The sequence below is a fragment of the Pleurodeles waltl genome, chromosome 9, assembly GCF_031143425.1.
Source record: "Pleurodeles waltl isolate 20211129_DDA chromosome 9, aPleWal1.hap1.20221129, whole genome shotgun sequence".
Lineage (NCBI taxonomy): Eukaryota > Metazoa > Chordata > Amphibia > Caudata > Salamandridae > Pleurodeles > Pleurodeles waltl.
The window spans coordinates 676094628-676166716 of record NC_090448.1 but is presented as its reverse complement, the minus strand read 5'-3'; the positions used below and the strand labels follow the sequence as shown (position 1 = coordinate 676166716).

The 72089-nt window shown below is 43.3% G+C and overlaps 1 protein-coding gene across 1 annotated transcript; it reads left to right on the top strand.

The window, feature by feature from the left end:
• The first annotated feature begins 25602 nt into the window (after positions 1-25602).
• On the top strand, positions 25603-67168 carry LOC138259730 (insulin-like growth factor-binding protein complex acid labile subunit). The gene is made up of 2 exons (XM_069207623.1): positions 25603-25850; positions 65071-67168. The coding sequence occupies exons 1-2, from the start codon at positions 25603-25605 to the stop codon at positions 67166-67168; spliced, it is 2346 nt and encodes a 781-aa protein (XP_069063724.1).
• The last annotated feature ends 4921 nt before the right edge of the window (positions 67169-72089 follow it).

The following is a 72089-nucleotide window of genomic DNA, read 5'->3' as shown; positions in this document are numbered from 1 at the left end:
ATGCACAACGCCCTACTTCTTTAAAAACACATGACCTCATCATAAACATAGTGAAAAGACAAAACTTTCAGCTTTCATCCATGTTGCATTATCAAAATACAAGCAAATGAAAAACTTATGAAAATGACATAAATGCCAACACCTAAATTATTCAAAAGGCAAGCATCTCTTCACACAAAAATAAATCTATATATACCTTTGAGTCAAGAAAAACATATTTTAAATCTTTACAATCATCATTTCTCAACCGGTTACTATATTACTCAGATCAAAAAGTCCCCGCATGTTACGTAATTGGTGGAAACACTGGATCAACAAATGGACCCACCCTCACATTAGTCCACATTCCAGTTGCCAAGTACCCAAACCTCTTACTGACCAGTAAGATTACACTGCACATGTTATTCCAAGTAGATTTATAAATGCCATAATTGCTTTTAAAAATCACTTTTCTAAAGACAAAATTATCTAATGCTCCATAGACCAATCTATTGAAAACATATTAGTACAAAAAAATGTAAAAAGACAGAAAAAAAGGGGGGAACAGTGCTAGTACAGGATCATCGTAATGAGCATTAATCAATTAAGGACTCATATGAAAGTTAGATGTCGTACATACAATTATTAATTACTCACTACAATCCTTAATAGGCTGGTTTAAGCCATTTTAATTGACCCAACAATCAATGAAAAGTGTATTTAAAACACAGGAAAAGCATAATACATTCCCCCGCCTCAGATGGAAAACCCCTATGATCACTATCTCCTGGTGATCTAGACCACAAAAACTGCACCATCCAGATATTTAGCCAATGTGCACATGCAGCTCCTCATCCTGGTTCAGTTTCCCTGGATAATTACTGTTGAGCATGATAATATATTCACATTCCATTCTCCTTAGACTATTTTCCCTGTCACCTCCTCTTGTACTGGTAACGACCCAGTCAATTCCAAAAAAAGAAACATGGTCAGTTGTCTGATTATGTACCTGGTGCCAATGTTGTGCAAAGGGGTAACTCGAATCATTTTTACGTATAGCCCCTAAATGTTCTAAGACTTGATATGAGTCCTTAATTGAAAAATGCTAATTTCAATGAAGATGTAGCAGGACTGTTTTCCTGCACTTTTCTTTTACGTTTTCTGTATTTTATATTTGTGTGCTACTATTTCCTTCAATAGGTTGGTCCATTGGGTATTAGGTAATATTGTCTCTAGAAATGCAATTTTTAGAAGCGATTATGGCATTTATAAATACACTTGGATAACATATGCTGTGTAATTGTACTGGTCAGTAAGAAGTTTGGCCACTTGGCAGCTGGAATGTGGACTAATATGAGGGTGCGTCTGTTTGTTGAGCCACTGTTTCCACCAACTATGTAACATGCGGGATTTTTCGATCTGAGAAATATTAACCGGTTAACAAATGATGATTATAAAGCTTTGAAATATGTTTTCCTGGGCCTGAATGTACACATAGATTTATTTTTGTACGAAGAGATGCTTGCCTTTTGATTAATTTACGTGATAGCATTCATGTTATTTTCTTAAGATTTTTGTTTGCTTCTATTTTGATAATGTAACATGGATGATAGTTGAAAGTTTAGTGCTTTCACTGTGTTTATGATGAGGTCATGTGCTTTTAAGGAAACATAGTATTGTGCACTGTATTGGCTTTGACAAAGATCTTTGCAGTCAAAACGCGTCAGCTTTCACAATAAAATTTAACTGCAAACTGATATCCCGAGGGTGAGCATTTTGCTGTGTGAGGATTGAAAACTCAGCGTTCCACACACACACACATATATATATATATATATATATATATATATATATATATATATATATGGAAAAATTCACTTGAAAAAACAAAGGTTTGTTATAGCTGGGTCCTGAATTCACTCACATAAAACCATAGAAATTAGAGTTGTTTCAAGTAACTATAACTCGCATCCTAAGGTAACTATAACTCAACCCCATTCCATGCATGGCCTTTGGCAGTGCATGGTGGTGTTTGGCCGCAGGTCCTGCCTTGCAACCAAGTCTTGTGGCCAACTCCCTATGACCAACCAACCGTGTACCATGCACAGCCTTCAGCTGTGCACAGCGACGGTTGGCCTCAGAGCCTGGCCTGCAGCCAGATCCTGTACCCAACCTCCTACAACCACCCAACCCCACACCACTTGCAATGAGAAATGTTCTGACAAATAGAAAACATGTATTTGGCAAGTAAAAAGAGTGAGGTCACCGTCCTGAATGTACCCTACATTTTTGAAGTTGAAAATAATTTAAAGCTGAGAAAAGAAAAGTGACACACCTAGAGTGCAACCCTCAACATTTTGTATGAAGGTCTAAGACATTAACCAGTAGGCCACAGATGATTCCATGGGGGAGAGTGTCCTGACATCTCTATGACATTCAATGCAAATATGGTGATGGGGAAAATTATGTAAATGTTCCATCACTAGGAATGTTTAACATTTCCAAAGACGAGTAAATAAACAGACACACTGCCATGAAATACAGGGATTTGAACCTTCAACCTACTGAGTGACAGGGCAAGAGCTTCACTGGTAAGGCAGACGTCACTCTGTTCAGCTGTGCATCAAAATATAACTACAACATTTGTACCAAACATCTTGCTTGTGTGCCACTTTGAAGTCATTCAATGGAGAAACCATTGCTATTGTTATTGCAATGGTCTCTCCATAGAATGACTTCAAAGCGGCACACAAGCAAGATGCTTGTTGACCGCACAGGACTGCAGGGGGAGCCAGGAGGTCCCCGCCGTTCTAGCCAGCTCCCTGCATCCTGCGGCACCCGGTTTTGCTCCTGCAAGCAAGGAGCTGCTTTAAATAGTAATGTTTTCATCTCTTTCCCTGCACGCGTATTTGCATGTAGGGAAAAAGATAAAAAGTCTGCTTTCAGCAAGCGGGAGCTGTTTGATAGATCCCGCTTGCTAAAAGCGGAGCTATGTTTGCTTTTGTTTGGTGGAAGCTGCCAGCTATCACCAAGCAAATTATCCCACTGAACTAGTGACTTCACAAATTACAGCACTCATGACATCTTTGATAACATCATAGATAATATCAATGTAATATTTGCATGATTTATAGGTACCTTAGGGAATGAGATATAGTATTAATAATAATAATAATAATAATAAGAAGAAGAATATAATGCACAGTTTTTTCATCAAACCTTTTACAGCAAATATTACATTGTCATTATCAATGATGTTACCAAATATGTCATGAGTGCCATAATTTGTGTGGTAATTAGCAGTGCTTGGCGAGGGCATGAGTTATAGTTACCTTATGGCACAAGTTATAGTTCCTTGACATAACTCTAACAAGAGAATTTCTTAGGCTATCTGTATTCATTTATAAAACAACGTTTTTTCTTCATTAATTTGGCTGCTAATGCTTCATTGATATTTTTAAAGAAGTTATAAAAGTTGTCGTGATTGGTGTAATATCAGGGGTAATTAGCAGTGCATGGTGAGGGCACAATTTATAGTTGCCTTAGTGTGAGGGGAGGGGGGACCTGAGGTTGCAGGGGGGGCCACAAGCCCCCTGCAGTATTCTTTCTGATCTCCCTGGGGATTGTCCGGTCCTCAGGGCTAGTAGAAGCCCTATGAGGGGGCCTGTGCGCCCCTCTCCTTTTTCAATGCCCCCAGGACCTGGCCCACATGGGGCCTTCATGAAAACAAGCACGGGAAGCTACACCTGTTTTTTTTTTTTTTACTTTTTCCGGATCCCTGGCTCCTTTTCTTTTTTGTTATTTTTATTGCTGGTATTCCACTGAAGCCAAGTCCCAGGATGGCTGCCAACACTTTCTAGTTGAAGTTTTGGCAGCCAATCAGAGCTCCACATTTCCCTGCATGAGTTCATTATTATTCACGAATCCTCCCCACCTCTAGATATCAATATTTATTTTTCTTTTAATATCTCAAAAACTACTGAATAGATTTCCACCAAATAGCAAAATGCACTCTTTCTGGACCAAGAGCAACCTTTCTGCCAAGTGTGGTGACATTCTGTCCAGCGGTTTGGACTGTAGTCATGTCTAAAATCCTTAGGGGAATTATATTGGGAAACACACTTTTTTATACCCCCCCCTTTTTTTCTTCCCATGTATAACAAGATTCTCTGGAACACTTTTTGGGAAAATTTTGTGAAGACTCGTGCCCTAAGGTAACTAACTTGCGCCCCTGCCATGCACAATTATCTGATCAATAATTTTACTGCAGATGTTACAGTGACATTATCAATGTTGTTATCAAAGATGTCATGAGTGTTATGATTTGTGTGGTGATTAGTAGTGCATGGCAAGGGCGCAGGTTACAGTTTCTTTAAGGCACGAGTTATAGTAACTTGAGATAACTATAACTAGTGAATTTCTATGGTTTGGTACGTTTAAAATGTGAAACTTTACTATACGTTAATCCAACCACTGCCACGCATGGCCTATGGCCGTGCACGGTGGCAGTGGCCTACAGGACCTGGCCTGCGGCCAGACCCTGAGGTCAACCCCCCTAACCACCTAACTCTATGCTGCACATGGCCCTTTGGCTATGTGCGGCTGGAGTTGGCTGCAGCCAGTCTCCCTAGGTGTGAGAATAGGTGTCAGAGGGTGTCTCTGGGGGTGAGTGGATATGAGAGTGTCTGTTGGGTGTAGGGGTGGGTGCATTAGAGTCTTGGTGGGTGCATCTGTTTCTGTATGGGTCTGTGAGTGGCTACATGAGGGTATAGTGGGCCTGTAGTGAGTGTGTGAGTGTCTGAGTGAGTCTGTGAGGGGGTGCGTGAGGGTTTAAGTCGGGCTGCGAGTTGGTGCACAAGGGTCTGAGTGGGTCTGTGAGTGTGTGTGAGAGTTTTTGAGTCGGTCTGTGAGTGGGTTCCTAAGGTTGTGAGTAGGTGTGTGAGTGGGTGAAAGAGATTGAAAAACAGACATAGAGAGAGAGAAAAGGAGAGTGAGAGAGAGAGATAGACAATTTGTTAGGCTTTGGTGAAAAATGATATACGTTGATATATTTCTTGGAAAATTGAAAACGAAAATGTATTTGCCAGTTAAAAAGAGTAAGATCCCCTTTCATTATGAACCTTAAACTTTTCAAGATTGAAAACAAATTAAAGTAGGAAAATGACCATAAACACATCTAGACTAGATTTCTCAATTTTCAGTGCAAGGGTCTGTGACCTAAATCATTAAGGGCCATATGTATGAAAACTGGGGTCTGCAAATCGCAAAATGCGATTATTAAGAAATCGCTATTTCCGAGTCGCAATTGGCCATGTAACAAAATTGCGAATCGGAATTAGCGATTTCTTAAAAATCGCACAGGAGAAGCAGGAGAGGAAGCGCAAACTCAAGTTCAGTGAACAGGAGCTGGAGGTCCTGACAGAAGAGGTTGTGAGGAGCCATGACCGCCTGTTTGGTAAATCATCACTCCAGGTTCCTGAGAGCGAGAAAAGAAGGCTATGGCTTGACATCCAGGGTAAAATCTGTGCCATTGGAGTGGCACAGTGCTCCATTGAGGAGATTAAGAAACGGTGGTTCGACCTGCGGTCCCGGGCAAAGGAGAGGGTGGCAAGGAGACTTGCAGAGGCCAGGGGCACAGGTGGCGGACCACCAACCAAACCACCTGCCACACCACTGGAGGACCTGGTGGAATCCACACTCCTCCGGAAGCAGTGACAGGGGTCACAGATATCGACACCTCCACTCAACCGAGTACCAGCCAAGGTAAGTGCAATGTTGTTGTGTGAACCCAATATGTGCATGCATAAAAGCCCCTTAGGAATTAGCATGTAATGTGAAGTAGTGTGTGAAGTAGTCCAGTCCACATCTTAGAAGCAGCACAACAATGCATTATGGGAGTTGAGGTCCACAAACTAGTACAGACAATAGCATGACAATGTAAGCAAGCATAGTGACACCCAAGGTAACACAACACACACTACACCATGTAGAGCAGTACCTGTACCTTTATTGCCATTTTTGGACAGAGAATGTAACATACAGAACTGACATGCTGCATATTGTTGTTGCAGGTGGGCGTGGCCCAGCAGCCAGACACATTCCTTGTGTAGGGGAGACGGACACCCAGCAGCCCTCTGACACCAACACCAGTGGGTCCCTCAACATCTCCACTGTGCGCCGCAGGCCCAGGCCACTGCCACTGCCAGACCTCAGTGGCGACTCGGATGTGCAGCAGGAGGGGCCAAGCACACCATCTGCACCAGAAAGGCGCAGCCAGATACCAGAGGACAGGGGTCATGCAGCACAATGTAGAAGTGCCACAGTGTCCCAGCAGCAACTGCATAAGGCAGGTGAGGGTCCATCCTTGTTCGGGGGACTTGAGGCTGCTATGTTGCAGCAACAGCACCTGCAAAACAGGAGAATATTGAGTTTGGGCCCGAACCAGAGAGTCCACAATAGACATATGATGGGCCTGCATCGGCGACTTGACACCCTGAACAGCAACATCACCCAGCTGCGTGAGGGACAGGTGCAGGCCTCTGAGGACACTAGGGAGCTTACTTGTGCGTGACCTGTGTGAGGAGCATCACCACGAAAGGGTGAGCCGACGCAGACATGAACACCGCTTCAGGACAATGTTTGCAAACTACTGCAGGTCCTCAAACAGGATGGCAAACTCCACAGCACTCATCGCCCGTTGCGCTGTGGCGGCCCAAGTGGAGGCTGCACACACCAGCAGGGATGTGGTCCAGGGCCTTGTAGAAATCACTAATGTGATTGAACTAGTCATGGGACAGAGATCTGCCACTGCAAGTGAGGTAGCCTTGGGGGACACTGAGGACAGTTCGAGCCTTAGTAGTGTGGCAGTACCTGCATCAGACACCAGACGACGCAGTGCCAGGCGCAGCACTGCCACTGAGGGTGACATTCAGGGTGCCAGTGAGTCAACTGGGCACCCCAGTGGTGTGCGTGGGAGGAGGAAGTGACTCTTGCCGCAGTGACACTGGTGTTCCCACTATGATGTAATAGTGTGGGACTCAGTTCTTTTGTTAATTTTTGTTTTTGAATTCACCTGTTTACTTCATTTATCACCATTAATTACCTGATGTAAGGTAATACATTTCTATCACTACAGGTACAGTTGTCAGTGGAGTTTTGTCATTCATACTCATGTCTGAAATGGTTGTGTCTGATGTCAGCACGCCTTTGCCTTCCTTCTGCTGCACTGGTCCTGTCAGCTGGCTGTAGAGGTGGTATGGGATCGTCATCCTCATCTGATTCAGTGTCACTGATTTCTATAGGTATGCTCCTGGTTGTAGCTACATTGTGCAAGATTGCACAAGTAGCCACTATTCTACATGTGGTTTCTGGACTGTACTGTAGTGCTTCCACTCTTGTGGAGGCAACGGAAGCGACTCTTCAGGAGGCCAAATGTGTGCTCCACCACGTTGTGGGTTGCCCTGTGTGCTGCATTGTATCTCCGTTCTGCTGGTGTTGTGGGATTGAGGTAGGGCGTCATCATGTAGGTGCGCACTGCGTAGGCACTGTCTCCTGGAAGGGACAGAAGGTGTGATGAGTACCTCAGCCATCTGAAATGGGTTTGTTGGAGTTTGCTTAGCATGGCGTTGATAAATGCCTTGAAAAATCTGGAGAGGGTGCTCTGTGACACCCCCCCCAGCCGCTGCAATGACCCCTTGATAGCTCCCTGAGGTGAGTAGGTGTAAGGAGCATAATACTTGCACATGGGTGGGTATGCTGTGGGTCCTTAGTGTCCTGCGCTGCAGTATGGGTTGTAGCTCAGCTATCAGATCAAGAATCATGACTGAGTTCAACCTATACCTCTCATATATTTCCTCCTCTGTCAGGTCAAAAAGTGTAATGCGCACTCTGAAAATGCGCTCCTGTCTCCTCCTCCCTCTTCTCAAACCTGCCAGGATCCTCATCCTCCTCGCCATGACGTAGAGTGCAGCCATTGTGGAACAGAGTTTGAGGCATTCTGGGCCTCTTTATATAGGTTGCCCCTGGTTACCACCTGCTTTCACTTAGTGGTATTATGCATGTGCAAAATGCCATTCTGCGAATAATCGCTATTTGCGAATTTTTGATGCATCTATTTGTGATTGGTATTTTGCGATTCGCATTTTGCACCTCGCAATTTCCTACTGGAAATACCGAATCGCAAAATGCAACTCGCAAAACAAGGTTGCAACGCAAAAATCTGCAAATTTTGTGATTTCTTATTTTTGGTCTGCGATTGCCTTTCATGTATCGCAGACCACGTTTTTGCACTCGCAAATGGCCGAATTTACCGATTCGCACCGTTTGCGAGTGCAAACATATTTCATACATCTGGCGCTAAGTCACAGGTAAGTCATTATTCTTTTAAATCATTGCATGGAGAAAACATTGCAATAACTATCTCTCTCTCTTTCTCTTCCATCCCAATATGGGTTGGAAGAGAGAGAGAGAGAGACAAAAAAGTAACTCATTCATAATCATAATCATAATCATTAATATTTATAAAGCGCGCTACTCACCCGTGCGGGTCTCATTGAAAGACAGCGAGACAAATAAGAGGACAAGATTGACAGAGAGAACTTGAGAGAGAGAGAGAGAGAGAGAGGAGGGAGAGTGTTTTTTAGGCTTTGATGACTGATATAAGTAGAATGAGATTTAGTAGGACAAATTGAAAAGAAAAGTGAATTTATCAATAAAAAGGAGCAAGATCACCTTTCTGTATGAACCTTAAAAACTGGAAGTTGAAAAAAAATCAAAGCAGGGAAGTGACCTCAGTCATAACTGGACTAGAACCCTCAACTGTTAATGTGAGGTTTGAGACCTTAATCATTAGGCCATAGGTGACTGCTGGTTGTGCATTGTCCAGATATAACCATGACATTCAGTCCACCTACTTCGAGAGAAAAGAGACATGAATGTTCAATTACTAGGAAGGTTTAACAGTCTAAACACTAGTGATTAAACTGGCCCACTGCATTGAGATACTAGGCTGTGAATCATCAACCTACTGAGTGACGGTCCAAGAGCTTTACTAGTAGGTCAGAAGAAACTTTGTTCTGCTTTGTATCAAAACATAACTATAACACTCAAACCACACATCTTGCTAGTCTTACAAGTCATTGAATTGAGAAACCTTTGCAATAACATTCTCTCTCTCTCTTTCTCTTTCATTCCACTATGGAATGGAAGAGAGACAGAGAGAGTGACAAGACCGTGGGGGAGCCTCAAGGCCCCTGATGTCCTGGCTGGCTCCCCACGTCTTGCAGGAGCCAGCACTGCTCCCCCAATTAGAGAGCTGCTTTTAATAGCAGCTCCCTGCGTCTAAGAACAATGTTTTCATCTGTCTTTCCTGCATGCATATTTGTGTGCAAAGAAGACATGAAAAGTCTGCTTTCTGCAAGGGAGAGCTCTTTGATGGTGCTCTCTTGCATAAAGCAGCCTTTGTTTGCTTTTGCTTGGTGGGAGCTTTCAGTTCCCACTAAGCAAAATCAAATAGTTATGTCCCGGAGGTGGGCACCCCAGGACATAGCAGGAGATGGCCCTGTGGGTTGGAGACCTCCAGGGCCTCAGTGGCTCCACGAGGGGGGCCCCCTACAATACGTATAGCCCTGGGGAGGTGGTGGTCCCCAGGGCTGTGGAGGTCCAAAACAGACACCCTTCATTTTGGTTTTCTAGCCCCAGAGAGGTGGTGGTCCGCAGGGCTGTGGGGGGCCATGCAGCCCCCCACAGTGAATTACATTTGAGCCCCGGGGAGATGGTGGTCCCCGGAGCTGCAGGGGCAGCATGCTCCCCTCAGTGAATCACATTTAAGCCCAGATGAGGTAGTGGTCCCTGGGGTGTGGGGGGGCCATGCAGCCCCTTGCATTGAATTTAATAATAGCCCCTGGGAGGTGGTGGTCCCTGGGGCTTTGTGGGGCTGGGTGGCCCCCTACACACATAGGCCCTCATTATAACATTGGCGGTATATAGCGCCTACCGCCACGGCGACGGCCACCAAAAGACCGTTGCCACGGCTACCAGACGTCAGTCGTATTATGACCACAGCCGGAGTTTCCCCGTGAGGATGGTGGAATTCTGGCTGTGGCAATGCCGGCTTGTGGCGGTAAGGTGGCGCTGCTGCCAGCAGCAGAGCCATGCCAGTAGACCACAGCAGACTGTTTCATGACCCATGATACCGCCTGGTGGTGTTCTGCTGGTGGACGCTGCTGCTGGCAGCAGCATCATGTCCCGTCTCCTGCTAGAGGACCCCCTCACAAAAGGTAAGTGGAGATCCTCTGACAGGGGAGGGGGTGGGAGGTGTTTTGTGTATGTGTGTGTTTGTGTGGGTGTGGGTGTGTGTGTGCATGTCTGTGCATGCGTGAATGCGGGTGTGTGTTGCGTGTTGTATGTGTGTGCATGTTTGGATGTTTGGTTGCATGGATGTTATGTTGTGTGAATACGTGTGTGCTTGTATGTATGTAAGTGTGTGTGGATCTGTGTGTGAATGGATGTCTGCATGCGTGGTTTAATGTGGGAATGAGTGTGTGAATGCTTGTGTGAATTAATGTATTTGAGTGAAGGGGGTTCTGGAGATGGAGGGGGGAAACCAGGGGAGGGGGCGGGGAAGACCCTAACAGTGACAGGGAAGGGATTCCCTGTCACTGATAGTGCCTACTGCCGTGGTTTTCGTGGTGGTAAGAAAGCCACTCAAACCATGGTGTTAGGTGGGGTCATAATCACGCAGGCAGTCGTTACCGCTGTGGCAGATGGTGTGGTACACTGGCAGTTTGGCTTGAGCCAAACCACCAATGTCTTAATATGGGGAAAAGTACCGCCAGCCTGTGGCAGTACTTTTCTCCATTTTAACGCCGTCTGCCAGGGTCATAATGACCCTCATAATGTTTTTAGCCTGGGGAGGTGGCGGTCCCTGGGGCTGTGGGGGCAAGCAGCCCCCATGATAATGTAAACTACGCCCTGGGACTTAGCCCACTCGGGGGGTTGAGAATGACGAAGCGTGGGAGCCCATGCTTCATGTTTTTTCAATTTTTGCTGGATCCGCAGCGAATGATAATGAAAATTTTAAAAAAGTGCTTTTTTGCCCTCGGGGGGTTCTTCTGGGACCCCAGCATTAGAGCTAAGGGGTCAGAGTGACTCTACCCTGGCCCCTTTTGTTTTGTTTTTTACACTTTTTTCTGGAACTTGGCTGAAGCTGAGAGCCAACATGGTTGACAACAATTTTGTCCAGTGGTTTTGGTGCAATCGCTGTTCAAAATCCTTATGGAAAAAATGAATGGGGAAAACATGTTTTGCCCCCCCCCCTTTTTCTCTGCCCCCGCTTGAAGAATCACCCTGAAACTTTCCAGACAGCAGCTGAACTGACCACTGGTGTTTTTTGGAAAACTTTGTTAAGATTCATCAAACGGTGCTAAAGTTACTAGCAAAACAAAAAAGCTTTTTTTTTAATAGAAACTAGGTCCTAACTATAACTACCTAGTGATCACCGCCACTAGGTAATATATATACCCACTCACTATGAAACCCTATAAACACACTTACCACCCATTGCCCTTATCCATCCATAAACCTTAAAAACATTGTTACCACCCAATACTTTTACCCATCCCTACACCCTAAAATCACCTGTACCACCTTATACCCTTGCCCACTACTAAACACTAAAATCACTAAAACCACTCTTTCCATCCAGTATCCTTACCCGCTCGTAAACCATTAAATGCACCCTTACCATCCCCCTTACCCGCCCCAAACCCTAAAAACGCAGTTAACATCCTATACACTTACCCATCCTTAAACCCTAAAATCACCCTGACAACCCTATACCTCTACTCACCCCTAGACCGTAAAAACGACTTTACCTTAATCCCTAACATATATATACTTACATACTTACCTGATTTATACTTACCATTTCGTGTTTAACACATGCGTGGTCAAGGCATATGCATGGTAAAGACTTGTGTGGTAATGGCAATGCACGGTAAAGGCATTGCGTCTTAAATGACATGTGGAAAATACATTTGCTGGTAAATGCCATGTTGTAAAGTGTTTATCCCCACTAGAACACCTCTTTCTCAAGCATACCGACGAGTGTGATCATTTGTCTCTATGTCCTCTCATCAGGTGTAGTGCAACAAACACTGGTGCTGTCATTGTGAAAAACTTTGAATACATGGCTAACTTACTTAATGTTCTGATAAGTGTGGTTGGTCACTATGTGAAGTGTGGCACAACTATTCTCAAAGAGCTCTCCTTGTTTGATCGTGCCGTATGTACTTTTGTGTATAATTGATGTGTTTTTAGGAAATTACCTCTGTATTTTAAATCGGAATTAAGCCGTATGAGTGGAGAAGACACATGTTTTACTTTTTATCGTATCTATCTGTTTTTGCTGCAATTATAATGCACCTTTTTTTTTTGTCGAACATTTTATTTCACTTTAAAAATGTTAATTCACAGGTACTTTAGTGGTATGTTCAGCTTTTAGGTTCCGTGGTGGGTGTTTTGTTGCTGGTGTGGCACTGTCTCAGTAGCAATCGTGGTCAGTGTTCCTTTTGTTTCCTTAATGCATTTCCTTTCTTTGTACTGATACCGTGATTCACTGTATCTATTATTTTTGTATCAGCCCAATGAAGTTTCTATGAGTGGCCTATCTGTGTTGTGTGACTTTTATCGATGCTGTTTGGGTGTACTTTTGACCCTCTATGTCTTGTATTACTACTTAAGCAGTTTTGTGTGTTTAATTTTGTGAAATTTCTTTTCTACAGCCTGATGTTTTAGGTGTACTCCATGTGCCACTTATTTAATGTTCCTTTTGCCGAACCCAGTTTGGAGGAGAAATTCCCCATTACACTTTGTCAGCAATAGCCTTTTAGCCAATATCTTTGAAAACATTGTATAATGAAACGCAGTTTGCCTTATTACTTGTGACTGGGACGGTCAATGACGGTAAAGACATGAAATTATTTTTGCAGCCCTGCTTTCGAACTGACAGTAGTAAAAATAGTGAGTAATCGATAGAAAGTGTGAGGCATCAGGCGTGGATGGCCATGTGGCATTTGCACTGAATAGCAGAGAAAAAAAATTAAACACTTAACACATTTAAAACAAGAAAGTCAATGCATTCAGAAATCTCTTTAGCCACATCCTGAGCTTCCAGGAATTAGTCTCGACTTCAAGCAAAGCAAGAAAAGAAACTGAACTACCTCAAAACTTTCAAACGGATTCCCCTCGAGTTCAAAGTGCTACTGAGGAAATCGAAGAGAAGGAGTCTATTCTGGGAGGCCTGAGTTGTCTTGTGGAGGACTGACTGCCCTGTCCGATGTGAGTACAAATTAATAATCAAAATGTACTTGATTACACGAAGAACATTTTTGGATCAGTACCAATTAGTGATGTTTTTGTTAACTGAATTAGTTATAATGCTCAATATGCCCAGGATCGAAAGTTGGACCTGAAGTACTCCATATTTTGAAGAAGGAGCTTACTGTAGAGAACCCGATAACCTTCGTCCATTACGGATGTTTTTATTGGATTTAGTTGTGGTATATGCTTTTTGGACTCTGAATGTCTAGCAGGAAAAAACAACATCACTAGTTCTAGTTAAATTTAAAATAACAACATAAACCAGTACAGCCGGTTAGAAACCATTAACTAGTTCAATGATGCATTTGGAATTATCTGGAAGTTTCTTCATAGCGGTTCAGCCCAGAAATCCGAATGTAAGCATGTGGATCCAGCATAACTCAGTAACTAATCAGCTGGAGCTGCCACCATGATATCTATTCGTAGCTCTGTATTATAGCAGACCCATCTCAACCTTTCATCTTCTAGAAAGTCCATAAGGTGGATAGTGCTGGAAAATTACTCACATCAATACCGTCATTAGTCAGAATAACAGCAGTTGTAATAGTAGTTTTAGCAGTTGCAGTGAGTGTATTACTACTACGATGATAATAGTAATAATAATAATAATAATTTAAGACGAGTCCAGGCTTCCACTAAACTGAACACCACATCACTAGTCCTTCTTGGGAAGCTTTCCTATCACCTGGAATTCTTCGCAGCCTAACCACTCCCTTTCTAAGAACACTACTTCGTAAAACTAAATCACCACCTCGCTTTACCTGCATTGTTCTTCACCAAAAGTTGTCCGAGGTACTAAAACCTACCCTCCTTCAAGTCAGCCACATATTCTTTTAAACCGAGGATTACAATAATAAAACCTACCGGTTCTCGAATGGAAGCCCTCTTATAACCTGTCTTTTATTATATTTTGTTTGTGGCCCAGGTGAAGTGCACAGTAACGTGTAACCAAGCCATATTCCAATGTAAGAAATCATGAAAACAATGTTGTCAATTGTAATGCAAAAATAAATATATATATTCTTGTGAAACGTTCCAATCAGAGCTAAATTTTAGCTGGTGGTTGCCGGTGGAGGCCACCGTTACTTGTTATTCTGCAGCAGATATTTCCCTACAGCATCGGGAGAGACAAAACAACCACAACACTTACACCATGTAAGGCGTAAAAGGCAGCTTAAATAGAACAGCTTGGCAAAAATACAAAACGCAACCTTGGCAAAAACCGTCCAAAACTACCTACCCTCACTAATACATCACATCCCCCTAAAACCCAAACCCTTCCTTCTAATGAAGCTAACCCCCAGAAATGCCCTTTCCCATCTAAAACCTTATAAACTAAAATCCAGCATCCCTCAGCCCTGATCTCCATCTGGATTTGTTACCTTGTCCCTTCATGCCTTATATCCTTCCTCAAAATATCTGAGTTCATATCGGTCTGATTTGGACTACCCTCCCACTCAAGAATTGCCTTTTTCCCCACCAAACAGGAACATTTATAGGGGTTTTCCTGCCACACCCAATAGTTGTCAACGTTAACTAATCCCAGAATCCTTCATCTAACAAATCAGCTGTTTTTAGCCTCAGCTTCATCAGATAGAAATCCTTATCAAGCAGAGACAAATGCAGGCCGTCCTGTCTAAATAAAGACCCAACTTTCGGAACAATTTCAACATCATGTGAGATGGAAATACCCACATTGCTACAAAAACATCTCATTTCCTAATTCACTTTCTTCATCTGCTTTTCTCCAGCCCCCGGATTCCTAGCCCCTTTCCAATAACGTTTAGGGACCAATTCTGTCCACAAAGCATGAGTTCCAGCCCACTTCTCTCCAATCTGTGACAAATTTACTTTCATGGCTTTTAACAATCATATACCTGGTAAGGATACCAGATTGTATTCCCCAATGTATTCCGCTTTTACCCCACCACTTAACCAAAACTCGGGATTCATCTAGCCCCAGGTGCCTGCCAAAATGTCTGGATTCTGCATGCTTCACTTCCCAACGGATGAACAAGTGCCCAATAATCCATACTGAAATCATGCCACTAACGAGACCCACCACACAACCTGAAAAGAAATAACAATTATCCACAGGAAGGGCAACAAACATTCAATGAAAACAATTCTTAATCCAGCATAATTTCACAAATATAACATTGATAACACTGTGACCTCCAAAGATCCACATTCAAAATTCCATCCTCATTAGCACCCCTTCTACTCGCATCTGTTGCTGCACCTATGACAAAAGAATGAGTATCATACGCTTTGGGAGATAGCCCCAACTTACTCAACACCATTCTTAAAACTGTTAGGACTTGAAAATATGTTAGGGGAGACCTGTCTTCATGAATAAACACAAATCATGAACCAGCAGGCAAATGGCTCACAAGAGAACATGAACAAATCACAGGGCAGGCTGGAGGGACTGTCGGTGCCAGCAAGACTTCTTGGCCCCTACCCAATGGAACAGGTTTAGAGCCAGCCAACCAAATCCAAACCCCTTCCTCCACAGTGACATATTTGAATGCAATAAACTGTATTTTCCATTTGTCCCCAACAATTCTGAAACATGAAATGCACCATAGTACATCCATACAATACACAATGAAAACATCACAGTATCTCAAGAAGATAAACATTTGCCATTTAACTCCCAGACACTTGCAGTCAGCAACTTACCTGTAATGGTCTGCCTCCTATCCCACCATGCCCCACCCTCTTATCCCCCAAAATATTTACCACAAAAAGAAATACCTGACATCTTGCCTGATATAGTAACTGCAGAAAACCCAGAGTCAATCTGGCACAAAATAAAACAGACCGCATCCTCTATTCTGTGAAAAAATACCGATGGACCATCTACCCTCCAAGCACCACCTTATAGAACAAATTCAGACCAGGCCTTCTTATAGGACCTTCTAGTTGTAGACACATTGGACTGCTGACTGAAGCTCAAAATCCTCAATCTTCCAGCGACCGCAGATCCCTCAGCATTTCTGTCTTCTGTGTATCTGCTCCCGGTGCTACCCCATGGAATCTCTGCCACTGTGAACCAGATAGTGAAGCAGCAGTATCATTATTCACACCTGCAACATGTCTGGCCTTGACCATAGTGTTACATTTCAAACAACCCAAGATGAAAATTCTCAGCAGACTCAAAACTTTCTTATCTCGTGGCTTTTTGAAAATTGACCAAATTCAAAACAGTTTGACTGTCAACATTGAAAACAACCTGCCTGTTAGCCATTCGGCCTACCCACCAAACGATGGGGCATATTTAAGAAACGTGGTGCTGCACACAGCCCATCGCCACTTTTCTTGAGCCTTTTAGCGCCCCCCCTAATGCCCCCATGTGTGTGCCATATTTAAAATACGGTGCACCATGGCAGTAGTTAGAGAATTAGTGTCAGAATGTTTTACGCTAGTCTGGAGCTTTGCCGGATTAGGATCGAAAATGTTGAAGCTAATCCTGCAAAGCTCATTGAGGCCCATTGTAGCCAATGGTGTGCCTCCTTTCAGCACCTGCTCTAAGCAGGCGTTAAAAGTGCAGAAAGAAATGACGCAAATAAATCTTTTAGATTTCTTTGCGCCATTATTTCAGCCCCCTAATGGGGGAACACCCCTTTTGCATACATTATGCCTGGCACAGGCATAATGTAGCGAAAAGGGTTACAAAGTGGCGCAATGCATGCATTGCACCACTTTGCAAATATGGTGCAGCGATTTTGGCCTCGTTGGGCCACATTAGTGTAAAACGATATGATGCTAATGTGTTGGAAGGAGGTGCTAGGGGCTCTTAAATATGCCCCCATATGTCTGGCTGCCTTCCAGTTGTCCAGCCAAGCTTCTGCAACTGAGTGACCATACTTAAAGACTCCAAGGCCATGAGCACCAGATGCGTCAGAAAAAATCGGCATCTGCCTCAACCAATCTTTGTCCTCTGCCCACATGGTCACCCCATTGAACTCCTTCAGAAAAGTAATCCAAATCCTCAAATCAGCTCATATGCTGGCATGCAAGCATATCCTATAGTGAGGCAAGACTGCACCCTTCGCTGCAAAACCAACATACCTACAGAAAGCGCGGCCAACCTCCCGACACAGCAAGAAAATTCAAGCGACCCAAAAGAGATTGCACCTGTCTCAACTCCATCTTGGGCCTAACAACTGCTTCTTCCAACAAGGAAATCAATTTGCAGACTTTTTCTTGAAGTAAACAAATCTCCATCCGCAGTGTATCCAATTCAATACCCAAAATTACCTGATTCCAAGTGTGCTGCAGCAGTCTTATACGGGGCAGGAGTTTGGGGCTACAATAAAATACACTCTCTCCAAAGGGTCGAAAATAAATTCCTGCATAGACTACTGACAGTTCCAAAATGTATAGCAAACATCATCAGCCATGAGGAAACTGGTCAACGCTTTTTGGAGCATAGGGTTTCTATCGCTCCTCTACTGCTCTGGATTAGATGCTGGCTGAATCCTGCAGCAAAACTTGTTCAAGATTGTATCTCTGATTGCTTACAATTGAACAATTCAAATAGGATTCCCTGGCTTGTGTTTCTGCGAAACTCCTTTGAGAAGCTAGGGCTTAGGTATATGTTCGAAGAACCCCATCTGTTAACCATAAACTCTAGGTCTGTCCTGAAGTCAATTTATTGTGAGCACATATCAGAGTTGAGATTTTATAGCTCCCTGAATTTGAAATCTTTTGATCCATATACCCGGATTATAACTGTCCCAAGTCTTGAATCTTATTTGATCTGGTTTTCAAGTTCTAAAAAATCCTCTCTATTAACTTTTTTTTAGATTTAATCTTTTCATTTTAAGGTAGCCTTTCCGGAACCTTGTATCTGGAAAAAGGACCTACCACCCTGCCCCTGTGATTCTAAGTCAAAGCAGAGCACTTTAAAGAAAAATCTCTTTTGCTCTTAATATGCTGATCCTAGAAAGACTTTTATCTTACCCATTTTATGTCATCTCAGACCTATCCATTATAAGGAAGCTTTATTATATTTTCAGAGACTGACAGATATTCAAACCTGTTACCACGTACTAAATTTTGTTACAGCTTCTTTAAGTATTAGGAAAAGGTCTATTTTATTTTAATCTTTATATGTTTGTGAGAGATTTCTATTTTGAGACAATATCTGTAAACTTGTGTTTTGCGATCTTTAATCATGTTTTAGTACATTTATTTGTTACATGCCAAGGGGATTTAGACTGGATGTTTACACAATGCTTTTAGAATCTGTTTTACAGTTTTTATTGTGTTTTATAATATTGACAGATTTGTAATATGTGTCTTTTGTATGCACTGTTATGGCAATTGCCGAATAAAGTTCTCTGACTGACAGTCAGGAGTAAAATACCCAAAAAGGAAATGCAAGAATTTGGACCCTCACTCTTATCTGCAGCCAAAGAAACACCAACCTCAACCATACAGACCTGAAAGAATTCCAAAGCTTCCAAACACCTGAGCAACCCTTTCCCACAAATAGAAAGTAATCTATATAATGCGTAACATGACGCACTCCACTCCTGAATTGAAAGAACCACTGTATGAAGGAACTCAACTTTTCAGACAAAGAACTGGAAACCGAACATCCCATTGGCAACATCCTATCTATGCAAATGTAACCGCCAATCTGCAAAACCAACAACGAAAAATCATCCGGGTGAACTGGCAGAAGTCTGAATGCTGACTGAACATCAGATTTGTCTATTTCAGCTCCCATCCCACAAGATTTTACCAATGCAACAGCATGATCCACAGATGCATAACGTACTACTGAATCCTCCTCAGCTGCAAAATCATTAACAAATGCACTTATGGGCCAAGATAGATAATGGATCAATTGAAACTTGCCTTACTGCTTTTTAGGAACCACTCCAAAGGGAGAGATAATTAAATCCAGCAAAGGCCAGTAACTAAAAGGGACAACAATCCTACCCTCACTAAGTTCTTTGGCTAGCTTAGCCCTAACTACCCCTGAATTGTCAACAGCTGTCTTCAAATTCTTTGCCCATCTTCTGATCCTGGGGCCTTAGTAACATCAATGAAACCCTTCAAGAAAACCCCAGTACAAGGATTTAGCGTCAACATGCATGGGATAGAATTGAAGCCAATAGCATAAAATCTGCAAATCGATAGGAGTAGGGCCCTTTTCCCACCACTGTCTGCATTGCCCCGACTTCTATCCCCCCTCTGCTTGAACTGCCTTGCTATCCCCATTGAGCCCCCCATAGCATTGGACCAGAGGGTGCTTCCCCCTGCAATTTGAGCATTCATGCTAAACCTTGCACTGTAGGTGCTGGCAGGCTCCTCTGTTAAAGGACCAGCGTGACTCTTTTTAGGGGGGATGACCTCTCCCGAGAGACCCCACCCCACATTGGGTGGGGTGACCCTGAAAGGGCTTGCACTGTAAGGGTAAACCACTAGCAGTGTGGACTACTGGAACATTCTTGGCTAAACAAAGCCACTGAATCCACAGCTCATTATTAATCTCACCCCTCTCCTTTTCAGGGTTGATGGCCAGTCTGGCGCAGAACTCCTCATTGTACCTGAACCATCCAAAACCACCATAATCCACCTGGGCCATCCGCACCACACCCATATATTTAAAAAGAGCTACACATTGCTTGGGATGGCACACACAATACACACTTGCAGATATCAAGAATGCCGATGTCTAATTCTCAATTGTAGTGAGTTACCTTAGGTTTATGAGCAAGTTCCGATTCCTCTTCCTTCAAACCACCCTTTGCTTGCACCTCTATGTGTAACAACTTGAAGACATCTACAAATTCTCCTCTACAAATTTTATCCTTTATCTGTTGGGCGAGATGCGCCGCCAAAGGCATCAACACCCCCATGTATAGCAACCATTTATTTTTGACACTACCCTCTGAAATTTTACCCTCCTCCTTACCTGATTTCTCAATATCAGCTGCTGACCCTCCCTGATCTGCACACTTACCATCCTCCTTAGAGATATCTGATGAATGGGCTTTGCCACCCTCAGTGATATTTTGAACACCTGTATCTTTACAATCCTCAGCACTGTGCATACTCACTGGCCTTTTTACTGGACTATTGCCCACTGCAACAGACACCACCCTGACAACCTAGTTCTTTCCCCAAACCCTAGATGCATCCCACGCCATTGATTTCTCTAGGGATTGTTGGGCACTGACTAATAGATCGCCTGATGCTCTGAAATCCCTTCACATCACGCTGGACTGCTTCCTTAGCCTCCTCCTAAAAACACCAATTGTCCTTCTGTGGTTAACCACCTGCCCACTTACCCCCACCTTCTTCAACCCAACAGGAACATTAATTACTTCATCCACAATTTCCCCTTCTTCCAGAATATCATCCTCATTATGATCAAGCAACTCCTCCTCATAATTCTCCATATCCCTAAGCCGACTAGCACCCCAGCTAGGTTGTTCATCACCCTGAACGCTGCAGATGGAATCCAGGGTTGTTTGAGTGTACTCCTCCGATGTCAAGCAAGTTGCTCTGGAACCTGCTTTCCCTTCAGGCCAGCGCTCAGAAGACGCTCCAACCCTCATTGGCATCCATACAGTTGTAGCTCCTGAAACAAGGCGCCGTGCGTGTCCATGCTCCTCAGAGCTGCCCAGCCCAGAAGAGTTGACACACTTCGGCAACCTAACAGCCACCCAAGGCACACAAATTTAACAATCAATGAAATCTCAATAAAATCACAATATATCCTATTTAAAATGTGTAGGAATAATTTAACTTCCCATTCCTTATTATCATAGTGTCTAAAAAAATAGGGGCCAGCAATAAATACTACAGAAACGTCAGCACCTCGTGAAGGAATTTTTTAAGTCTAATCGTTTCTTTCACTTTTTCACAGAACCTACACTCCTTTTTTCTGTCACTACAAAAGTCAGAAATAATAACAAAAGCAACAATAATAATAATAATTGTAATAATAATAACTCAGTAATTTGCTGTATGCATAAAAACATAATGGTAATTTTATATTTACAGGCATGGTCTGGAATCAGATCACACCTGGAAATAGAAAATAATGTCACTGTTCGCCGGTAATAGGTTTTCACTTAATTGTACCTTCATCGCTGCACTACGGCACCTATTCGGACACCCCAGGAGCATGGGAGCCCTATCAAGCACCTGAAGTAATGTCCTTTCCAAAATCAGAAGAGCATGCATGTCACAATGCCTGGTGCTTACACGTTGTGCCTCCTGCTGCTGCCTCTCCCCACTAATATGTAACAAAGAAAGGACAACCCAATAAGCCCTTGCAAGTTTATGTAACAAAGTCAATTGAAGTCAATGGCCAACAAGGGGTCTTTCATAAAACAGCGTATACTTCTTCCAAATATTTAGGCGTCTATGATATATGACACATTGAATCGAATCATACAAATGAAACACAAATCAATTGAATTGGACAAACAAAATTATTCATGGGTAACAAATGAATGAAAATAAATGAATGAAAAAAAAACAGGTGTAACAGGTTGTATTTTTGACAGGCATGAACTTTAGTATGGTGTGGTTGAACTCGCCCCAGTAGTCAGCCATGAATCAAACACATCAGCTCTCCTTCCTCTGGCCAAAATGCAATTTAGGATGCTACCATTGATGGGCACATTTAACCAGTGTTAATAAACACATTCTGGGCCCTTTTTTCTCTCCCCACATAGAATCAGACATTTTAGAGGACCTTAGATTTCATAAATGCAATTAGTCCTGAGGATGGTCTCGTGTACTTAACAATATAGATACCGAAATGTCGACACAGCTTAATTACTCTTCTTTAATTTATTTGCTATTTGAAAGAAGGCTACAGCTCAGGGATATGTTCTTTTGATTGTTTTTTATACTATATTTGACACACATTTGTCTCACATGTGATTGTTGTAACAATATGGACAAACTACTCACTGGGCATATGTCTGTCTGATTGCTTTCCTCTGTATCCTTATTTGTTATTCTGTAACATACATAAAGTGAATGCAATAGCGTTATTTTTGCACGGCTGTTTTTTATTCATTTTTCGCTCATTTTGTTACCCATGATTGATTTATTTACTCAGTTCAATAGATCTGTATATTTTCTTTAATAAGGTTAAACACTTGATTATCGTTAATTCTTGTGATTCGATTCAATGTGTCATATATTATAGACTCCTAAATATCTGGACTCGGTATGCTCTGTTTTATTTATGAGCCCCTTGTTGGAGATTGGCTTCAGTTTCTCCTCGGTGATGAGCAGACCACAGAATGGAGTGTGTGGGTCAGGCAGCCAAAGACCAAACAACATCCCCTCACTCTTTGTTTGATGGTCTGTCCCACTTGCTACACAGAACCCTAGCATGCTTTTAGTCATTTCATGGCAGAATAAGAGTGGCTCAGGAGACAGTTGTCTTTAGTGTAACAGTGTCCCAGGCTCTGGAAATTCATGATGTGAAAGAAGTCAAGGTCTTTTCATGCGAAAAGGTTTGTTTTTGCACACTTGCCAACAACCCTGCATCAAGAAGAAAACGGACTCGGAAATGAGGGTTGGGGCTGAGGTCACATGGTCTTTTTATCCTGCCCTGACCCTAGTATAATATATTGGGAAAGGAATTAAATACCCTCAACTGTAAATGAAAAGGATACTGTAAATGGCATAGGCGGAAACCCGTTTCTAGATTTCAAAACCGTTCTGATAAAAATGGCTCCTTCTCAACTAAAGGTCAAATTTTAAATTTGCATCAAATATAGTAAACGCTTCTGAGTTCTATCATTGCCAGTTCTATGAACAATAAAAAGAACTTCTGAAACTTACCCGTTTAAGAAGTGAAAAAAGATGGTAGAACCAAATTGAGACGCAAGTTAAACAATGTTTTTGAGAGATAGGAAGATGCAGACTCAAAGGGCCATAGACCCATAATGGGTCTATAAAGCTAAAGCTAAAGCTAAAGCTTTTTCCCATAGACACAGAATGGGTAAAATCCTTTGATACATCTGGCCCAAAGTTCCCTGATCAAGTCATCTCAAAGGTCGTGGAGACTTATCAGACAACATCTCTGTATTTGGCATATTTTCGTCAAACTTCGGAAAGGATTTCAGCTGTTCTGAATATTACTTCATAGATGGCAACCACTTGCACATCTGCCGAAAGCATTTCTAATTTAGTTGACTATTTTTTTTTTTTTTGCATTAAACAGTCATGATACAGGACTCTATTGAGCCAGATATGTATGTGCTAATGTTGGTCCAAATCTATCTATAAATGACACGAACAAATAAATCCATTAATAATATCTAATTTTCTCTACATTGCCAGATTAACGATTAAAATGAATTGTTTAAGAGAGGACAACCCATGGGTTTTTCCCCAAATGTTTTTATTGGACATTTTCAAGATTAGAATAAGACAACAAGTGCAATATCATCTAATACAGTTACACTGCTGGATCCAAGAGATCTCCATGGAGATTAAGACTAGAGCAGCCAGGCAATAAAGCTAGCCCACCATAATCCGGGTAGCATCAATTGGAGAACAACTGAATTCATTTAAGTAATTTAAACAAAGTAAGTAAATTCATCCTTCAACCCATCAATACACTGGGAGGGGGGATTAACATCTATGAAAAAGAAGGGAAGATGGGGCGGCATTTCAATATTCCATCATCAGTGAGGGAGAAAGGAAAGTGTAAATACATGGGAGGACAACTGGCGAAGACCTAATGAACAACCAGAAAGCCCCAAAAGGGACAGTCATTGGAAGATGCTGAGCTTTGTGGGGGCCATGTGGGAGTGATGGGAGGTGACATAGTGTCAGTTCCCTGTTCAACCTTTACAGGGACCATACCCTCTCCAATTTAAAGAGATTGAACACTCGTTGTCTGGGATGTATAAAACATAGAAATTCCAGTTTAGAGAGGTAGTGGATTAGAGATGGCCATTGGGCTTTAAGTTTCTTTTCTGCTTCTGAGAGATAGTGAGTTACTTGTTCCATGCAAATGATGGTGATATCTTACATAACAATGCAGCTGTTGGAGGGGGGTTTTGTTTTTGTCTGGTAGAGAGCTATAAGTTGCTTATCAACTCACAACATATGTTGAATCAAAGCCCAATCCATGTGTATCATGCATTTTAATTCAAGTTTTCTAACACCCAGTATTAAAGTGCAAGGTTTTGCCACTATGGGGTATCCTAGTATCTTTTTGATATGGCCTAGGACCTCCAGAATATCCAAATGACCATATAGGGCCACCAAATATGTATAAAGACACCAGTCACTTGGTTACATAACCAGTATGTCATGGACACCATGGGATACATCCTGGCTGATATCCTCAGAGTCAAGTTCCATTACAGCCCTTCCTTATAGGCCGATTGTCTATGTGGGATGCTCCTATGTATTTCTGGAATCTAACTCAACAGATACATCCATTGCTTACCTGGAATTGTCAGCTCTAGATCATTTTCCAAATGGGCTTCTAATGGCTGTATCGAAGTGTGGTCAGTGGTATTGTAAGGGGGTAGGTACAGTGGCTGGATTGGGGTTAGGGAGGATAGGAGAGGAGAAAGATGGGGCAGCACAAAGTAAGGACATCAGTGGATTTAACTATAACGATTATGAGTATTGGATGTGAAAAGTGTGGATCTCTTAAGCATTTAAAAAGGCAGAACAATGCTGGTTCTGGTGATGGGTTCTGGGAGGATGGGTAAAAGAAGAATTGCATCTATCAACATATGTGGCCTAAACATCAGTAATAAAAGGAGAAGGGTGAAAATTTATTTAAAGGCACTGCATGCCAGTATCCTTTGTTTGCAGGAGACGCATATTGAGGCACAGGGGTACTATTCTGGCTCGTGGAAATGATTATACATTTAAGCGCACAATAACAGATATGTTTGATAGATGGGTTATCACAGAGTGCTATTATGGGAGTGGTAGTTTTACTCTAGCAACTGTTTATGGATCAGTTGCTAATGATCCTACAATCATCGACTGGCTTAATAATGAGTTTGCACTCTGGGCTACCTCAATAGTGTGCTGCAGTGACTTTAATTTTAATGGCTCTGGGGGATGGTTGTGCGATGTCTGGTGTCAGTTGAAACCACCTGATGCAGGATATACTTACATTTCCACCCCTCATAGATCCTATACTCGATTGGATTATATGTTGTTGTCCACCACTTTGATGCAGGGGGATGAATACTGAATTTTTTTTCCATGGGAATGTCCGATCATAACCCCTTGGTGTTGGAATTAGAAGAGAATGGCCTCAGATCTAAAGAGGTCAAGTGGACTTTTGACAGGGCGCTCCTCTATCATGAAGGTTACATACAGCATATGATACAACGGATCCCAGATATTATCGAGATTAACTGTGGGAGTACGGCAGATGGGGTGGTCTGGGAGTCCTTTAAATCTGGTATACGTGGAGAGACCTTGAGCTTTGGCTTGAGTCAACAAAAAAATGAAAGGTATGACAAACAGAGTTATATAGGGCCCTTGAGAAGGCAGAAGCACAGCTAATAACTGTGGTATCTCCGGGGGAGTTTCAAAATCTCATAGTGTTGGCAATAGCTGCAATAACAGAAATTTAAAGTAGGACAGTGGCAGCAAAATGTATGGTTTGGAAGAGGGAGAGATATGAATATAGTAAACAGGTTGTCCATCAACTTGCGGTCCAAGTCAGACAAAAATCTGTTCACATTGAAGTACAGGCGGTTCAGGATCGGGCGGGACATTTGGCCACGAATGCTGATGGAGACTGGGAAGTGTTTAGGGCTTATTATCAACAACTATGCACAGACAGAAGGGTGGTAGATTCTTCTGAGGAGGAAGTGCAGCATTACTTAGATTCACTTCCATTTGGGACTGTTAGTGCTGAGGATCGCATGCAGCTCGAGGACCCTATGACTATGGAAGAATTGGAAACTCCTGCTAGCGAATTGCCATCAGGAAAGGCAGTCGGTGGGGATGAGTGGGGATGGGGTTCCATTGGAATTTTACAAGACTTTGCTCCATTGTATCGAAGCAGATTTGCTCTCTTTTTTTATGCAAGTTCAGAAATGCTATTCCTGTCCGGACTCATGGGCGGCTGCCGATATCATTATTTTTCCAAAAAAGGGAAATCTTTGGAAGATCCTGGTTCTTATCGGCCTATAACACTCATTAAAAGTGATGCTAACATCTATTCATAAATTTTAGCGTGAAGACTGAGTTTAGTAATGAGCAAGTTGGTTTCCCCGTGGCACCACAGATTTATCCCAGGGAGAGGTACTAAAGATCACACCTGCTGGATTATCGCTCTTTTAGATGCCTCTATGGTTTCCAGATCTCCCATGACATTAGTTCTGCTGGATGCCGAAAAAGCTTTCGATCGAGTGTCCTGGGATATTTTTTTATGGAAGTAATGGGTAGCTCTGGAATTGGGTAGGGATGATGAATGCAGTGGCGGCTTTATACCATAGAATGACTGCCAGAGTTTATGTTCCGGGGCAAGCTTGGGAGATCCAAATACAAAGGGGCACAAGACAAAGGTGCCTCTGCTCTTCTCTTTTATTTGTACTATACATTAATCCCCTTATTTTGAATTTGGAATTCACACTTTCCTATAACCTTTCAAGTTTGGAATACTAAAGCGCATTCATATGCGGGTGATGTGACCATAGTGACACCCGAATCCGGCAGAGGCGTAAGCCCACATAGAGGAAATAACCCAGGATTTGGTTGTTTATCAGGTTACCTGCTTAACCGCATCAGGACCGAAATGATCATTAATCGTAATGTCAAGCTTCAAGACAGCAGGGTAGTAGGGAAGGCTGTGTATTTGGGGGGCACTACAATCTCAGAACTGAATCAATTAGTTGAATGTAATTTATTTCCCGTTCTTGCCAAACTGGATGCAGCGCTGCACAGAATGGACAATTTACACCTAACTATTATAGGTCGGTGTAATATCATTAAAATTATTATGTTGCCAAAAATATTGTTTTTTTCAGAGCCATACCGCTTGAGTTTAACCTTAGCTGGTTTAAAACCATTGACAACATGATCTCACGATTTGTCTGGGACTACTCAGGCTAGAAGAGATCTTAAATTTTTGGTGTTACCTAGGGGGAGGTGGTTGGGCACTACCTGACTTTAAGTTACATTACTGGGCAGCAGCGCTTCAATATATGCAGCCACTCTTTAATGATAGGGATTCATGGACAGAGGTTGGAGCGGCAGGAATTCCATCTATTTATGAATTCTTACTAGGGAAGGAAGCCTTTTGGAGGCACCTGGAACCCAGCTATTTCAAAAAGGTTTGGTTTAAGACCGTTTATGGCTCTCATCAGGTCTGGGCATTGTGATGTAAAAAATTAGGGTTGGGACACTATTAACTATTACACCCCTTTGAAGAATAATCCGGTACTTCCGGATATATTTAGAAGATTACCAGTTTCTGAATGGGCTTCTCATAGGGTTGCATGACTAGAGGATTTTTTTCGCAGGATGGTATTCTGTCATTTGAAGAGCTACAGAATAAATTTGAGCTATCATGGCAAGTCTTTTTTAAGTTCTTATAAATTAGAGACTTTTTAAGTCGAAAATGCGGGGGGGCCCGGGGATTTCAGAAGACTGAATTTGTTGAACAGTTGGTCGGGGGGATCCTTGTACTATTAGTCAGTTGTATACAGTGTTAAGTGCCCTCTCCAATATTAACTTATAGAAACGCCCAGAAAAATGTCATACAATGCTGGGTGCCTATTTTTGTTCATTTTTTTTATCTATTGAGTTGGTACATTCTATATTTATGTCAGTTAATGTGCAGCCACAGCATTATAAGACAATATTTGACCTATACTACAGCCCATGGAAAATCGTGAGGTGGGGAGGGCAGCGGGTACTATCTGTCCCCGATGTTAATGTCCAGCTGCTGACATTATTCATATGTTCGTTACATGTCCAGTGTGGGAGTCATTGTGGGGAGGGATTGAAATGTTTTTCGAATAATCCTTAGGTATTTGTATGGAGATAATCCCTCAACTCATAGTGTTAGATGTACATAAGGAGAGTGTCCCTGGCTATGTCCAACGGTTTGTATTTACAGCAATGGCAGTGACCGTCTCTGTATTGCCTCTCTTTCGTGGACAACTGGCCTCCAACAATTCAGAAATGGCTTACTCAGCTCATATAGATTTATAATTTGGAAATGGCTTTATACGAAAGGAGAGGTAAAAAATCTGGTTGGATGGAAAGTTGATCTGGGCTCCGTTTTTTAAATGGTGCAGTAGTTTGTCAGTATAAGGATGGTTTGTCGAGTATTAACTCTTTTTTTTTCACCACCACTTTCAGAATCCAGTATCAGAAGTGGCTGATGGAAATTATTGTCATTCCAACTGCCTTTATGAGTATTTAGTATCTGCTGTGGGCTATTATCAATGCACTGAAATGGGTCTTTTTTTGTAACTCTTTATGTTTGGTTGGATTTAAGGTCAATAATGTGGAAAGTGTATTTCTTTACTGTGCTGTTCCATCGTATACACTGTAAACTCTTTATAAAAATAATATAAAAGGGCTTCTAATGGGTGTTTAGCCACTGGTTTGGATTCTTAGATCAACTGATAAGTCCTAGAGAGGCACCCTTTTGTGGCCTCTAAGGCGCTTACTAACTTTTCAAGGCGGATGAGAGGTCTTATCGCTGCCAAGGCTAACAACAAAAGGGATGACTCTGTACAAATAAGGGTAATTCAAAGATTTCTCTCCTGGTGGTTCTTGACAATACTTTTATATGTTCATTTTACTCAGAGGTGTGCTCACTTTAAAATAACTGCTATCTCTCAGCCCTACTGTTAGAAATTGAGTCTCTAGTCGGAAGAGGTATTCACCCTGTCTAAGCAGTGCCGACAATCCTAGTCAGGGTAAGTCGCAACACAACCTAAATCATGCTGTGCTTACCTTCTGATAGCTTGGCACAGAGCAAGCAGGCCTAATGTGGAAGGCAATGTGTAAAGTATTTGTGCATACCTCATACAGTAACACAGTGAAAACACCACAAAATTACCATAATCCGCCATGCAAAAGCCAAGATACCACTTTTTAGAAGTTTAGGTACCTCTTAATCCATAGGACTCAATAGATATATCTTTTTAGCACAAAGTACTAGGAATGCACCAAAAATAATGACACAGATGGGCTCAGAGGAGGTTATGATTCAGAAAGTAAAGCGATGAGCCCATTTTTCTCATGCAGTGGAGGTGATCAATCCTTTCCCAGCGGGCAAGGTGATGTGTCAATTTCTGGGAGTGCAGATTTGGCTCCTTACTGCAGTGCAGGGATATTTCGACACCCACGGACGATGCATGGAAAATCCAAAACACGCTGCAATGATGAAAGAGGCACTGCATTGACTCAGGAAGCACTGCACTGACTTTTCAGCCGTGAGACAGGCGCTGTGTCTGCAGACAATGCATCGAGTTTTGCAGGCGTTGCGCCGGTTTAACAGCGCAGTGGCTTTTCTCCCTCTGCTGAAGTCTTTGATAGCCATGAAACTTCTTAACAGGAGGCAAGCTTAGTCCAAGCCTTTGGAGATAACTTCTGGAGGTAAGGCAAAGTCCTTCTAGCAGAGTCAGGGAACAGCAAGCAGCAGGGCAACAAGCAAGAGAGCAGTCCTTTCTGAAAAGCAGTCCAGATGAGTCCTTTTGGTAGCACAGCAGTCTTTCTGGCAGAGTTCAGCTGTAGTTCCAGAAGTGTCTGATTTTCAAATTCAAAGAGTTGTTTTGAAGTGCACCAGCTCCCCCTTCAACCCAGTACTGTCTGCCAGGAGATGTGTGGGGGGTTATCAGTCCTTTGTATGAGGTCAGGCAACAAGCCTTTGAAGTGAAAGTGAGAGCCCCTCCACCCTTTCTGCCCAGAAAGACCCATCAGAATGCAGATGAATGCAGATGCAGCTGAGTGTTCTGTGTTTATGGCCGTCTGGGTGGAATGCACAAGGAGAGCTTTCGAGTTGCACAGACCAGATGTGGATTAGAGAAAGGTTGTAAGGCACAGAGAGCAGAAAGTGCAGAAAAATGCTACTTTCTAAAAGTGGCATTTCTATAATAGTGATGTTAAATCCAACCTCACCAGTAAGCATGATTTCTCGCTACCATTCCAACCATACCAAAATTACAATGCCACTCCTTTCAGACCTGAAATTACCACTTGAAAGTATATAAGGGATTTTCCAATGCTGGTCTTTGAGAGGAGCAGGCTTCACAATAGTGAAAAACAAATTGAACGTGTTTCACTACCAGGACATGTAAAACTTACAAGTACATGCCTTGCCTTTTACTTTCATAGCACCCTGCCCTGTGGGCTACATAGGGTCTACCTTGGGGGTGACCTATATGTATTAAAAGGGGAGTTTAAGGATTGACAAGTAGTTTTAAATGCCAAGACGAAGTGGCAGTGAAACTGCACACACAGGCCTTGTAGTGACAGGCCTGGGACATGGTTAATGGGCTTCTTATGGGGCCGACACAATCAGTACTGCAGGCCCACTAGTAGCATTTAATGTACAGGTCCTGGGCACATATAGTGCACTTTACTGAGGACTTAAAGATAAATTAAGTATGGCAATTGGGTAGGAGCCAAAATTACTATGTTTAGGGGAGAGACCACAAGCACTTTAGCACTGGTCAGCAGTGGTAAAGTGTGCAGATTCCTAAACCCAGCAAAACCGAGAAAATAAAAATAGAGGGAGGCAGGCAAACAAGTTGGGGGAAGACCACCCTAAGGCTGTCAGGTCTAACATCCACTTACTACCTGTCAGCATTGTGGTTTCAGGGCACGCCAGTGGCAACCAGCCACACCTCATTGCCAACCATGGACAAGCTAGCAGTGGCTACCAATCTAAGGTCAAAGCTATATACTTGGGTTCCCACCTATCATCTCTCCTGAAGCACAGAAACCTTCTAAAGTGCACACTGTGTGGTCTATCAGAAATTCTGCTTAGTCACTCTAACCTTCACAAAAGAGAAACTGAAAGGTGATAATCAATTTGTCAGATTTTAATTAAATGGTGCAAATATTTTACAGGCACTGCAGTTCCCACAGATTATTCCAGATTCTTTACTGGGCGATTGCTCTTCCCTGACTTCTTGAGAGTGTTTGTTGTGCTCCCCATTGAACTCCCATGTGTATTCTGGCAGCTGCTGGATGTGTTTAATTTGGAAAACACCTTAGGGTCTAATTTAGAATTTGGTGGACTGGTACCTCTATCACAGACGTGACTGATATTTTGGGATGGGGCTACCTGTCCTCCAAACTCTAAATTAGGGAATTGGGTTGCTGATTGCGAGTAGAAACAATCAACATATTTTGCCTACTCCTGCTAAAAGATAAGAGTGTTAGGGTTAGCCCACTATGTGACAGTACATATATTCACAATTACAATTGTAGCAAATGAGCGCTGCTTAGTAGAGTACGTTTATTCACCCCAGCATGATTGTGTAATCAGAAGGGATACTGTCAGTACTTTAATTGCCAAATACTTTCAACCAAAATTCATTGAGGGAAGAGCATGAGAAAACCATGTACTTTTGATCTGCCATCTACCCTACCTCTATTTATATAATCTAGACAGTGTATAATAAAATCTAAATTGTGAATTATAGTGCTGTGTTTTTAGTATTGAGGAAATTTCGAGTTGTGTACCCCATTCCAGATGCTGTCACCACAGTATTTAGGTTGTAACTGCCTGTTTTTCCAAGTCGTCAGGCCAATGTTCATTAATGAGGGTGCATTCGTGCAGTTAAAACAAGCATTTGCAATGCACTAGGGTCTCGCATTTGTCGGAGTTACAGCTGTTCACAGTTGTAAACTCCCAACCTGATTTTTCTTGCATAAAAAAAAACAGCGTGATCGCGCTGCTACAGTTCACACTAATAATACCTATCGGCAAAAGTGCAATTAAGTGAGTAACAAGGTCGATAGTATGCGAAGCGCTGGACTTCTGCCTCGCAAAATCGCACTGTCAAAACAGAGAAAAAGTAGTCCACAAACCCAGTGAGCCTCCCATGTTTTCTGTACTTGGTTGCTGCGGTCGAGGAGGGCTCACCGCCAGAAAAGGCATGACGTATGCGTGCCTTCTTCTAATCAAAAGAAGCGGATTCTAACAGGCAATCCAACGTGCCAATGAAACACACTGACGTGACGTAGACAGGGCTCTGAGCCCTTTTCTAATACCTAAAGCGTCTCGCTAGTGATACCATGCGCAAGCGCATGCGACGCAGGCTCGACCCTAAAATGTTTCCTAATTGGTTGTTTCCCATATTTCTCCACTTATTAGAGCTATGAACATGAAATGCATCTGACAAAGACTGACAACACCTCAGTAGACTATACTTATTTAACTTTGTTATCTTTAAATATCATTGTCATGGTAGCCAGAATCCAAGATCGAACCCCATGGAATGGGTCCACAGGTGCCCTCCTCAAACCCCAGGAATACCCCCACCTACACCAGAGGGACACTGGAGGATGAGGGACCACATCCCAGGTAAGTAGGGTAAGTGTAGGTAAGTATTTTATTTTTTAAATTAAAGTGCCATCAGGGGCTAGACACATCTAACGTCAAAATATTGGAGTTTGCACCATTTTTTAGATGCGTGAACCTACCTTGCGTCAATGAGATGCAAGGTAGGCATCCCCATCCAAAAAATGGTGCTAACTCCATAGCCCCATATTTATCCCTCTGTGCTAAAATGATGCACGGGTGGAGGAGTTGCTAAATAATGGTGCAAAGCTTGGGGCCCCCTGCATGGCACAGGGTGTAATGGCCACACCCTGGGAACACTGGTCTCCGGTGCTGGCCACAGGGGTGGTGGGCATGACTCCTGTCTTTTCTAAGACAGGAGTCATGTGATAAGGATGGGTTTGCATCAGAAAATGACGCTCCTGTGTTTCACTTTCCTTGTCTCTCAGATCTAAAAGAAAAAAAACAACATAGAGATTCTTGGCCCAATCTAAGTTTAAACATACAGGATAGCAAAGTGAAATTATAAACCCCACCTGGTTTCCACCTAAATAAGATTGATTACTGTTTCCCTATTGCTGCCAAATAGTACAGTAAAGACTCGGGTATGGGTTGCACGGCCTTTCGTAACAGCAGTTTTTGTTGATGGCATGTCACAACTTCCTATTACCCCAGAGGAAGCTACAGATTATCAAGCATGGTTTATTAACGGGTATAAGAGGAACAAAAAAGGGATTTCAGCTAATAAATATAAAGATTTCAGCAATACTGACGTCTGTATTACACTGAATCCGATTGATATACGTTGTAAATTCCTTAGGTTTACTTTTACACTATGAATTAAAGGGTAGTAATTTATTTTTAAAGAAAAATATCACAATTTGCAGAGGTTCGCTCCCGTAAATAAGTGGGCTTGGGTACAACACACTGGGCTTGTGTAGACTAATACTTACTACAATCTGTGTTTTACCCTTAGGCCCAGATTTACAAAGGGCCTGCATTGTCCTTGCTTCATGCAAGGTGACACAGGACAACGCAATCCCTTTAGTGGGATTTACTAGGCCACGTAAAGCCACCTTTCGTTGCTCTGCATGGCTTAGTAAATCTAGAGTAACGCAAGGTAGCAAAAATCGCTGCCATGGAAGGGTGTTCCATAGGTTGACTATGGGTATTCCTATTCATCCACCTACAGTTTCTGATGCACTGCCAAATTTACTAAGGCTAGTATGGCTGGGATTGTGTTGAAATGGTACACCTTCCCAAAAGAGATGTTTCAAAGAGAAATATCTTTGTTTTCCTTGTTATTTTTTGCATTCTTCAGCACACATAAAAACAGAAAATATCTTAAAGGATTATTTTTTCACAGGAAGGTTTTCCTGTACAAAATAAATCTTGTGTGTAACGCAGGCATCTTTGCACCATGGCACAAGGGTGCCTGCATTGCTGTTGGGCAGCGCACAGTGCGCCAGCTCAGGGAGAGTGCAGGAATGTGTCATATCTTAGACATGGCACATTTTTGCTGTTTCCCGGTCACTCATCACAGTGAAGCAAGTTATAGTGCTGTTTTGCATTGCAAGGCCTTTTGATAATTCTGCCCCTTAGTGTATAACCTGAAAGCTGTCCAAATACTAAGGCATCTGCTTCACTGGTGGTTACAGTTGGGTAAGCTGCTGGAGTAAAAATCATGAAATTCTTAGCATATGTGTTAGAAATGTGGTCTTTGGTTGACAGTCAGGTTACCCCCTGTTCAAGCAAGGACCCTCACTCTAGTCAGAGTAAAAGAGAATCACCATCAGCTAACCCCTGCTTACCCCCTTGGTAGCTTGGCAGAGCAGTAGGCTTAACTTCAGAGTGCTACGTGTAAAGTATTTGTACCAACACACACAGTAACTTAATGACAACACTACAAAATGACACAACACAGGTTTAGAAAAATAGGAAATATTTATCTAAACAAAACAAGACCAAAACGACAAACATCCAACATACACAAGTCAAGTTATGAATTTTTAAAGATTAAACTAAAAAATAGCACTTAGAAACTAAAAAATGCTTCGATGAGATGTTAACACGCCGTTGTGACGGAGTCGTTCCCAACAAGCCGACACCAGCGGCGCCCGACACGGAGTCGTGTAGACCCCCAAGTACAGTACCTTTGGTGAAGAGTGAAAACAAGCCGATGCGCGAAGTCGGGGATCGCGGCGTCTGTGCGAAACGCTGAATCTGCGCACTTCGAGCGGCGTCGGTCACGACGTGGTGCGGTGACTTCCATTGAGTCGCAAACTTCAGCGGGGCTGCAGCGGCGTCGGGCCTGCGAAGAGCAGGCGTTCCAGTGAAGGTCACGGCGTCGGGTGCAGGCAGCGTCATGGGATTCAGAAGCGGCGTTGGCCCGAAGTCGTCCGAAGTCGATTTCCTTGGATTTCCACCAGCTTTCCTTTCAAGGGCCCAGGAACTGGGTAGGGCACCACTTGGCAGAGCAGGAGTCTCTCCAGAGACTCCAGGTGCTGGCAGAGAGAAGTCTTTGCTGTCCCTGAGACTTCAAACAATAGGAGGCAAGGTCTAAATCAAGCACTTGGAGATTTCTTCACAAGATGGAAGGCACACAAAGTCCAGTCTTTGCCCTCTTACTCTGGCAGAAGCAGCAACTGCAGGATAGCTCCACAAAGCACAGTCACAGGCAGGGCAGCACTTCTCCTCAGCTCTTCAGCTCTTCTCCAGGCAGAGGCTCCTTCTTGTTTCTAGAAGTGTTCTAAAGTCTGTGGTTTTGGGTGCCCTTCTTATACCCAGTTTCTCCTTTGAAGTAGGCCTATTTCAAAGTAAAGTCTCTTTGGAATGTGAAATCCTGCCTTGCCCAGGCCAGGCCCCAGACACTCACCAGGGGGTCGGAGACTGCATTGTGTGAGGGCAGGCACGGCCCTTGCAAGTGAGAGTGACCACTCCTCCCCTCCCTCCTAGCACAGATGGCTCAACAGGATATGCGGGCTACACCCCAGCTCCCTTTGTGTCACTGTCTAGTGTGAGGTGCAACCAGCCCAACTGTCAAACTGACCCAGACAGGGAATCCACAAACAGGCAGAGTCACAGAAATGGTATAAGCAAGAAAATGCTCACTTTCTAAAAGTGGCATTTTCAAATGCACAATCTTAAAATCAACTTTACTAAAAGATGTATTTTTAAATTGTGAGCTCAGAGACCCCAAACTCCACATGTCCATCCGCTCCCAAAGGGAATCTACACTTTAATCAGATTTAAAGGTAGCCCCCATGTTAACCTATGAGAGGGACAGGCCTTGCAACAGTGAAAAACTAATTTAGCAATATTTCACTGTCAGGACATATAAAACACATTACTATGGGCCTCATTATGACCCTGGCGGTACAGAACCGCCAGGGCCAACGGGGGCAGGAGCACCGCCGACAGGCCGGCGGTGCTCCCTTGGTCATTCTGACCGCGGCGCTTTGGCTGCGGTCAGAACGGGAAAACCGGCGGTCTCCCGCCGGTTTTCCACTGCCCCTAAGAATCCTCCAAGGCGGCGCAGCTCGCTGCGCCGCCGAGGGGATTCTGACAATCCTTACCGCCATCCTGTTCCTGGCGGCTCGCCCGCCAGGAACAGGATGGCGGTAAGGATTGTCGTGGGGCCCCTGGGGGCCCCTGCAGTGCCCATGCCAATGGCATGGGCACTGCAGGGGCCCCCGTAAGAGGGCCCCGCTAGTATTTCACTGTCTGCGTAGCAGACAGTGATATACGCGACGGGTGCAGTAGCACCCGTCGCACCTTCCCACTCCGCCGGCTCGATTACGAGCCGGCATCCTCGTGGGAAGGGAGTTTTTCCCTGGGCTGGCGGGCGGTCTTTTGGAGACCGCCCGCCAGCCCAGGGAAAAACTCATAATACCCTCCGCGGTCTTCTGACCGCGGAGCGGTATTATGGAGGGCGGCATCCTGGCGGGCGGCATCCTGGCGGGCGGCCTCCGCCGCCCGCCAGGGTCATAATGAGGCCCTATATGTCCTACCTTAACCATAAACTGCACCCTGCCCTTGGGGCTACCTAGGGCCTACCTTAGGGGTGTCTGATATGTACGAAAGGGGAAGCTTTAGGCCTGGCAAGTGGGTACACTTGCCAAGTCGAATTTACAGGTAAAACTGCACACACAGACACTGCAATGGCAGGTCTGAGTCATGGTTACAGAGCTACTTATGTGGGTGGCACAACCAGTGCTGCAGGCCCACTAGTAGCATTTGATTTACAGGCCCTGGCACCTGTAGTCCACTTTACTAGGGACTTACTAAAAATCAAATATGCCAATCATGGTTAAACCAATCACATACACATTTTGTAAAGGAGTACTTGCACTTTAGCACTGGTTAGAAGTGGTAAAGTGCCCAGAGTACAACAAATAGCAAAATCAGAGTTCAGCACACATCAACAACCTGAGGAACAGAGGCGAAAAGTTAAGGGAGACCATGCCAAGGATGAAAAGTCTAACAATATGCAACTACTTTCAACACATTTCTTTTAACAACTACAGGGATAATTGTGGGAGATGTTATCAAGAGGCTGAAATATGCAGTGGCAGCTGTCATTAATTGAAAGAGGTGGGGCAAGAAAATGTGTTAAAAAGGTGCCATGCTGACTGGGGGAAAATTAAACCTTGGCATTGCATAAACACCAACTACATTGTCGACATGCATTACATTAACGTTTTTAAAGTTAAAATGTTCAACTTTAAAACGTTAACGTGATACATGTCGGCAACTTAGGCAACAATGAATAAAATAAAATAAAACATTCACTTACCTTGCTGCACATCCTCCGGTCCTGATCCTGGTCCTGGTGTTTTCGCTGTCCATTGCAGTCCCCAACTAACTCCCCTAACGAGTGCCTAGCCTCGGTGTGCGAGTTCATGGCATGGGCTGGCTGACTGTCATTCTGCATAGTGTGACCCCTTGTTTTGAATTCTTGCAGTTTACAAATGTTTTGATGGGCAAAGTAGACCGGTGGGGTAGGGTTTGTGCCCCGCGTGTAACTGGTGGCACTACCAGGTGTACAAGAGCTCCCTTTCCTGTATATGGCGTCACTTCTGCTTACCGTCTAGTAGTGAGGTGAAGCATGAAATGAGTCCATGCTCATATACAATTTTTAAATATATTTTCTGTTCATGAGATTAGGAGCATGAGCACTTGACTATTTTGAGGATTCCAACTCAAATAAATCCAAGATTTTCCTCTTATTAATAACTATATTATTATCTGGCCAAAGGGGTGATAGTACAATAATTACACTTGCTGGTATTAATAAGGCCATAATTACAGGAGGGAGCCAGTAAGCCAGGACCTGTCTTTTCAAACATGTATTTTGGTGAACCAATGAATTTGTGGAACTAACATCGCTACAACTACATTACCCAACACGCCCTTGTTACCAGCAGACTGAACTACGGCAACGCACTCTACGCCAGGATCAACAAGAAAACTCACCTGAAAACTACAGAACATCCAGAACACTGATGCAAGACTGGTCCTCGGCCTACCTCAACACTGTCACATCTCCCAGCAGCTGCACACACAACACTGGCTCCCCATAGTGAAAAAAGTCCCCTTCCAGATCCTCACCCACGCACACAAAGCCCTCCACGACACCTGACCAGCCTACCTGAACAAGCGACTCAATTCCCACATACCCCACAGGACCCTACGCTCAGCCCAGCTCTCTCTGACCGCAGCACCCGCATCAGAAAAACAAGAACAGCGGGACGCTCATTCTCCTATCTTGCCACCACAGCCTGGAACGCCCTACTGCCCCACCTCAGACAGACTACACCCTTCTCAACTTCATGAAAGAGCTGAAGACATGACTATTTGAAGACATGACTATTTGAAGAACCACTACACTGATGGATGCTACACACACTCCCACGCCTCAGCACCTTGAGACCCTCACAGGTGAGTAGTTGTGCTTAACAAACACTGATTGATTTATTGAGTTTTTTGCTTTGTTAATAACTTTGACGCCATATGATGAATCTGCACAAAACTTCATTCACCTCAGCTGATTCCTGGAACATTTTCGGGTGATCCATCAAGCAGGGGCCGAGGAAACGGACTGGTCCTAAAACACCATTTCCCATAGGAATTTTGGTAGGTGATGTAGATAAATGGCTGAGCAAAATTACACCAGATTCATCGGAAAGCTAGATCTTTACTCAGAAAGCATGTTTTATTGAATTTGTGTAAATCTATTTAGCCTTTTTTTAGAAAACTAAGGGCCTGATTACAACTTTGGCAGAGGGGGTTAATCTGTCCCAAATGGGACAGATATCCCACCCGCTGTATTACGAGTCCATTATATCCTGTGGAACTCGTAGTACGGTGGGTGGGATATCCGTCACATTTGGGACGATTTAACCCCCTCCGCCAAAGTTGTGATCAGGCCCTAAAGGTCAAAATGTATCTGAACGTTTTATACCACAGTACTCCAGCAGTACCGCAAACTAAAAAAGTAAAGAAACTCTGATTGGCAGAGAGAGCTTTTTTACCCATTGGTTACTGCAATCTTGGGGGAAGGTACTATTCCTGTGAGACTGAGTGATCTTATTGTCTGGCGCAACATCTGCAAAAATGTTGAGGCCGCCATTTCAGAACATGGGGACTCAGTCTTTGTGTCAAGAGTTTATTTAAAAAAAATATATATACAAGGGGGCAGGGTAGGGGTATCCTGACCCATTGCCCCGTGGGGGTGGTTCCCAGAGAGACCAACCCAGGGGCAAAATGTAAAAAACTATTTGTGCAGCTGACACCACTGTACTCATGGGTGACCCAGTGAGCTATTTTGTCAGGTCCTGCAGAAGTCAGGGTGGACCTCCTGTATGGTCCTGTGAGAATACCATGGGACAGTGCAGGTGTTAGAATGTGAAGCTTGCACAGTCCCACGGTACCTGGAGAACCGGTTGTGCGGCAATGCTGCAGAAGTACTGCAATACCACAAAAAAAATTAAGATTTGAAAAGGTGAGATCGGTGTCCGTGGGTTGTTGCACGGCTCTGTGTTGTTTTGGTGTTGGCCAACAATAGAACTTAGACCAAAGGGCATGTGTAGCTGGTGGTAGATTGATTGTAGGAGGTTGAGTGCAGGGCCTGACCACAGGTCAGACTCTGTAGCCATCCTCAGGCTACGGATGGCTTCTGACTGTGCATGGCTGGAGTTAGCCATCAATATTGGGGGGATTTTGCGAGCGAGGCCTCACAGCAGGTCAGGCCCTATGACCAGCCACCCGGCACATATGGCCAAAAGGTGTGTGCCACTGGCAGTGAGTTGCCCTCCGGAGGCCTGGGAGAAAGGACTGGCTGCAGGTCCCGCGGCCAACCCCACACCACACACTGCCTTTTTGGCCACCGGTTGGGTTTGGACTCAGGGCCTGGCTTCAACCCCTTAAAATGCATGGTCATAAGCCATGCTCAATGAGGGAGTTGGAGGAACATGACCAAAAAAAAAGGAATCCACTGAAAGAAAACACAGATTAAAGTGACATTCTAGTTAGGTATCATAATAATGTCTTAGTTTACGCTAATAAAATGTCCAAAATACACTAAAAAGACCAAAGGTTAAAATTATGTTATCGTTAGGTAAGGTATTAAGGTTTTAGTTTACAGTAAAAAAAATGAGAAATTCTTTCAAAAAACAAGGTTAAAGTAATGGTACTATAAAATATAAAGACTGTTGTTTTAAACCTAAAAAATACACTGAAATTCACCAGTTATAGCATCCTGAGCTAACTACAACTGGTGCTCCCAACATGCACTACCCATGATCTCATTTATTACATCATTAAATGACATCTTTGATGATACCACTGATAACACCTCCTCAGCAACCGTCTCACTGTAATCTCTGCAAAGCACAACTCTGGCTACTATCAACTTCATATCTATTAAGAGGTTTCAGAGGATGCTTTAGTTATGTACTCCAAGCGTGTCTAAATTCTTGAGTTATCAGCAGCTGATATCTGTGTTAAACTGCTTTGCATCTAATTGTTTCTCTTGTAATAGTGTAACTCAAGGTGACCACTTGAAATCTAGACTTCAGGGTGTCCAATTTACCTGGTTCCCTATCATTCAGAAAAGAAGCAGAATCAGCCTAAAGAGCCCTGTATCTCATTCTTTAGGCCTTATTTTGAGGTATTTGATATTTTGGCCTGTGAGAGTAGTTACTTCGAGGATGAAAACATATGTATTGAAGATTATTTTTAGGAGGACATGAGTAAAACCTTTGTACATGTTCTGAGCCTTCCAGATATCACCAAACATCAATTAGTCATAAGATACTAAACTTAAATTTAGCGCTCTTACTTGTTTTAGGTGAGGAATGGTTGAGTGACAGAATATCGACAAATACAATATCGATTCACATAAATATATCCAATAAAATATTGTTTATAAAACTATCACCACTCTATACTTAAATAGGAAAAACAAATATATCAACAGCAAAATATTGCTGTTATTATTATCTAAAATACAGTTATATTGAAAATAAAAATATACACTATTGTCTAAAGTGAGTAAAAAACTGTAATACTAATAAAAAACACTTCTAAAAATCAGAAAATAACAGAATACATTTTTTAATTTACAAAAATGTAACTAGTATATAAACATCACAGAAAACTGAAAATATTTATTTTAGGCTAATACATAGTTGCAATAAAGTGCACTTAAACACATTACACAACAAATCATATTAGTAAACCAATAAATTACAAATATGAAAATATTTCACATTAAAAATTAAACGTATTCACATATAATTTAAAATGAACACTTTAAAAATAAATATAAACATATCATTAAAACATACGCTAAAATTAACTTTCCACAATTAAAGAATAAACTACCATAAAAGTTCAAACATCACACAAAACAACCAATAACATTTCACTTCAAACAAAATGACCAATCCATATACGTTACTGATTAAATTAGCAGAATGAAAACATTGCAATAATCAACTTCCCTTAGCATCAAAAATACCAACCCTACATAAAACTGACACTCTACCAAATTGCAGACAAATGAACTGAAGGCATATCTTCCAGAAAACACACACACAATTTCATAAAGTAAGTAAAATAAACATGCTCTCTTAATGTAAAAAAAAAAACCCTGAATATAACGTTAAAATTGTTGCAACTCATAATTGTAGAAACACCTAATAAATAGACAATGCTAATATTTGCAGATACAATGGCAGGAGATACTTACATTAATTTGAAAAAGGAACACAGCTATTGTCGCATATTGTGAGATCTCGACTACTCACCTGAAAAGCAGGTCGCCTGCAGGAATGATTACATTCCCCCTTCCTCCCAGGACACCTCTCGGCACTGTTGATCTTAACACGGGCGTCCCGGCAGGTGTCCCCAAAGGGAGGGAGATTTGGATGACACAGAGAGAGAGAGATACTGCCACTGCTGCCTGCTCCAGCCGGGCCCTTACTCTTGAGGGTGCAGGTGATCGGTGTCACAGCATTGTTGAGGAGTCAGTTTCTATATGGGAAAGGAACAGGTATGCTGCACACTAAGCAACTAAAGCTTATGCACTCACTCAGACCCCCAGATAATCACCTGTCACTCAACTCACTTCCTTGTACTTTCTCTCCACGCCATAGGGCTGGCAGGAATGCGCCACTATTATCTCGGACTTCTCTCTGTCCTATATTGTGTTAAGTAATCACTCTTGATATTGTTCCCACTAGCAAATATGCGTAAGCACTGGTTGAACAATGAAGCTCAGAAGACTTTCAGAACATGATTGCCCCCATGTTAATTTTTGTGACAATCACTGATATTGAGTATGGATCAATGCTGAAAGTGATTTATAGGAATTTATGATTTTTTTAGTAACGGGTGGCACACAAACATTAATGAGGGTTATATTCTTATAACCCAGCACAGGTCTCAAGTTAAAGACAAGCGATTGGATCTGAGTAATAATAAAAACAATCAAGGCTAAACAGTCTTTCAGGCATTCTTGCTAACCACCTTGAATGTCTCTCTTTCTAAAATGAACGTCTCCAAATTCCTTTTTTTTAAATGCATGAAGGATTAGTTCAAAAGCATTCACACTACTGAGAGTGCCTTTTATTTTGTCACTTAGCTTTAGTGGAAGAAGTCCTGGATCCTGGTTGCCGAGCAACAGTGAGAGAGCCTTGGGGAATTTTCTGTTGAGCTAGCTCTAGAACTCAGCTTAGTCCTTTCTCTGGTTGCCTGGCAACAGTGAAAAAGCTTGAAGGAGTTGGCTAACCCTCTTGACCTCAGCTAGGCAGAAACAGGAAACTAAGCCAAGCACTGCCTGACCTGTGTGAGGCTATTTATATTCTCCCTTGGAAGAAGTCACCCTAGCACATTGCAAACAGGAGAGCAGGCGGGTGTTGCCTAGCAACCAGGACAGCAGCTGTGGAGAAACGTGCAGAGGTTCAGGTGTTTACAAACTAGCCTTGTGGGAACAGAATAAACAAGCCTTGGCAATGGCAACTGTGCACGTTAACAGCAACAAGTAACAAGTAACAAGTAACAAGCCTTGATCAAACCCAGCAATGGCAATTCAATGCAGTTAACCACATTTATTATTTAATGTAACATGATTGAGCCAGCATCCCTGGGGTAGGTGGCTGCACACAACACAAGAAATAGAACTAGATCTAGACGAGGGAATCACAACACATATGGGGTAGACTCACAGTTAAGAGAGTGCAAGCTCAGAAAAAATACATTGGAAATGTATTAACTTTTAGGCTAATGCTTGGTATGGGAGGGCTACTACCAAAAATAATGTTGTAATTAACTTTAGAGAGCACCATCGCTCCCTAAATGTCACTGAAATAGAAGTGAGAAATGTTTTGCAAGACCTTAGAGAGGCAAGCATAACTTTGGAAGAACCAAAAGGAACCATTTTATGAAATATACTTCAGAAACTTCTTGACTACACGACAGAGCAAAATAGGACACATAAAAATCACATAATATTACATTGCAAACATTACATTATGACATACCACACTATCCTAAAAAAAATAATTGCACAATCTACTAGTAAACTCTGACCGAACAATACCTTGGAATGCGCACTGTCCGCTAAGCAGACAGTGTGCATTGTGACGGTGTTGGGGGGGGCCCTCCACTGCCCACGACAATGTTGTTCTCCACCGGCCTTTTTCATGGTGGTTCAACCACCATTAAAAAGCAAGTGGAGAAGACAGTTGTAATCAGCACGGAGGCGCTGACTTCAGTGCTGCCATAGCTGATTACAACCACGACTGCCATCATCCCGTCAGGATGAAAGATCCTGGCAGAGATGGGTGTCTTTTTTTGCGGACCGACTGCCAGGGTCATAATGTTACGGTCGGACCATCACAGCTGCAGCGGTCCAAACTCTACCGTGAGTCTAGCGGTCTTCGGACTGGCAGCTTTGTATTAGGGCCCTAAAAAGTTGTACTTAAAAAATAAGAAAAAAGGTTGAAACATATAAAAACTGACATCATGTAAAAAAGTTACTAAAAAAGATATCTTCATGAGCACTAGAAAAAGTAATTATTAAATACAACACCAATAAGAAAATAATTAATGTGTTTTTTTTTTATAGGAAATATGTATTAAATGTTATCAAAACTAAAAAGGTTATTTCTGTAAAACTATTCTGTACACATTTGTGAAAAATATAACATATGAAAATGGAAACTATATAAATATACATATGTATATATATATATATATATATATATATGCATATATATATATATATATATATATATATATATATATATATATATATATATATATATAACTTGTTATGTCAAACATTACCAATTAAACATGTTCAAAAATAAAAATAGACATATGTATGGGAGGTTCATATGATGTTTGATTCAATGCTTAAAAATGTAGCAACATATTAAGGCCTATGTGTAATGTAATAAAAATAAAACTATTTGTATAACTCTGTTATAAATAAAAACTACTTGAAATTATCCTAGCATGTTTCTTTTCTATAAAATATACAAACAATACAGTCCATTTCGAAAGTGAACATATTTTTACTTAGTGCATATTGTATAAACTACCCTTTACTAGACAAGGGAGAAAGAGCTGGAATTAAAAGGTTTACATTTTCTACCCCTAATCCAGCTTAACCCACACTGAATGAAGTGTTGGACAGTAAAATGGTTACATTTAGTAGATACATTTAATTTTCCCACTGCAATATACACTACTTTGAGGAAGGTGCTAGATAGTCAATGGTTTAGATATACTATTCTCACTCCGATCCATGCTAGGTTGGGAAACGTGTTGGGCATAGAAGGAATTACATTTACTATGCCCACCACAATGTGGAAGGTGTTGCACATTAAAGGGGTTAGATTTACTATCCCCAATCCAATCTTGTCCACTTCAGAGAATCTGTTTAACATCAAAGGGGTTACATTTACTATTTGCACTCCAATCTTCGTTAATTTAGTCATAGGCCCATATTTATACTTTTTGACGCAAAACTGCGCTAACGCAGTTTTGCGTCAAAAAAATTAGCGCCGGCTAACGCCATTCTGAAGCACCATGCGGGCGCCGTATTTATTGAATGACGTTAGCCGGTGTTAGCCGCCGGCGCCGTCTGGTGTGCGTTAAAAAAAACGATGTACACCAGGCAGCGCCGGCGTAGGGGAAAATGGAGCTTGGGCGTCAAGAAATGGGGCAAGTCAGGTTGAGGCAATTTTTTCGCCTCAACCCGATTTGCGCCATTTTTTTTCACTCCCAACCCCCATAGAAATGACTCCTGTCTTAGCAAAGACAGGAGTCATGCCCCCTTGCCCAATGGCCATGCCCAGGGGACTTCTGTCCCCTGGGCATGGTCATTGGGCATAGTGGCATGTAGGGGGGCACAAATCAGGCCCCCCTATGCCACAAAAAAAAAAATATACACTTACCTGAACTTACCTTAATGTCCCTGGGATGGGTCCCTCCAGCCTTGGGTGTCCTCCTGGGGTGGGCAAGGGTGACAGGGGGTGTCCCTGGGGGCATGGGAGGGCACCTCTGTGCTCCTTCAGAGCCCACAGGTCCCTTAACGCCTGCCTTTTGCAGGCGCTAAAAAACGTCGCAAAAGCGGCCGTACGTCATTTTTTTTGACCCGCCCACTCCCGGGCGTGAATTTTGCCCGGGAGTATAAATCCGACGCACATGCCTCGGAGTCGATTTTTTAGACGTGAACGCCTACCTTGCATCTCATTAACGCAAAGTAGGTGTCCACGCTAAAAAATTACGCAAACTCCATGGACTTTGGCGCTAGACGCGTCTAACGCCAAAGTATAAATATGGAGTTAGTTTTGCGTCGAAATTGCGTAAAAAAAAACGACGCAATTCCGGCGCAAACGGAGTATAAATATGCCCCATAGTGTTTACATCAAACTTTTTATATTTATCATTCTTACTCCAATCTACACTACTTTGGGTTAGGTGTTGCACATTAAAGGGGTTAGATTTATTATTTCTACTCCAATCTACACTTCTTCGGGGAAGGTGTTGGACATCAAAGGGATAAATTTACTATTCCTACCCCAGTCTACTGTAACTTTGGTAATGTGTCGAACATCAGAGGGATCAGACTTATTATTCCTAGTCCAATTTACAATAAGTTGAAGAAGGTGTTGGACATTAAAGGGATTACATTTCCCATAACCCCTCCAATCTACACTTCTTTGTGGAAAATTTTGGATTTACGTTTCATTCTCCATTCTTTGTTACATTGGAGAAGGTTTTGGACATCAAAGTGGCTAGATTTATGTTTCCCAGTGCAATTAACACTACACTACACTGGGGATAGTGTTAGGCTTAAAAGGGGTTACTTTCACTATTCCTACGCCAATCCAAGGAGGTTTGAGGAACGGTTGTGGGCAGTAAAAGGTTTAGATTTACTATTCCCATTCCAATCGACTCTACTTTGTGGAAGGTATTGAATACTGAATGGGTTAAATTTACTATTCCCACTCCAACCAACAGTATGTTAAAAATAGTGCTGGGTATTAAAGGAGTAAAATTTACTAATTCCATTCCACTTTACACTACTTTGTGAAGGTGTGGACATTAAAAGGGTAGATTAACTATTCCCACTCAAATCTACACTATGCTGGGGAAGGTGTTGGTCATTAAAGGGGTTACAGTTACTATTCCCGCTCTAATATACAGTACTTTGGAGAAGTGTTATATGTTAAAGGGCTCAAACTTACTATTCCTCCTTCAAGTTACACAAATTCTATCAGGTTGTACTACCTAAGAATTTGCAAATTTCATATCTACAAACATGAATATATTAAATATAATATAAACATAAATTATATTACTTCAGTCAACTTGAAAATACATGTAAAAATATTTAAGATATTCAAATGATTTTTTTTTATTTATGAGTTTTAAAAAGTTATACTTTAAAATGAATAGCGACAAAAAAGTAATGTGTATAAAAAATACAAAAAACATTTACAATGTTAAACTATCAAATAATAATGCATTAAGTAAAGCATATATATTTATACATTAAACAAATACCTTTGGGCAATAGGGGAGCAAAACAGAGACCAGAGATAACCAGCTGTGTTGAAAAACCTACTTTATTGAAAACAGGTGCCCTTACCATGATAACCCAGGCCTTTGCCTCACAAAATTAGCAGCCTCACTATACATAAAGTGTGCCTGCAACACTCCCCCAGCCCTATCTTATCCTCCTGACCCAATGCAATATTGCAATAGTGTATTTTCTCCAGCTACTTGAATGCTTGTGACGTTATACTCCCTTGCAGCTTATATTAACAGCAACTCTAACTAAGACAACTTCCTGCCAAAAATTTAACAACCTGGCTCGTCCAGATCTAGTCTACCCATGCGTTTCTCCTACCTGGGCTGCCACTTTCAACAAGCCTAAACATCTGTAAAACATGTCAACTTGACCTTCCCCGACTGGTGCACCTGTTCTCAAATGACAACAAGCTAACTCCTTTCTAGAGCATTTGTCCTTAATAAATCTCCCCAATATAACTTCCACTATACAGACCCGTGGCCTGGCTAGAGGGATAGGTGGTAGGGGGAACAACATGTTCTTAACACTGCCTACACCAGCCACCCTGTCACCCAACAAAATGATGAAAAGGTAATAAAATGTCCAACTACATAGCCTGGTTAGACCAACAGATAGCCCAAGTAGCCCAATATAGCCCAAGCAGTCACAGACTGCTCCAACTCCCAAATAATCCCAGGGGAAGACCTTTCCAGGGTCAGCTAACCCCTCAAAGCCCCACTGGGGAATAGGGCAGCAAAACTAAGACTAAATACGGGCTGTGTTGAAAAGGTTGCTTTATTGAAAACAGGTGCCCTTACCATGATAACCTAGGCTTTCGTCTCACAAAACTAACAGTCTCACTACACATAAAGTTTACCTGTAAAATGCCCGCTTGCCCACTTGATAAATGAATGGCCTACTAGCCAAACTGCCAGACCCTTGCTCTCAGGGCCCGGTACTGAACCTTGTAAAACACAAACAACATATGTAACTAATTGATCTTGCTTAGCATGACGCTCCTCCTATGTGCACAAACCACTGAAAACATTCGGAGACCCATCTACCTGCCTTCAGAATGCGTTCCTTGCCCCACCCCCACCCATTCGCTTCTGTGGCCAGCTCAACCCTGATAGCAGCTGAAATGGTGTGACAGGCTTACCACCCTTGTGAACGAAGACCGCAGCATGTGCTGACCCCCTTTTGCCCTTTAAGCTCAATCCCAACGTACAAGACAAAGAGTCCTCTCTGGGTAGGCACTCAATCTCACAGTGCTGCCCTGTTCTCTCTGATTGGTCTTTGACCTGCAAAGCCACACTCAAATTGAGTCCTCTGTAAACTGTAGCTCCTCTCCAAATAGATCTTGCCCTCCCCTGCCCCATAATAGGTCAGACACTCTAAAGGCCCCCAAAAAAATCCACTTCACAGCAATGTCTCCTCAGCATCTGTGTTCAAAGTCGCCAAAATATCCTTCAGTATTGCTACTGTCACTGGATTCCTGGCTGGCCCTTATTTCTCCACCTCCCTAGTCCACCCTTCCAGCATACAGTTCCACAGCTGCGCGGGGGTACCCCCAAAACAGTTTCCTCATGAAGGAGACTCCTGCTAATTTCTCAGCTATTGTCACCCAAGACTGTCCCTACATAATAAGCGTCAATGTGGATTGCAACACATCTTCCACCCTCTCCCAGTGCCTATGATGCTTGCGTGCCCCAGTTGACATCAATTCGCACCATACTTGCAAGTATGTCTGCTGTGTGGATACTTCCAGGGAATTCAACACCACTTGAAGCATTCTCTGTCTCCTATTATCAATAAATTGAGGGCTGTGATACCTTCATTGCTCCACGTTCGTGGCCAGACCAAGGAATCTCTCCCACTGTTAATGAGACAAAGCATCCACAATGTCATTGTCCACACCTGGCACGTGCCTCGCTCTGAATGTTATGTCATGTCGCAAACAGATTAGAACAAAGACTCTCAGTAGCTTAACCACCTGCACATCCCTGGCTGATTGTCGGTTGACCACATGTACCACCGCCAGGTAGTCAGTCTGAAACAACACCTTCTTATGGGCCAATGTCACCCCCCAAAGGCACACTGCTACGACCAGGGTAAAGAACTTGAGGAAAGCAATGCTTGATGCACTCCATTTCCAAGCAAGGGACCATTCATCTGCACGCCATCTACCCTGACAATAAAGACTCACCCCTCCTGCTGCATTAGAGAAAATCTGCATATCCCACACAAACTTCCACCAAGTCATCAAAGGCACACCATTAAATTCCCTCAAGAAGATGCGCCATCCTTCACCCTCACCTTTAATCGCACATGGTGGTGTGGTAATCGCCTGCCAGCCAAAGACAACCCCAGACACCTGAAAAGAGTCCTCCCTGCTCTGACAACCTTGAAAACTAAATTCAAGTGGCCCAAGAAGACTTGTATCTCTCTGACTTTCACTTTTTCCTTGCTCATTATTTCATCCAAAAGCTGTGTCATAGTTACCTTCTTCTCCTCTGAGAGTTGAGCCTTCATCGTCATTGAATGTATCTTCAGCGCCAAAATTTACAGGGAAGTACCATGTCCAACCATCTTTTCTGGCTCTAAAGAGACACCCAAGTCACCTATAATGTCCTGGAATGACCCCAACAGCTGATACATTGATCAGAGTCGGGTGTAACTACCATAAAGAAATTGTCCAGGTAATGTGTGATGTGGGTGTGCCCCAACTGCTTCGTAAACACCCACTGCAAGAAGGTGTTAAAGCATTCAAAGATTGTAGAAGAAATGTAGAAACCCACTGGCAAGGCTTTATCAACGTACCAGCAGCCTCAAATTGTATGCCCAATAATTCTAGGTCATCATGGTGTATTGGCAACAGGAGTAAAGCGGACTTATTCTCGATCTTAGCCGTAAGGGCCCCCTGTCCAACTTCTTCTACCAATGAGAAGGGTATGTCCACTGAAGCGCACGCCACTGACACTTTCTCCTCGAGAATTAAATCGTTCACTGAATTTCCTTCAGGCCACAATAGGGGCTGGATCAAGCAGAGCTGCCCCAGCTCCATCTTTGGCACCAAACCAATAGGTGACACAATCAGGTTCTGCATCAAGCAGTCTGAAAAAGGGCCAGCCATGCAACGTTACTGCACTTCTTTCTGCAATTTCTCCTATACCACTTATTTGTGGGTCCCTGCCGATTTCAAATTGTCTGCCTATTGTTACCCTCTAAGTCCTGTTTAACCTAGTCTGAAGCCAGCAGTAAATCCCTGCCACAATAGAGCTGTTTCCTTAGGTTTATCATATTGAGCTAGCCAAAATACCAATCAATCCAGATTAATTGGAGTAGGAGCTCTTCCCCCCTGGACCCAGGGAACCCCTGCCCCCTCATGTGTTATTAGGTGGTGCTAAACTCCTGACCTTCTACTTTGCCTGGTTGTGATTGACACTGACGCCTAACTCCCCCAGGCACACTCCCCCCACCATAGCATTTGACAAGGTGTCTGCCAGATTATTTTGAACATTCATGCCTGAATTTACAGTATTCTCTTGTACAGACACCTTTGGTAAATTCCCAGCAAGCCCCTGATGTACTGTTCCCACTGTTCTGACTGGTGCCCTGTCCTTTGGTTGTGTAGCCCACCCCTCCCTGGGTGGGAAAATCCTGAAAGATGTGATATACTATGGGTAGCCCACTCACCATGGATATCGTCTTACCAAATTTTGAAAGCCCCATGGTGTGCTGCCATAGATCAACATCTATTTCACCTCATTGAACCTCTGGGTCAGTGGTCATCCAAACCCTGAATTAGACCCAGGCATAACCCCCATAATTCAGTGGGGCCTTCCTTATCACATCCATATATTTGAAGAGGGCTACCAACCTCTTTGGATACTTTTCACAGTATACACTAGCAGAGATCAGAAATGCCACCGCCCAGTTTTCAATATTTACCAGAACTCACTGTCGTTTCACCAGCTCAAACTCCTCTTCTTTGGAACCCTTTTTAGCCCTCAGCTCCCAATGTAGGAACCTCAGGATTTCAATGTACTCCCCCTTTCAGACCTATTGCTTCAGTGCTAACACAAGGTTTGACCCAAGAGGTTTAGAAGTCCCCATGTAGGGGAGTTTCTTGATCTTCATCTCTTCACTGCTTTCTAACCATTTTTTCCCATCTGCGTCCCCAGCCACTTGTAACTCTTCTACTGTGTCTTTTGTCCCCATCTTAACATCCGAATGATTATCACTGCCCCCAACTTTGGCCACCTGGTCTGTTCCTTAGGAACCCTTATTGTCCATACCCACCTCCATGTCCGCTACACACACCCCTTTATGCAGGCATGCCTCCCTGGTGCCCAAAGGCTCCCTTGCCTCCATTGCTACTGAAACCATTGTACCATCATGACTTCTTGCTTTATCTCACCTGGCGTCAAGGTCTTTGGCCACTCTTGACTCTGCTGCGATACCAGTTGCATCTTTCTGGGTACACCCCGGTGCAGTCATGCCTCCCAGCTGCACTCGAGACCTGCAACATATGAGGAACAACACATGAAAGCACCCTCCCACTTCTTTCCCTCTGCTATCATGCCTCCTCCCCACTCCTTGTTTTACTTTCATCCCACACTACCCCTTCCTCCATACTCTCCAGGTGAACCTGTGTCTTCACCTCTCTCCAAACCCACGGCCAATGGCATACCCAGTTGCTTATCAAAATACCTGAATGATATATGTTGGTGGCTGTGGGGGGGCGCTGAAGGGCCAAAAAGTTCCCTCTCTTTCACTTTTCTGCAGTTCCAGCATCTACACAATGACCAAGGATGCCAGAGGTTGGACCAAACCTCCCGTCCCTGAATCCTTTGGATTGCGTGTTGCTTTTCCCCACCGCCGCTGTATGTGATGTCCCAACATTGATGCAGATGGCTGCCCAGACACCTACTTCTCTTCCTCCCGGGGTTGCAGAGCTGTACCAAGCTCCCCTGAGTCTGCTTTGCTGCCACTCCTGGACGCCCGAAAAATAGAACATAGGCCCAGTACGCCGGACACCACCCTTTTCACCCTCTCCTGGTCCTCATGAACTCGCAATCCTGATCTTTCATCCTCAAAAGTGCCCTTAAGTGGGGGCTCCTGATGCCTTCCACCCCACCCGACGCTCCACGCAGGGCCTCAGGCCTCCCCATGGTGCCTTGGGACTGCCTACTATATACTTTTGTGGGGGGAGGTCTGCATGGAAAAAACCCAAGATCCACCTCGTCATCTACTACTATAGCGTCCTCCTCCTCCCTTTGTACCTCATTGTCTTCCCCATCACTCTATTCCAACATTGCCGCTACAAAGGAAGATGTAGGCCCATAGCCTCTTGTATCTGCCCTGTGATATGTCCTTCTGTTCCCTGCTCCCCCACTTCTTCCTGAGCCTGCCACCCAGGCTGATACAGCCCATCTGATGCTGTATGCTTGTCATCTGTAGCTCCTTCTATGGCCCTACATGCAAATGTTTTATCGGTCAGATCTGCATGGGAAAACCCCAACATCCACCTCGTCATCTACTACTATAGAGTCCGCCTCCTCCCTTTGTACTTCATTGTCTTCCCCATCACTCTATTCCAACATTGCCGCTACAAAGGGCTCCCCCCAATGGTTCCAAGCATTGTCCCTTATCCTTGACACCCGGACTGTCTCCTCTGCCTTTAAATGTCCAAACCGGGACTAAGCCAGCCTTTCCAATGAGGCTCCCCCACCCCTTCCTCAAACTTTAATCTTTTTATCTCAGCCGTGGCCATGTCCCTCCCTCCTCGCACTCCTACTCCCCCTCTTCTTTTCACCGCTGCTACCTGGGTGTTTGTTGAGGCCCTGCCCCCTTCTTTTAATGTGTCTGCTGCGTGTACAATGGATGAGGAATGCTGCTGCAATTCTCCTGACACTGCCTTGGAGGAGACAGCACCACTTGAGGAGGTGTTTACTGCCGCATCTCCTCGCCACTGTCAAGGGAGGTAGCACAAGAGCCTGTCCTGCTCAGTTGGGGCTGGTCACCAAACTGGGGAGTGGCCCCTACCACTCACATGTCCTCCGCTCAAGTCTACACATGGGGGAGAACACGCCATTACCACTGCTGCAACCCCCACAGCTGCACACCTGGCAGGCCGCGCTTCCGACAGCACACCCACTACCAGCAGATTGAGCCTGTCTTCTCCCTCCAAAAGCCGCAGTGCTTGCTGTACTTTGTCCGCCATCCTAGCTAAACCACTGTGGCAATTGCATGAATGACCTTACGTAGTAACAGGTAGTTCTTGGAAAAAAATGTCATAACCCTGCCGACAGCCAAGCCACCCTGTCACCCAACAAAATGGTGGTTGGGTAACAAAATGTCCAGCTATATCTCTCGGGGAGCCCAACAGGTAGACCAAGCAGGCAAGGACTGCTCCAACTCCCCAATAATCCCAGGGGAGACCTCCCCAGGGTCAGCTGCCCCTCAAAAGCCCCATTCTATGCATTGTTTTAAATTTATTTTTTCAAATAATAAAAAAATTGCAATGTTTTTATTATGATTACAATTGAATTGCTTATAATTTACAAACTTGTTTTATTTTTTAAATGCATATTCAATTCAGTAATAACAAAATAACAATAATATATTTTAAACATATAACATTAACTAAAACACAGCTAATAATCCCCAATGTCTTTTTTTCTCTAAGCAATCAAAACATTCTTATTTTTGTAAAAATTTTAATTAAAAAAAACTTTTGTTTTTAATAAACTCCCCCAATCTTAACCCCTATGAAATCTACATCCTGCTACTAAAAATAAATAGCTGAACATTTAAATAATATTAAAACAATTAAAATACTTACATTCATAAACTATTTGTACCCTAAATGATAATTTTTTTATATATACATTTTCTTAATCATTAAAAACTTACACAAACCCACAGTTTTTTTTTAAAAGCACTAAATTTATTTTAAAATATCCCGCTACATAAACAATATAAATAACACTAAGAAATGTCAATAATACCTAAATAAATGATCTGATATTCTCCAATACCTGTATTTTAAACTACATTAAAAACAAAAACAAAAAGTGATATTTGTACCTGTGATATTTCTGATGACAATATTTCTGACATCACAATATTCCAGCAACAATATTCTTCTAAGACAATAATTAAAACTCTATATTTTGGTCAAACACCTTCACGAATATTCCTATATCTAATGTACAGCGAACATCCCCACACACAATAAGCAGTCATTGGGTGTGTGATAGTTCAGTTTCCTTTCATCTATCCATTGATAGGGTCAGTGGATGAAGTGGTTGTTTGACCTGGCCCTTTTCGCAGGGTCATCCCCAAACTTTTTGCCTCCTTCCTCTTATTTTTTCTAACCTGATTTTGTTTACTTTAGCAGTCGGGGCACTTTACCACTGCTAATCAGTGCTAAAGTGCATATGCTCTCTTTGTAAATTGTGATTCTGATTGGTTTTCCCTGATTGGCATATTTGATTTACTAGTAAGTCCCTAGTAAAGTGCACTAGAGGTGCCCATCGCCTGTAAATCAATTGCTACTAGTGGGCCTGACGCACTGACTGTGCCACCCACACGAGTAGCCCTGTAAATAAGTCTTAGGCTTGTCACTGCAGTGTCTGTGTGGACAGTTTGGAACTGCCAATTTGACCTGGCAAGTGCACCCACTTGTCAGGCCTAAACCTTCCCTTTTACTACATATAAGTCACCCCTAAGGTAGGCCCAAGGCAGCTCCCATGGGCAGGGTGCAGTGTATTTAAAACGTAGGACATGTACTGATGTGTTTTATGTGTCCTCATAGTGAATTTGGTTTTCACTATTGCAAGGCTTATCTCTCCTTAGGTTAACATGGGGATTGACTTTAAATGCATTTTAAGTGCAGTTTCCCATTGGGAGCAGATAGAGATGTAGAGTTTGGGGTCTCTGAACTCACAATTTAAAAATACATTATTTATAAAGTTGGTTTTTAGATTGTCTGTTTGAAAATGCCCATTTAAGAAAGTGGGCATTTCTTGCTTAACCATTCTGTGCCTCTGCTTGGCTGCTGAATCCATGTCTAGGTCAGACTGACAGTTGGGCTGTTTGTGAATTCACTCTAGACAGTGATACAAAGGGAGCTGAGGTGTGTCCTGCAGATATTGGAGAGTCTTTCTGGGCTAGAGTGGGAGGGAGGAGCTGATAGCTGCACTTGAAAGGGCTGTGTCTGACCTCACACAATACAGCATTCAGCCCCCCAAGTGTGGCTGGGGCAGGCAAGGAAGAGGCAGGGTCTTGTGTATTACAAATACTTTCCTTTGAAGTCTGCCTACTTCAAAGGCAGAAATGAATATAAGTATTAGACTCTCACCCCACAACTTTAGAACACTTCTAGATCAAGAGGAACCTCTATCAAGGAAAAGAGCTGTAAGGAGGAGTACTGCCCCCTTTGCTGTGTGTGCTTTGCTGAGTTGGCCTGCAGTTGCTGCTTCCGCCTTAGAGAGGACAAAGACTAGACATTGCTGTGTATCTTGCTTGTGAAGTTTCTCCACAGGCTTGGACTGAGCTTTCCTCCTGTTAAGAAGTCCAAGGGACATCAAAGACTGCATTTGCCAGCACCTGGGCTCTCTTGCTTAGACTCCCTGACATGCCAATTAGTGCCACATCCAGTCCTGGGCCCCTAGCAGGAGAAGCTGGTAGAACCTGACTGTATTTCGACAAACCGAAGCCAAGCGGCAGAAAAATTGATCTAGCACCTGCCTTGCGTCTGTAAAATCAATGCAGCGCCTACCTTGTGGCTGCAGAAATGTAAATTGACGCATCACCAGCTCAGCATGACTTCACTGTTGCCGTGCTTCTGGATTTTCCAACGCAACATCCCTGGGCATCAAAATCTTTAAAATCACTACACCGGAGGCTGCTTGTCTGTAATTAAACATTTCTCTTCCCTGCAAGGAAAGAATCGACGCATCACTTACCCAGCAGAGAAAGAATCAATGCACGGCCTCACTTGCGAATAAGGAATCGACGAATCATTTGATTTTCTGAAGCCCCCTCACCCCTGTGGCTTTATTTTTGATGCATACCAGGTACTTTGTGCTAGAAAAACGCATCTATTGATTCTTATGGATTAAGACTCTTTTTACTTTAAAATTTAATATCTTTACTAGTGTATGTTGGATTTTTGTCGTTTTTTTCTTGTTTGCTTTAGATAAATGTTGGCTATTTTTCTAAACTGGCATTGAGTATTTAGTGGTGTTTTCACTGTGTTACTGGATGTGTTGGTACAAATCCTTTACACATTACTTCTGAGATAAGCCTGACTGCTTGTGCCAAGCTACCAATGGGATCAGCAGGGATTAGCTGAGCTGTGCATCTCCCTTACCTGAACTAGAGTGAGGGTTCCTACTTGGACAGGGTTTAAACTAACTGCTAACCAAAGACCCAATTTTTAACAGTGGCACACTGCTGTTCTATCTTAGTATCCTGGGTGAGTTTTAAGATGTTGTGAGGAAATGGGTTCAGGCTATCACATCCACCCATATCAGATTTTTTGCTTTTTAACTACTTGGTGTGTGACCTTTTTAATGTGGGTGAGCCTCACAACCTGTGACTCACCCACCGTAAATCATGATAATGGACTGTGCATGTTTACCACTAGTGTTTGCCTTTTAAGACAAGGCTTCTGTGATGCAGCAGGAATAAGGGACATTTGGCTGGTCACAAGTGAACCTTTGTGCACACACATGTGCAAATATGTGAGGGCTGTCCATGGGAGAGTCCTGTTATGTGCGGCCCAGTAACTGCACAGAGGTAGCCTGGCACAAAGGGGACTCTGCAGGATTGGGTATTGACCTGGGAATGGCCTTATAATGTCAGTGTGCCCTCATAGGTAAAGTCGGTGTGGCAATTTTGCCTGCAGTGACACTCCATTATGCACCTATGGGGAGGAATGCCTTAGAGTGTGGCTTTGCTTCCCCTTGGCCTATAGACACCAGCAACATCCATATTTAGAGCGTACCCTGTGTGAAATGTTCAAATCTGCAAAGTCCAAAGACATATCTGTACAGCTTAAGGGTCAACCAGGAATGTCCCATTACTCTGGTTCAGCTCAGTTCAGAGCCCAGGCCTTTTGTAATGCTGTTTTGCCAAATTAATTACATTTCTCTCCAGCAACAGGAACAAAAGCCTTCACACACAGAGGAAGCAATTAACAGTACTTAACTCAGCTCCTGAGGAAGAAAGGGGTGGGGCAAAAGGCTCTGCATCAATCAGCCAGCTGTCCCACTGTGCCAGGGATGGGCCTACCCAAGCCTACTAAACGAAGGAGGAAGCTCAGACCTATGAAGCAAACACAGGAAGGGGCTTCCGTTGAAGATTTTCTAAGAAAGGCCCGGGCAGGGATGTCTGTGAGGGGCAGAGCTGAGGCCCCCAGAGAAGACGTGGCGAGTGATTCCAGGGTGTCGCCATTTTGAAATATCCCAGCAGGCTGTACAGAAAGGATGGGATAGGGGCAGACAGGTGATGTATCACCACAGGATTGGCCAGGGGTGCATCCCTGCTGAAATCTCCCTCCCTGACTTAAAAGGTCTTGCACAGGGAAGAGCTTCTCTTTCTGCTGGACACTGGAACTGGAAGCTGCTGTTATGGACAAGTGGAAGGAAGAACCCCCTGGGCCAGGGAAGCTGGTCCCCTTAGTTCCACTGAGGACTATTTGGGGGAAAGACTGGACTTCTGTGCAAGGAGACGAGAGGCCCAGAGAAAAACAAGGAGAGAGGCTGGCTGAGGGAGCCAGTGAAACCAGCTCCCTGCAAAGTGTATTGCTTTGAGGCCAGGATGCCTAAAAAGTGCTTCCGGTGGCTAGGGTTCACCAGGAGCAAAACAAGACTAAGATCAAGCCAAAATGGCCCAACAGGGCCTGAGATATTAGCCTGCAATGGATTCGAACTTTGACCACCCAGCAAGGCCTGGCACTCATCGAGGTCTGCTATCAGAGCTTTCCAAAATCCTCCCTGGGGTGGGACAGACCCCTGGGAGTAGCCACCGGAAGCATTCCCAACTTTGTGTTTGGTGGGAGTGGGCATTTGGCCTCCTCCTCAGCATGCCGGTGGGTCTAAGACCCTTCCCCAGGCCAGTTTTATGATCAGGGCCAGAACCCCAACTCTGAACCCCCGAACAGCAAAGATGGGGGACCTCCATCACACTTTCCCTGCATGAGCAAAGCAACAATGGGACCAAGGATGCAGTCCCAGGGCCCCAGAATCATACGGACTTAGGGGGAGTGCCGCAATGGTCCCCCCAGATGTGACTGGCCCACCCCGCTCTTCGTGTCCATGACTGGGGGGAGAGGCAGGCTGCCAGGTGACATCGTGCCCTGCCTGCCAGAGCTGGCAGCACAGGAGAAACCTAGAAAACTACCAGCTAATTTGACTGCACAAAAGAGTGCTTCCCCTACATGGAGCCAGCAGGGGCAACCAGGGGGACTCCCTGGGCTGCCCCCCCCAACTAAGGCAGAGAACGGGGTTCCTGTGTGGGACTGGGCAATCCCACAAAAAGAAATGGCCATTCGGTGAGAATCAAAAGAGAAAGGAAGACTGCGGCTCTCCCCAGCTCAGCAGGAGAGACACTAATTAAAGATGCACAGCTCCTACAGTTCATCCTGTTTTTCTGCTCTTGTGGTGGCCGCCAGCAAGGCGGGCCACCACCAACAAAGTTGAAAATGAGGGGGGAGCTGCAGGAGTGGCACAACCACCCCCGTCCCGTGGCCCCAGCACTGGCTTTCCGCCAGCCTTTCCACCATGAAAAGGCTGGTGGAAAAAGGATGTGTGATCAGCATGGCAGTGCTGTACTCAGCACTGCCGTGGCTGACCACGACTCCGACTGCCACTACCCCACCAGGATCCGTGATCCTGGTGGTGGCAGCAGTCTCCTGCTGGTTGTAATCTGGTGTTCTAACTGCCAGGAGTGCAGCGGTCCGACCGCCTCTGCGTGTTTGGTGGTCCTCAGGCCGCCAAACTCATAATAGGGTCCTTAGTGTCTTGACACACCTGTTGTGGTACTGGTTTGGATGTATTTCTCTTACTCAATACACTGTGGGAATGTACCTATACTACAAACTTAGATTCATTATTGATTACAAATAGTGCTCGCCTCTGGGTTCTTTATGTTTTGACATAATTTTGATATTGTTGAAGTTGAACCAGGTGTGCCTTCCCTCTCACATTCTCTTATGTTGTTGAAATTTCTATAGAACATTCTAGAAAAACATACAAACAATTATACCTAGAGGGGGAATATCTAGAAAATCAATATAATTTTTTATGAAAACATTTCCAACCAAATATTTTTTAACAAAAGGGATTGAAACATCTGTATTTGTTATTGAACTGATTTTCAGTAAGTCATTCACACATATACTGTTATTTTTTCCTTGGTTTCCTTAGGACGGAGTTGATTGGGCTGCACTTGAGATGGCTGGTGCCTGCAATAGTAGTTGGACATGTGCAGTAGATGAGTTCGGAGCTGTCTTTAGCACTGGTGTCGACCAGTGTGTCAATCTATGTTGGCATTGCCCTGTGACCTCATTCTCCACAGATTCCCTTATTACCATCATCCAACAGCGCCTGTCAACTCTCAATAGCCCCTCTCTCACATGCATATTATGTTTTATGACACTACTCATTCCAGTGTAGGGTGTCTGAGCACGTTACATCACATACGAATTATGCAGAGACAATGAATCATATGTGTTTAAATTAATGTATAGGAAATGTTATGTAGGACAATTAGGACTACGAGGTGTAGGAGTCACAAGCTATCCATCCTGGTATTTAAGAGTGGTTGGTCTGGCAAAGCACCAGCCCGGGATTTAAAATGTAACACAGTGGTTTAGGTTGACTTTCATGATAAGAATTTATTTCTATCCAAACGAACCCTTTTTAGCAACATTAGGATTAGAAATTGGGGAAAATATAGCATTCTAACCTATACATTGAAGGTTGCATTTAGCTCTTTGGGGACAGCTCATAGACCAATGTGCTATATTAGAATTACAATTCTCGAAGTGCAAGTAACAAAGGGATATTTCTGATGAAAGCAGTAACCCACTGAGCAATCTACCTAAAGTACAATTCTGTGATTTGCATGGTACAGGTTCTTTACAGCAGACATATTAACCCTCTACACTTCTTTATGGTGACTAAAACTGAATCTAGACAAAAATCTATCTCTATCCAGCAGGTACATTAATCACCAGAGATATCTTGACATTTTTATTGTTGCCTGAAAATCACTGCTACACCAGGAACTCTGACAGTTGCTTTTAACTCATTAGATATTTCAAAGCATGGTGCCAACAAACTATCCCTCTCGCTCACACCCGAGCGTTGACCGGTGGCACCGGTAGCACTCCTCCAAAACTAGCCCTGAGTGTTGTTATGGAATAAGGTCAGCTGCTTTCAGCAATGGATTAGCTGAAATTAAAAAGCCCATCCAGCCCTGAAACCGGATTATCAGAAGTTCAGAGCCAATGGAACTGAGCAATGCAGCTGACTTCTCCGGTTCTAATAAACAACAGTGAAAAAAGATGAGTCTCGGTTTCAAGCAAAATGAAAGTTATTATGACCAGAAAAATTTAGAGGCTGATTAACAAGAAAAAAATAGATCACCAGCAAAGATTTGCGTACAGAAGGTAGTGAATATGAGGTTTAGGGCGAGAAAGTGAGGTAGCCTGAGTAAGACTCATGACAGGGAGAACAGGTTGTATTTACATAGCAAAACATTTGCACGTGAAATTGACTTATGTGTATCTCTCACTGACATATGCCCACATGCTACCCAGTCTGTTGGAATCAGAGTGGACAGAGTCAGGCTGCAATAGTTTTGGCCAGGATTCGACTTTTTCAGTTTAGGATAAAACGCCCCAATATCGCTGATGGAGATAGAGCTAATAAAGCAAATAAAAAATTACTTGTTGCAGTTGCTAAAGAAGTGGCAGGAGACAGGAATTGTTTTGACACAAATTCAGATTCAATGATTTTAGAGGAGAAGTAGAACGTTTGCAGAAATTAGAAGAGTGTTAAACGAAGTCAACATGGAAGCCATGCGTTTCTGTAAGTTTAATTAGGGTTAGCCGAAGCATGATAGTATGGCACACACAGCCCCCCTTCTTTACTGTCTAGACAAGATAGGATGCACCTTTCATTCCCGGGCCTAATGACATGTCTTATGAAAGTGACGGCAGTTGGGAGAGAAAGGGTAAAAGACGATGAATGCGAATTACTAGTGAAGGCTGAAGTAAAACCATGTGGGAAGGGGTTTTTGGCGGCAATTTATACCTCAAGTATAAGAAAAATCAGTTTTAGTAGGTTTGTGTTAAATCGATTAAGGTGAGAAATTGCTAACTTTGGAGATAAGACATCCCTGGTCCAATGCAGGGAGGTTTTCTTGAGGATGTACTGGTAAACTGGTACCATCAGTCATAGGACTGCAACCGACTGATAGGAGAGGAAATCGAGAAAGGGGAGAGCACGGAAACAGTGGAAAAGGTGAGAGGTCGTTAGTCTCAAATGAGAGGGGTCATTTGTATAGGCAGAGGAAAGAGCCACGGACTGAATTTTGCATTATTTAGTTGTGAATGCCATGACCCATTGAAAGGTAATTGGGCCAAGGATGTAGCAGTCAGCGGTATCCTGCTTTTGTAATAAAGTAACCTTTATAACCATCTCTCTCTCTCTCTCTCTCTCTCTCTCTCTCTCTCTATCTCTCTCTCTCTCTCTCTCTCTCTCCCCCACCCCCCCCCACCACCCCACACTGGTGTTGAAGTCAAACAGTGGTCACTCAAGGATACCTATCTAACTCTATCACTTAAAAATTGAGGCATGAGTTGTTGAGGTAGAATAAGACAGGATGGTTGAGTGTATGTACATATTGCATATTGTCACTGAAGGCAGGAGCGGGCATTGGAATGGTTAGGAGAATAATAATCTGCTTTAAATGTAGGTTAAACTGGCGAAATGGAAATGTATGGGGAGTTAGAGCCAAATAGGGACAGGGTTGATGTTATGTTTATGGGATTCGGGAAAAAACAAATGGAAATATGTTTTAGTTTGTTGTGAGGTTATGTTAGTTGAACAATGCTTTTTTTCATTGCCATTCGCATGCGAACACATGCTTCTTGAAACATGCACGCTCATGGCTGACAATCTTGCAGTGGATATTATTGTTTAAGAAAGACTATTCCAAGAGGTGCAGAAGTGCGTTGTGACTCCTGGTGAACATTTTTAATTTACTGTTTTAACATGCCGCATGCACAAGTTAGAATGGTAAATTAAAATATACACACAGAAAAGGAAGTAAGTGACCCATTAGCACTTCACAGCCTGTGGGCCATTGTATAAATTGTAAATAAAAAACAATTAAAAAAAGAGCGGAAGGGGGGGCATCAAAGAGCGAGAGATGGGAGGGGGCAGAGGAACAAGCAGAGGAGAGAGGAAATAGGTTCAATGTATGGAGTGCGCACTGTAAAGAAAGGAGCCCCAGCAAATTAGCAGCGGAAGGGGCATGGCTCATCCAATCAGAACAGTGTGATACCACGATGCTCCTGGGTGGGAAAAACAGAAGAATAAGGAAGGCCACAGACTCAAGCGCAAATATCTGCAGCAAACAACTAATCCATACAATCATGAGCAAGGGGCTGGTTCAAAGTCTACCCTAAAACACTATTATGTATTGGAAACGAAAAACTTTGTGTGTTAAATTGTGAGCTGTATTCCTTTTTTTTTATTTTCTCAATTATATATGTGTGGTTTAGGCATGATTTTGACTACAACGAAAGTCTCCACATCCATGTGGCAAAGTCAATATGTGGCTGAAACTAAATGAAAATAGAAAAATAAATCTTAACAACATAGCGCCTTGGAAGGTAAAAGCTCCTGGTCAAAACTTCTCTGTTCGAACACCATGCTAGCAGTCCTGCTAATGAAATGCTGCACTGCAATGCCTCACCAGGCTGGATGAGCCTTGGGAAGTAATCACGATGTCCGTGATTGGTCAGATGCAACCATATGTCATCCCTCAGTTTTACTATAGTTAAGTTAAAAATGTCACACTCCCTGCGGTATTCATGGAAAGAGCATGTACAACTGGAGACTGCAGAAGGATTACGTCAAGCCTGGACCTTAACCGACCTGAACACCTTAAAATTAAACCACTCACGCCACCATATCTGCATTACCATATCACGTTATACCTTTCAATCAAACACACTTTCACTCCTCCTGGCACTTCACATAATTACAGCATTCAACATCATTCTCTCCTTCAAATGCAGTGAGTCACTCTGCCTACACTCTCAGCCACTGTGATGGATTGTTGGAAGGGAGCTACCAATAGCAAGCTTTCCCTTCCAAGTCTGCTTTGTGCTTATGTCATATATATCACACTAATACAAAAACATTACACTCGAAATACCTGTATAACAGACTCGGAGAGGGTTTAAAAAAATGTTTTTTAATGTAAAATACCTCACCGTGGCCATACACTCCTAACAAAAAGTTGAGCAACCTCTTAGTTGATAGTATGCACCAGCGCCAGCAAACGGTTCAGTGTGAGAATTATGAGGTCAGTTGTCCACAGGGATCCCATTCAAATGAAAGCTATTTTTGTATTGTCCTCTTAAGCTGATCCACAGAAATGGTCTGTTGAGAGCACCATATTAGGCACATCTTGTCCAGTAGCTGTGTAAATGGTGTGATATATCAGCACGTGAATGTACGTTATTAGAGTACCAGTGTATCTTGCCAACGTGCTGGCATAATCTAATCCCTTGCCTGTTGGAGCAGCCATCTCAAATATTACTTGCTCTCCAGACCAAACAACAGATACAGCACTGTATACCCGAATAACACACTTCAAAAGTGCGAATCTACAAATCAGATTGACTCTCCCCTGCCTGTTACGAGAGAGACTAAAAACTCCACCTACAAGGGAAAACTCATCCACTGTGATGCGAGTCAAAACCTTTGCCTCACACCCAAATTGCAGTAAATGTGTATCAACTTTCATTATAGAACCCACCTATCTAATCTCTAAGAAGATTCACTTCTTTACCAGAGGCCAGATCTATATTATGTTAACACCAGAGAGCACACACATTCTTCTATCATGATTTTTGTGCAGTTGGTTTAAGTTTATTCAATTTTTCAATACCTTAATTTACCTGGATTATACTGGACTGTTCAGCTTCCAACCAAGAGGCAGACAGACAGCATGCATTTTTAGGCTAATCCTCTCCTTTGGCGACTGTTACACAACAAAGACACTTCAAAGTAACAACATTTCAGTGACATATGGGGACTGGATATAAACATGTAATTTCCTTTCATGATAGTTACAGTATTTCTTTTTTCCATGAATGATGTGGTCTACCTGTAAAAAATGGTGTCAGCTTAATATTGGAGTCAACCAAGAAGAAGAAAGTCAAAAGCCAAGGGAATTGTACAGCAACACACCAAACCAGCCAATCCATTTAATACAATGTGATTGCTTTTTTAAATGATTACTGACTTTGCATATTCCTTTTGAACTAACGTATGGCTTTCTTTTTCAGTTGGTCACGTCTTGGTGAGAAACAGGAAATGCAGTTACTTTCTGTCATCAGCTGTCTCCTTTTAATGAGCTTGCCAAGGATAAAAAGTTTTAAAACTGATTGCCCCGTACCATGTCAGTGCCAGACTGAAAGCACCATCTGGTGCAGTGGTGAACAACTTCAGAGGATCCCAAGTCCATTGCCAGATGGTATTCTCGAACTTTACTTCCAAAATAACAACATCACGATGCTCCACAGAGAAGATTTCAAAGCGAAGTCCTCGAACAAAGACAGTTCAGTCTTAGAACACCTTCAGGTGATTGATTTCAGTAATAACATGCTAGATACTGTCCCATTAGAAGCTTTGCAAGGTGCCAGCAATCTACTGGAATTGAACCTTGGAGGCAATAAAATCCACCACCTACAAGAAAACCAGTTTAGAAAAATGGAAAACCTGAGAGTTTTAGACCTCAGCGCCAACAACATCTCTACTCTTTCTGCTGGGGCATTCTTGGGACTAGAGAAACTTACAAGCCTCCTCCTTAATGCAAATCATATCCATGTTCTTCCACTTGGTGCAATGGATGGACTAGAGCAAGTACACACTCTGTACCTAAGTACTAATGAGCTCTCACAGATTGCACCAGGGGTGTTCAGTAACATGAAGGAGCTGAAGAAGATTTACCTCCAGCACAACAAACTTTCAGCTCTGCCAAAAGACAGTTTCTCAGGTACAAGTCAACTCTCCTTGCTGGATGTGAGCTACAACCATTTCACCTCGCTTCCGGCAAATGCATTTGTCAACCTCCCACGTCTCAAGCATCTAATTTTACATACCAATAGGATGACATATCTCCCAGATGATGCCTTCTCCAAACTTTCATCCCTTCAAATGCTCGACATTAGCCATAACCTCATTAGTGTTGTCTCAAAAAATGCCCTCAGAGATCTGACTTATCTTGAGCAACTGGATCTGAGCTTCAATCTGCTCACAACACTTCCTAATGAAGTCTTTGTGAGCCTCATCCACCTTACTAGACTGGGCCTTAGCAACAACAGTTTGAAAGAATTAAATGAAGAGATTTTACATAACTTGGAGAACCTCCAGGAGCTAGAACTGAACCATAACAACCTAACCTATTTCCATAATGATTTTGGTGACATCCAAACGGAGGTGAAAGAATTGTACATGAACAATAGTGATGGTTGCAGGCTTGTTACAGGACCTTTTAAGACTCTTGGGAGACTCAGAGTGCTGCGATTAAATAACAACCAGTTAGTTAACCTGCAGACTGCCTCTTTCTGCTTCTTGAAGAAGCTTAGGATACTGCATATGGAAGAGAACAGAATTAACATAATGTCTGAAGGTGCATTCCACCAGCTGAAGGATCTGCACATTCTTTGGCTTAATCACAACCAAATTGAAACTCTTTCAGCTAGTGTCTTCCAGAATCAACAGAACCTAATGGAATTGTACTTACATGCTAACCAAATAGTGTATCTTCCACAAGGGATCTTCAGAAACCTAAAAAATCTTAAGGTACTTTACATAAGTAATAACAAACTCTCAAGTTTAGAAGATAATACCTTTATATTCTTGCATGGTCTTCGATACTTGGATCTAGGTTTCAACCAGGTATCCATCTTGCCTTCCAAATTATTTGCAGGCCTGTTGAACATAAGCAAGTTGTTGCTACAGCACAATGCACTAATGTATCTGCCACCGAATGTATTCTTGTCACAGAAAAGCCTAAAAGAGCTTTATTTGGATAGTAACCAACTAGACACCTTGTCTTTCAACGTCTTTCAGAGACTGGATCAGCTCAAAACTTTATCCATTAGTTTCAACAACCTCCGCTGCCTCCCCAAAGACATTCTGGAGCCTATGGTCAACTTGCGCTCAGCTAATCTGTCAGGGAACCCATGGGACTGTAGCTGCAGAAACATCAGTTACCTGCTAGAGTGGGTAAACAAGAAATCTAAGCACATCACTGCCAATATCAGCTGCCATCCAGAGGAAATAGCTCAGCAGGCACTAATGTCTGGAGGTAGCCATGGAAACTTTGTGATCCAAATCATCTTAGGAACTGCTTTATTTGTAGTTGTCTTTTTAAAATAATTGAAGGGCAGGTACAAATACCCATTTAAGCTCAGTAACCTTGAACTTCCAGCCTCATTGATAGCTTGTGTCATATTACTAGCTATATATTCACTGCTTAGATTTTTATTGATAACATTCGGATTTGTAGATGATATATATTCTTATTAATATTTGGCCCACAAATTCTCTTCTCTCTACCCTTTTCTACCAAGTTTTACTCATGTTAGGCTTTTATGCCATATCTACAGTAAAATAAAGAGCATACCTGCATTCTTGTTGTATTAAACCGCATGCTACCTGGTATATATGTGCTTTAGGAAGTTTGAAATTGTTTAATAATACATACAGTTAAATCTGCTCGATTGGTTTGCCATTTGCTATCTCTTTAACAATTTTGTGGGAAAAGGCAAATTATTTATGCAAGGTGCTTGATAAAACCCATTATAGATCAAGTGGCTATGGTGGGTCAGTAGTGCAGCTGAAAAGAGTAGAGGATACAGTGTGTAATGTAAAGCGCTTGACAGGACACGTTTGCTATTACAATGGGAATGGTTGTTCTGAAATTCTTCCACATTGAAAATGGCAGTCATTGTGTCATAATACAGGCTGTACACTCGCTTGTTGTACAAACAGGGGAAAAAAAGCAAACTTGTCTTAAGAAGCCATCGCCGACTGCTATTAAAAATCTGGAGAGTATGGCTTCCCTGATAAGACTTCTCTTTCTATAGGCTTTTCTTAAAAAAAACATGGTTCTCGTCCACCTGAAGAAATGGCTCCTGAAAAATGTGCAAATAGTTTAGGATATATTGTTAGTTATTGGAATACGCAGTGGATTTTAGTTTGGTTTTATCCCTCTTCCTCTCGTCCTCCCTTTTGTGTCCTTTCTGCCTTTTGTATATGTGCACTAGGGGAGCTGCCCCTTGTGGTTCTCAAATGTTGTGGCTTCATGGGGGGATGCACAAAGTTAATGGTCATTCATGACTGGATTTGCCTTCATAAAGGATGTGAAATGTACTTTGCCCCCTCGCCATTATATGAGGTAACATTTGGAGACAAGTGCGGGATCCCTGACACAATGGGGACTCCTGGGCGTGGCATTCATAGGATGTCCACCCCTGGGAAGCCTCAGGAGAATGGTAAAGTCCAGGCCCTTTGGGACTTCTCACTGGGCATTATTGTGCTGGGGGGGCGAGGGGGTTAGTTTACCCGTTGGGTCTCTCCTGGGTTAATTGCTTCATTCCGACAATGTGGTCCTGCATGTTATGGGTGTTTTATAATTCTGGTGTCTCTAGTTGGGCCTATAGTGGAGTTTGCTATAATGGTAGAGAAAGCCAAGGCAGTTAGAGAGGCGCCCAGGTTTTTATGTGAGGCGGGCAGGGACAATTTGATTCAGTCTATTGTCTTTTCACAGGCCTGGGTAGGTATTGAGTGGCCTCAACGAGCGGTGGCAAGTAGTGTTGCAGTAGTGCTATTAGCGTTCTTGCCACCACAACAAAAAATGAAAGTTGAAGGTGGTTGATGCCAAGGGGAGGAAAGCGTGCAGGCAGCGGTTAGTATGGCCATAGCACGAGCATTACAGTGCTTACTGTGTAAAAAGCCAGTTTCAGCTGCATTAAGAGGAGGTAGTGGCCGTGCACGTACAACCGCATCAGCAGGTATGCTCCCAGCAAGGGAAAGGCAGGTCCCAGGGGAATTATTGGAGTTGAGTGTTCACAGCACGTAGTGCATTGTGTCTGCATTGCCCACGAGCCGCACCATGTCAGAAGCAGGACAGCAGGGAGCAGCACAGTGCTTGCGTGTGCAAGCGCTCAGTTGAATAAAATGTGCCCATATTTTAGCACTTATTACAGCGTGGTACGACTAGAGAAGAGGCAGCCCCTAATTTTGAGTGGGCGCTCCCAGCAGTTAAATGTCTTTCAATGGGAGAAGTTGTAATGAATGTATCACAGGCAAATAGATTGGCAGGCGAACACCTGTTGGGAGATGGTAGAGAGGGCGTTGATAATCAGAAAGCAAAAGTACATCTTTTTAGTGGTCAAACTGTTGGGCTTTGGTCCCTGGAGAGGCTGACTTAACCCAAAATAGTACAGGTCTGGTTGAGTACAATACCATAGTCCCTGCAGGTTGTGGTGGCTTGCAGGTTATAGGAGGGACAATACTGCATTTTGCCAACAGATGCAATGAGGTCCAGCCGACTGGGTTTGCAGCGACCTGGGACGACCGGCCTGAAGAGAGGGAGAGGTTTGGTGCAACCATCCCGACAGCGTGGGAAAAGAAGACTTCATCTCCATCACTTCCAGGCACCAAAAAAGTGGACTGGAAACATTTTGATGGGGGTGTGGGTGATGGAGAACGTCCTGGTGTGGATTCTGCAAATGTGGAGGGGCATATGGAGTGTGAGTTGGACTATGATGAGATGATGCACACATGGAGTCACTGAATAGAAGACAGGGTGTTAACAGACCACAAGGCAAAGGCGGATGAAGGCGGGCATCTCCAGAAACAATGAGCAAATTGAGAATAGGTGAGACTCAATGGTGGTGTAGCTGGAGGTAGAGTAATACACAAGAGCAGCACGAAAAGGTACACAAGGGAAAGGTCCGATGGCAGTAGATAAAGGTGTGGGTACAGACTCTAATGCTGAAGAAGATAAAACAGGTAAGAAAGATAAGGGGACTGGAGCAGTGGAAGAAACCATGGTAAAAGGTAACAATGAAGACACATCTAAGTTGGTGATAGAAAAAGAAGAGAAATCTAAATAGAACGGGGTAAAGAGCAAACCAAAAGGTTTGAAAAGACTGCCTTACATGGGGTTATCTATGCCTTTTGGGGTGCATTCAAGCAATGTGGCGAAAGAAAAGATTTGGGGGGGTGAATTTATTGATGTGTACAAACTATTGCATAGAGAGATACAATCCAAAGAGGGCTCTAGAGAAGAGCATTCGGAGCTTTCTAAAAGACCTAGAGTGCCCACCACAATAGATACATGGACATATGCATTTTTAATATTTGCCATAGTATACTGTGAAAAATGTCCATGTCAGTATTTAAGTATATAGATTACAATTCGAAATGACCATATGTGGTTTGGGGGTTTTGCATGGTTGCAGTACGATGAGGAGTTTAGGGCCTGTATGGTGTTTATACCCGAAAAGCCATGGGGAGAAGTGGACAATGAGCTTTGTGCCCAATAGATGTATGCACAGGACCTCCTCCTACAATGCATACTGCAAGTGGCTCGGCCGTCCAACACCGGCCTTTTCTCGGGAACCCACCCTGGGGGTGGGGGGGGAAGGGGGCGCATGTGGAATAGGGCAAAGTCTCAGTTCCAACAAGGGTTAGTGCCAAGAAATCCCAGTAAGTATAAACATCTAACATTCTAAATGCGGGGGGTAAGCATGCAGTGCTCCAGTGTTTTGGGGGGGCAGACAAGTTTCGGAGGCAGTGGACAAGGCAGGGGTGGGGGCTCCTTCTAGCCTATTTAAAGATGCTTTTATGCCAATTAAGAAAAGCATTTGAGCTACTGGTTAAGATTTTAACCCAACAGAGATGAAGCCACAAGATTAGAATGGGGTTTCGAAAAAGGTTTGATGCTTGATTAACAGGGTCCTAGGGACCACAGGTTTTCAGAGAATTTAAAGACAGCCAAAGCCCATCATTATATAATTTTAAAAAACTAAACGAAGAAGTAGCAGAAGGAAATGCAAATCAGAAGGGCGGACCAACGGAAGGCGGTCCGGGTAGCTGGAGGACGGAGCGAATTTCAAATGCGTCAGAGTCTCCTCAGCACCGTGCGCGCCGTCTTCGAAAGCGTGAATGCTTACGAGATCCCTGGCGTGATTTGTAAAGTGTGGCTAACCACCCACAAGAGTATCCGGGCGCTGAGAACACAGCTGCTAAGGAGTTCAGTTGAACAGCCAGTTCGAGTCCTTTCCTGAATTCCAGAATAGAGGATGAGGTCCGTAGGTGAAGCGGGAAGTCGTTCCAGGATTTTGCCACAAGAACCACAAGATTCAGATTTCAAGATTTTTTTTTGATACGGGAAGAGGGACGGGGAACATGGCGGCCGGTTGAAGCGCTGACCGCGAACTCCCATCGGACGAGAGACGCGGACGAGAGACGCGACCTGCGACCCCTGACCTGGAAACGACGCGCTGAGAGCCGGAGCAGTCCCGCAGTTGGATCGACGCGCGAGAGGATCACCGCGGCCGTAGAGGGGCCCCCTTGTTGTGACGAGGAAGAGGTTTGGAGGAGAGACGCCGGGGAAGAGACTAGGGGAGAGACTGGGATTGTGCAGGGCTCCTAGACCGGCGCCCCGGGTGAGTCGTCCCTGTTGCCGGGAAGAGCTGTTGATGGCGTTTTTTTTTTTTTTTTTTTTTTTTTTTTTTTTTTCTTTCTCTCTCGGTGTTGAGGTTGACAGAGCTCCCTGCGTGAGAGATACACACTGATAAATCCAGATTGGTAGGAATACCATAAATCGTTAATTAACCTGAACATCGGATCTTTAAAAAACAATCGCAGGTTGAATCTGCATAGGATTTTTTTTTTTTTTTTGTGAGCCTTTCTTTTTTTTTTTTAGACTTCTTCTGTCACCCACAGAGGTTTGATGTTAAACTCTCTTATCATTAACTTTGAGCATTGTCTCTTTGCTTTAAGAGTTATTCCAACGTTGTTTCTACTCCTTGAATTAGACCGAGTTGGGCATCACTGGGCATCATTTGCCTATCGGGCTTGGAGTAGCTATTTGAAGGACTCGGAAGGATCCTAGAAAATCCAGTCTCGGAATACGTTACTATTGGAGTGTACTTGTTTATATTGATCTCCCCGCCCCAGGTCGGGAGATTTAATTAAAAATCACGGCGAACAAGGAGGGGGGCGAAATTGCTTCGGCGAGAGGTGGTCAGGGGGTCCCCTGGAATCAAGCTTTAAATTCCAGTAT

What these genes read in the sequence shown, in the direction of transcription:
- LOC138259730 (XM_069207623.1), top strand. Translation starts at nt 25,603, where the DNA reads ATGTCCGATCATAACCCCTTGGTGTTGGAATTAGAAGAGAATGGCCTC. An exon ending in AGTCAACAAAAAAATGAAAG is followed by an intron (nt 25,851 to 65,070) that starts GTATGACAAACA and finishes TTTCTTTTTCAG; the next exon opens with TTGGTCACGTCTTGGTGAGA.